The 60,948-nt window shown below is 51.9% G+C and overlaps 4 protein-coding genes across 9 annotated transcripts in view; 3 read left to right on the plus strand and 1 right to left on the minus strand.

The window, feature by feature from the left end:
• Window positions 1-1,843, plus strand: part of BORCS8 (BLOC-1 related complex subunit 8) — a 7,043-nt gene extending 5,200 nt beyond the window's left edge. The window contains exons 5-6 of one of the 2 annotated variants that reach the window (XM_080929060.1): window positions 175-256; window positions 946-1,843. In XM_080929060.1, coding sequence (XP_080785186.1) covers window positions 175-211 — 37 coding nt within the window. In that variant the 3' untranslated portion in view covers window positions 212-256; window positions 946-1,843. The remainder of the gene's footprint in view (window positions 1-174; window positions 257-945) is intronic. The other variant, XM_080929059.1, reaches the window with a different exon arrangement.
• Window positions 1,844-17,729: 15,886 nt separating this feature from the next.
• LOC308429490 (myocyte-specific enhancer factor 2B) lies at window positions 17,730-20,229 on the plus strand. 3 transcript variants are annotated; one of them, XM_080928346.1, is made up of 8 exons: window positions 17,730-17,804; window positions 18,136-18,339; window positions 18,546-18,680; window positions 19,049-19,178; window positions 19,296-19,429; window positions 19,539-19,623; window positions 19,743-19,830; window positions 19,991-20,229. In XM_080928346.1, the coding sequence occupies exons 1-8, from the start codon at window positions 17,751-17,753 to the stop codon at window positions 20,211-20,213; spliced, it is 1,053 nt and encodes a 350-aa protein (XP_080784472.1). In that variant the 5' UTR covers window positions 17,730-17,750; the 3' UTR covers window positions 20,214-20,229. The 3 variants fall into 3 exon arrangements, with proteins under 3 accessions (XP_080784472.1, XP_080784473.1, XP_080784474.1); XM_080928347.1 differs by having other exon boundaries at window positions 19,994-20,229; XM_080928348.1 differs by having other exon boundaries at window positions 19,296-19,399; window positions 19,994-20,229.
• Window positions 20,230-24,543: 4,314 nt separating this feature from the next.
• Window positions 24,544-33,329, plus strand: TMEM161A (transmembrane protein 161A). 2 transcript variants are annotated; one of them, XM_080928411.1, is made up of 12 exons: window positions 24,544-24,654; window positions 26,366-26,469; window positions 28,100-28,180; window positions 28,473-28,570; window positions 28,683-28,839; window positions 29,798-29,949; window positions 31,029-31,089; window positions 31,196-31,339; window positions 31,425-31,538; window positions 31,655-31,829; window positions 31,928-32,024; window positions 32,387-33,329. In XM_080928411.1, exons 1-12 carry the CDS (start codon window positions 24,559-24,561, stop codon window positions 32,638-32,640), a joined length of 1,533 nt encoding a protein of 510 aa, XP_080784537.1. In that variant the 5' UTR covers window positions 24,544-24,558; the 3' UTR covers window positions 32,641-33,329. The 2 variants fall into 2 exon arrangements, with proteins under 2 accessions (XP_080784537.1, XP_080784538.1); XM_080928412.1 differs by having other exon boundaries at window positions 24,639-24,654; window positions 25,851-26,469.
• Window positions 33,330-34,846: 1,517 nt separating this feature from the next.
• Window positions 34,847-59,644, minus strand: SLC25A42 (solute carrier family 25 member 42). 2 transcript variants are annotated; one of them, XM_080928906.1, is made up of 9 exons: window positions 59,575-59,593; window positions 45,419-45,511; window positions 43,246-43,358; window positions 41,090-41,195; window positions 40,011-40,036; window positions 39,481-39,647; window positions 38,993-39,109; window positions 38,448-38,599; window positions 34,847-36,928 (listed from the first exon to the last, which is right to left on the minus strand). In XM_080928906.1, the coding sequence occupies exons 3-9, from the start codon at window positions 43,324-43,326 to the stop codon at window positions 36,621-36,623; spliced, it is 957 nt and encodes a 318-aa protein (XP_080785032.1). In that variant the 5' UTR covers window positions 43,327-43,358; window positions 45,419-45,511; window positions 59,575-59,593; the 3' UTR covers window positions 34,847-36,620. The 2 variants fall into 2 exon arrangements, with proteins under 2 accessions (XP_080785032.1, XP_080785031.1); XM_080928905.1 differs by lacking the exon at window positions 45,419-45,511 and having other exon boundaries at window positions 59,575-59,644.
• Between the last annotated feature and the right edge of the window lie 1,304 nt (window positions 59,645-60,948).

The following is a 60,948-nucleotide window of genomic DNA, read 5'->3' on the forward strand; positions in this document are numbered from 1 at the left end:
CACCCAGATGGCCTGGCCTCTGAGGTGTGTGTTGATCCCACCTTTGCAGCAGATCCAAGAGCTCAGGCCGTGGGTTTTGGGTCGCCATGGTGCAACTCCAGCCTTCAGCCAGCTCAGCTGAGCAGCTTCCTGGCCTGTGGGATAGGTCTCATACATTTGCATATTTTGTTCCAGCCAGGAGAAAGTATCCCCTCCTCCTTCCCTGACCTGACCCTGACCCTGGAAGACTCAGGGCCCCACCGGCTTTCCCACGCAGGTCAGTGTGGAGACCACCACTGCTGAACTAACCCATTTCTTTGTGTCCCTGCAGGGACCTGCTAACTAACTGTTGGGTTTCCTAGCTGTTCTTCTGGGATGGTTTCTTGGGGACTGGCTTAGAGGGTCCCACTCTAAGTTATTGTTGTTCAGGCCTCTCTTGCCTCATCTTCCTTCCTTTGGCTGAGGCCTGCTCTCTGTACCCAACCCTCAGCTGTGTGAGCTTGAGACGACACCCTCACTTTTCTGGTCTTCAGTCTTTCCCTCACGTAAACATGGCTCCCCCATGTGCTGAGCCCACATGCTTGCTAATGGGTGTGTCCGTGAGAGAAACGTTCAAAATCCTGCACTTCACAGCACTGTAAAGCAGCCGGGCCCTGGTGCTGCTTCAGGCCTGTACAGTTGGATACATCCTCCAGCTTTGCCTGCTGGAGTTGGGGGAGGGCGGGGCCTTGCAGATCAAGCAGAGGTGCTCATCCATCCTCTGTGCAGAGACCCAGGAGCTGGGTGGACACTGGCTTAAGGCCCCAGAGCCCAGAGGCAGCTGGGTGCACTTCCTAGACTGTACAGAGGGTTGATTGGGTGACAGGATCATCGGGCATTAATTAGGCACCTCACTTATACGGTAAGTGTTCCTCAAACTCCTCCGGTATCAGGCACTTACTGGGGATCTCACTGCATTTACTGAAGGTCTCAGCTTGCCGGATTTCTGAGCACTCATTGGCTGTCACCCCCAACACAAGAGATGAGCAGTTCTTCACTTGGGAGTCCCATGGGGGCATTTGGGAAGACGCTAAGCTCGAAGGGCTCCCAGCTGTGTGCACTCCGCACCCCCAGCCCGGCCACATAATCAGAAACGGACTTAGTGGACAGACAGACAGCCCCAGGTACTGCTCCTGCCTGCAGGCACTGAAGTCTCGCTCTGGCCTTCTGCCCCTAGCTGCCCTGTCCCCCAGCCCTGGCAGAAGCAGTTCCTTGGACACCACATTGAGGACTCAGCAAGAACTGAAGACCTGTCGAGGTGGCGAGTACCTGCTGCCTACGGGTCCAGCGACAATTGTCCCCTGGGTCATAGATTAGAGTCACTGTTCCAGTAGCACTTACATGTCAGTCTTTGTGCACATACACTGAGTGTTCAGAAGTTGTCTCCTTCCATGATGGGATCATGACCTACATCATGTTACATAGCTAAAGACCTGCCCCTGCCATGTATGACGCACAGCTAGGTGCTGCCCTTCTCTGAGGTTGAGGTGAACACAGGAGCCACTGGAAAAACATTGCCTCCCTCCATTCAGGGCAAAGCCTGAGACCCTGGCTTCCATCCCGTAGACCATGCTGGGGAAGGATGTTTGCCTGGTTTGTATCTCCAGAATAACACACCACAAACTCAACCAAAAAAGTGTTACCAAAGTCATGGGAGCAGTTGGCTGCATCGGCTCTGCTTAAGACCCAGCTGTGTGCCAGACAGAGCCCCTGTGCCAATGACACATGCTAGGACCTGGGGAGATGGCTTAGCCAGCAGAAGTGTTTGCCTCACAGGTCTGGGGACTAGAATCTGACCACCAAACCCACAGTGAAAAAGCCAGGAATGGGGGTTGGGAGATGGGATGGGGGGGTTCGGGAGGGGAAACTGGGAAAGGTGAGAACATTTGAAATATAAATAAAGAAAATATCCAATTAAGAACAAAAAAAAAAGAGCCAGGTATAGTGGCCAAAGCTTGTAGCCCAGCACCCACACAAATACACACCCGTAGACACGTGTGAATAAAGAATGTGAAAAGTACCCCTGGATCCAGCCACAGCAATGGGGTGCCCTGAGCACCAGGTCCTGGTGCACCACAGCCCCTGGGTGCCCTTCGCAGCTGGCAGCTGGCACCTTTCAGAGGTTTCAGAACAGTCTGTCTCCAACCTCAGCACCTGCTGTCCAGGCCTCCCAGGGCCATGGCTAATTTACATTCCATTTGTATTCGCCCCACAAGAACAGAGCATTGGTTCTGGTGCACAATCCTGCCTCCTTACACAAACCAACCAGAGGAACTGAGCCTCCAAGGGACTAAGTCACTCAGCAAGGTCTTATATATGCCCCCCAGGCTCACAGTCCCCCCCCCTTCCCACCTAACTCAGTAACCTGGAGTCAGGTGGTGACCTTTCTGGGCCATAAAGCATCCAAGAAGGGACCTGGCACCCACCCACTGACTAAAGGGGTCTGACCTGAATGAAGCACAGGGCTGAAAGGCTCTGTAATTATGACTTTAAAAACAACTTTTATTAGGGGGCTGTGCATTAGTATGGCATGTGTTTGAAGGTGGTCAGAGGACAACTTGGGGAGTCCTTCCACCATGGGATCAAACTGAGGGTCATTGGCTTGGCAGATAGCACCTTTACCCACTGAGAGACCCCATAAGCCCTGGCTTACTTCCTTTTAGACAGGCTGATCATGAATTATCCTATGCCTCAGCCACCTTACTTCTGGGTGACAGCCAACACCACCAGGCCCAGTGTTGCCAGCTTTTGAAATCTCTGAAGTACAAGTAAGGCTTTTTACATCTTAAAAAGATTGGCTTTATTTTTAGTTGTGTGTGGGCGTGCAGGTGTCCACAGAGGCCAGAAGAGGGTGCTGGATCCTCTGGAGCTGGGGTCCGAATTGTGAGCTGCCCATTGTGGGTGCTGAGAATGGAACTCTACAAAAACAGGATGTACTCTTAACCTCTGCTACCCTCCCACACTAGGAACAGAGCTGTGTGTGCCCCAGAAATAACTCTGGGCTCTTCAGACTGTGGGGTCTGCTGGTCTTAAAACGGTCCAAGGCACATTGGGCCTGGCCCCAGGGCATAGCAGAGGATACATACAGTCTGGGCTACGCACCCCCAGCGCTGAGGTGGGTGAAGTATGGGATGCAGAGTCTCAGAATGGGAAGGACCAGAAGTGGTCCTCCCCAGAACCTGTGGCCTTGTCTCTACCTTTTCCACTTGCAGAGGCTCAGAGAGGTGAAATGCCAGCCAGAGGCCATACAGCAAGCTCTGCAAAGGGACAGAGGTTTCTAACCCTAGGAGAGGTGGCCCTTGAAAAGTCTGCAGCAGTTCAGGGTTATCCCTTTTATGTTTGGTTGGTTTTTTGTTGTTTGACAAGGTTTCTCTGTGTAGCCCTAGCTGTCCTGGAACTCACTCTGTAAACCAGACTGGCATGAAATTCAGAGATCCACCTGCCTCTACCTTCCTTGTACTGGGATTAAAGGCTTTGGTTATCACACAAGGCATAGGGTTATTATTACTACACAAGTAGTTTGAGGTCTTTACTGACAAAAAAAAAAAAAAAAAAAAAAAAAAAAAAAAAAAAATCAGAACAAAAGCCCAATAAACAAAGAGCCTTGGCTTTCAGACCTCATTCCCTGAATACCCAGAGGTGATGACTGCCCCAACAGGGATATTGAAAAGATGGGATTAAGAAGGTCCAGGGCATCTGTGGCCTCTGCATCCGGGTCCTTGCCTGGTCCTGTTCCTCTACCTCACCCCCTCCTAGCGCAGGGGCTTTGCTGCAGCTGCCGCCCTCACGTAACCAGAGCCTGTGAGTTGCATCAGAGCCAGGGGGAGGTGGCCAGGTAAACAGCGGGGCCCCGGGGGCCGGGGTTCCCCAGGCTCCTTCATCTACAGGAGCCTCGGTCTTCATCTTGGAGCCCAGGCAGAAGCCCCCAGGCTCGGCCCAGATCGTGGTGTGTTCTGGGGATACCTGAGGGTGTGGAGGGGGGACGCTCCTATAGCACAGCAGGAACTTTCCTTTTGAGTCTGTAGAGAAAGTTTATTACTGTGGAAGTGGTTCGCTGCTGTCATCCAAAACTCAGGCGGTGAAGGCAAGAGGACACGGGGGTGGGGGACGGCATTGTGCAGGCAAGGTTCCAATTACACTGTGGTGGAACAAGGCAGAGGCACCCATTCAGTTGTATTCCTGCCCCACACCTGAAAGTCCCTCACCCAGGAGTGAACTACTCAGATCAGAAAGCAAATATCCCGTCTCCAGGGCGCACTTCCCCATCTCCAAGCATTCCAAGGCAGCCCTTCTCCAAAATTCTGTTGTTTCTCTGCCGGGTGCTACCTGCCAAGAGTTGGGAAAGGGAATGTGTGGAGATTCTACTTCCCTCACACTGGGGCTTCACACCACAGCCTGGTTCGTCCCTGACCTCTGACCCTGACATTCTTTTCGCTTTGAGGTTTATCACAAGTACTCCCCACTTGGACCTTCCTCTGGCCCTGGCTCTGTGCAGAATGATGCTGGAACTCCAGGCCAAGGGTGGATGGGCTTCCTAGAAGCCTCCACGGTGACTTTACCTCTGCAAAGCCAGAGGTGAGCTAAGACAGGGTCATGATAGCAGAAGTATATGAGTGTTCTAGCTGATGGAGGGCATATCCAGCACAGTACTAGCTGGCTTGGTCCCGTTTACTAGCAGATCAGAGTTCTAAGAAATTGTTTATTTTCTTGTTGGACAGGGTCCCATTCAGTAGCCTGGGCTGCCATGTAACTAGATGTGTTCCTCCTGCCTCAGCTTCCTTCATCCTAAGATCTCATTGACTTGTTTTTCTTTTAGAGTTGGAGACTGGAGGCAACTTTTGGGTGGTAGGCAGGTGTTCTGCCACAGTCTTACCCCTCTCGTCTGTTTTTATATTTGTTTAGAGCCAGGGTTTTACTACCTTGCCCAGGCTGGACTTAGACTTACCATCTTCATGTGATAATTGTCTCAGCCTCCTGAGTACCTGGAATTACAGACCCAACCTATTTTTTTATCTAGAGACAATCGTCTCAAAATCGCCAAGGATACATTTGAACTCTGTGTACCTCAGATTGACCAGAAACTTAGAACACTGCAGCCTGCTGGAGTAGCTGGGAGACGGGCTGTACCAGCTTCTAACCATGCTCCACCTTTATTAAGGTGTATGGCCAGAACCAACTGGTCCAAAATCAGGTCAGGGTCATCACAGTGAGGTCCAGGAGCCTTGAGTCCTCCAGGAAAAGCCTAGCCTTGCCCTGTATTTCTTTAATTTTTAAAATGTTTTTGTTTTTTTTAAATATTTATTTTAAGTGTATGAGTATACTATAGCTGTCTTCAGACACACACATCAGATCCCATTACAGATGGTTGTGAGCCACCATGTGGTTGCTAGGAATTGAACTCAGGACCTCTGGAAGAGCAGCTAGTGCTCTAACCACTGAGCCATCATCTCTCCAGCCCCTATGTTTTAAAAGATAATAATGTATCTGTCTATGATGGTGGGGTCACAGCAGGTGGAGGTCAGGACAACTTACTGGCCTGGTTTCTCTGTTTCTGTAGTTTGCTACTGGAAATGGAACTCCTGTTACTATGCTCAGCAGTAAACCCCTTTACCCACTGAACCATTTCACCTGGCTCCGTGACCCTGTTTTCTTTTTGTCTTTTATCTTTCTCTTTCCTTTAGTTTTTTTGTTGTTGGTTTGCCTGTTTGTTTCTAGACACAGTTTTTCAGTGTAGCCCTGGCTGTCCCGGCACTTGCTCTGTAGACCAGACTGGTCTCATCACCAGCCTGTACCTCTCCATTGTGTGTCACTATGCTCTGTGTCTTGTTTTGTTTTTGGTAGTGTCTCGTTCTGTATCCCATGCTGACCTGCAACTAGCTGCAGTACTCTCGTCTTAGCCTCCTGAGCGTGGACTTCTTAGTCCCACTCCTCTTCGGATCCTAGTATCATCTTCTGTGCCTAGGAGCCAGGACACTCCCTAGTATCCGCCCCTATGCAAATGATCCGCCCCCATCCAATCAGCTCTCGGGGGCGGTGCTGCGCGGGAAGGCATCTGCTGCTGGGCCGGAGCTGAGCTCAGAGCCGCGGCCGCAGTTGGAGCCTGGACCTCCGCAGTGCACCGCTGGTGTGACCGGTAGGGAGCGGACTCCCGGACTCCTAAGGTGTGAGGGGCATGTGGGTGCTGTCTGAGGGTTAGGGGCCTGGTTTCAGGGGTGTTTGCTGAGTAGGGGCTCGTCTAGCCTAAGCTAGACGAAGTTAGTCTAGCCTCAAATTCACAGCACGTCTCCAGAGTGCTGGGATCACAGGTGTGTGACCACTAAATTGTTGGAAGTTTCTTCTTTCTCTTGAGAGGAGGGGGTGTAAGGCAAGGCTTGCTCTGTAGCCCAGGCTATTCGGTCAAGACATAGTTCAAACTCAAAGAGGCCCAGCTCCCTCAGCCTTCCAAGTACCAGGATCCCAAACGTGTGACCACATTTCACAAGTTAGGTTGTGGAATTTGAGAGAGGGGTTCACACTACAGTCCATGTTGGCCTAGAAGTCTGTGTGGCCATGGTTAGTGCTGCACACCGTCAATCCCAGTCAGGAGATCGTTTCAGGCTAACCTGATCTACATAGTGAGCCCTAAGTCGGGCTATGTCATGAGACCTCGGTGGTGGGGACCTGGCTAACCTAGAACTCAGGGCAGTGCATCTTTGGTCTCCCAAGTGCCGAGATCACAGATGTGTACCCATGTGTAGCTGTGTTTATGGTTTTCTTTGTTTTGGGTAGAGGGGGGATGAGAGGTTGAGGCAGGGTCTTTGTGTGTAGTGCAAGCTAGCCTTGAGCTTTCTTCAGTCTTCCTGCCTCCATTTCCCAAAATGTAGACTCACAGGTGCGTTCCTACTTGAGGCTGTGTTTAAAGTTTTGGTGATGGTTGGTTCTGTGATGGCACTATATCTGTAAACTGAGGCACCTTCTTTTTTTTAATTTATTTAATGTGTATGATAACACTGTGGCTGTTTTCAGACACACCAGAAGAGGGCATCAGATCCCATCACAGATGGTTGTGAGCCACCATGTGGTTGCTTGGAATTGAACTCAGGACCTCTGAAAGAGTAGCCAGTGAGTGCTTTAACCACTGAGCCACCTCTCCAGCTGGAGGCACCTACTTCTTAGGGTGCACAGCACTTGACATTCATTGCCCATGTTTTCCTCAGGCATGTACATGGGCATGGAAGACAGGATGAAGGGACCCCACCCCCATCTCGTGCCTGTGTCTTCCTTGGAAACTTCATTAGGAACAAGTCACAGACCTCTGAGGCAATGTCATGTCATAGTCCTGACCCCTCCCCACTTCTCAGTCTCCAGAGCAGTGGCCCCAACTGTAGACGCAGATGGAAGTCGGACACATCTTATGCCTCCACCTGCTTATGTGGGCCTCCTTAGTAGGGAAAGTTAAGAGCTGTGGCCCTGGGGTACTGGGGACAGGGATTCTGACAGTTAGTGTGAGCAAACCTGGGTTCAATAGAGTCTTTAGTGAGCAGGAGCTGGGAGAACACTCAACTAGAATCTACCAGTCAGGATCTGAGGAGAATGCCCAGCAGCAACGTGTGCAAGTTCCGAACACCATCCAGGATCAGTGTTTTGGATTTGATCACTAAAGCAGGGCTCTGAAAAGGCAGGCTTGCTCCTTCCAGACTCAGTGTGTCACCTGCTCTCTAGCTGAGAGCAAAACAAAACTTGTCCTGAAGGCAACAAATTTTGGGACACTTAAGGCCTGGGGACCATCTGAAAACTGGTTTGGATTTCTTTCTTTGTTTTAAAGATTTATTTTTTTATCGTTTTTAATTCTGTGTATGGGGCAGGGAAAAGGTACCTATAAACAGCTGGGTTGAATATCCTGGACCTGGGGTTTTGAACCACTCGCTGTGGGTGCTGGGAAACACTCACTCTTAACCACTGAGCCATCTCTTCAGCCCAAGACTTTTGTCTTTTTCAGTCAGAGTGTCAAATTTCCCAGGCTGACCTGGGGCTCCTGATCCTCAGCTGGGATGACAGATGTGAACCACCAGGCCCAGCTTATGACACAGGTTCAGAGGAGATCCTAGGGGCTGATAGGGACATCCAGCCCTCTTGGACAAAACAGAATTCAAAGCCACTCTTAGGCTCTTGAGAGACCCGAAGCTCTGGCTGCAAACATAGCTGCTGTACCCACCTCCACGAGGCATGTCGTTCTATCTGCTTTTATGACCACAGCAAGGCAAATTGAGTCCAAACTTAGCTTCTTGGGGATTTTGTTTGTTTGAGACAATGTTGCTGTGTAGCTGTGGATAACCTTGAACTAATGATCCTCCTGTATCTCAAAGCTGGGACGATGGGCATGTACCACCATACTAGCGTTGCCAGGGACATTCTTTCTGTCCTGACATAGTCTGGGACCTGGGTTGCGATCCCACTTCTGAGCTAGTCATAGGCAGTGATGTAGAGTGTGGCAGGCTGATGCTGGGACCCAAGCCTGCTCCTAACTGGGAACCCGGGAGTCTTGCCGTATGGCACTAGGGGGATGTCCACTCCCTCTGTATAGGAGGACCCTTGTCTCTTGGTGGATGGCACGGGCAAGCAGTAGGCACTCAATCACAGTAGATACTGTGAGCTATTTCCAAATAGAGGGGCTGGGAGCAGCTTGTCTCTAACACCCTCTTTTTTAGGTATTAGTTCCTCAGTTCAAGGTGAGGGCTAAAAAGGAAGCAACACTGCTGCTTAAGACATGGCGTCCCCGCATCGTGAGCTCCAGCTTCTCCCATTTTCTCTCCCAACCTGCAGTCCTGGTAGTCCAGACCACAGCTGCTCTCATGCGTACTGTCTCTGCTTCCTGTCTTCACAGCCTCTCTCCCCACCACAGCCTAACTTCCCATAGTGCCCTGCTCTCCACTCTCTGCAGCCTCCACTCACCCTGTCCAACTGGGCTGGGGCAGTGGGCTTTCCCGACAGCCAAGAGTCTTGGTTAGGAGCAGGCTCCAGCATCAGCACAATTCTCCCTCCTCAGGGCCTTCTTGGACCCTCTGTCGAAGCCGCTCACAGTTACTGCCTCAGTCTCCCCCTTTTCTTTTAGATAGGTCTTATACAGCCTAGACTACCCTGAGATCCTTCATGCAGCTGGTCCACCCACCCCCACCCTCAGACTGCTGGATGACGGGCATGTACCACCAGAGATGGTGTTATTTCCATCCCTCCCACACAGACACATAGTTAAGTAGCTGCCATTGACTGGCCAGAGGGGACCCCATGGTTTGTCACCCCCTTGCCTGGGTGTCCCTAACATTTCTTGGCATACAGAGGACACAGGTTGTCTCACGCACCTCAGCTCAGGTTTTCATCTGGTATGTCTTGGGGCTTTTTGAGGCCATGGGTACAGTCCCTTCTGCCCGGTGCTGACAGATGTGTTAATTTCCCAAGCAGGGAGGCCTGGGCCTCTGAGGACCAAGTCCCTACAGAAAGATCTTTCTGTGGAACAAAGAGGGAAATCTTGGGAAGCCACTGTGGAGGTTCAGGGACAAGGCTAGGGACCTTGGGTGCCCCTAACATGGAACAGCAGGTACTCAGAGCATGAGTCTGTTCCTGCTCCTGGGGCAGTGGTCTTGACCAGGCAGGTAATCACACCTCCACACGCACTTTACGTTTTGAGATAGCGCCTTGCACTGAACCCAGAGTTCACCATCAAGTCCTCAGGATCTGCCTGGCTTGTATGTGGGTTCTGAGGCTCAACCTCAGGTCCACATACTTACCCATACTGAGCCTTCTCAGGTGCCCTCCCCCAACCCCACACCCCGTTAAAATTGGCTCTTATGTGTAGGGTGCTTTTCATTTTTGTTGCTCTTGTTTTGAAACAGGATCTCACTGTGTAGACCAGGCTGATCTTGAACTCAGAGATCCACCTGCCTCTGCCTTCCAGTGCTAGGATTTAGAGTGTGCACCACCAAACTGGGCTTGTTTTGTTTTAATATGAGGTCTCACTTAGCCCAGGCTGGCCTTGAGCTCATTATGTGGTTGGGGATGATCTTGAACGCCCTTTGTGCCAGATTTCCAGGTGCCCACCACCACGGCTGTTTTCATTGGTGGTGCCAGTAGAATCCAGGCTTCATACACACTAGGCAAACACAACCAACTTGATGAGAACAAAGTCTTACACTGCTACCCGTGGGTCATCTGTGGCCTTAGGTTTGTGTCGTGTGCCATGAGGCAAGGGCAGGAAATAAACTCACCTTACACAGGGCGTAGCACAGACAGGGCTCTGCGTGTCAACATATCTTCAGGCCCCAAAGAAAAAACAAATTGGAACAGCATTTGATGGCCTTGAGCCTGCTCCGGACCGTCAGCCCTCGGCCACTATGGCTCCTGAATTCAACATCTGTGTCCCCCACTTTGAGCAGACCTGGTGGAAGTCAGAGTGTTCCCAACTGGGCCTCAGTCTCCTCATATGAACACAGGGGCCCTGAGGGGCCTTCCTAGAGTTCTGGAAACGAGGCTTGCCTCACCCCCTCAGATTTCTCAGCTCCTCATGCTAAATGCTAAGCACCCTCCTCGGTAGGGAAGCCTGAGCAGGACTGGGACCCCACAGGGACAGGACCACCCGTGTCGGGATGCATGCATGTCACAGAGCACAGCCTGCATAGGTCTGGGGAGGTGAGAACTACTGAGGGATGTTCATGCACCTTTTGGAGGATATGTGTCTGGGGACTGGCTGTGTTTGTGACAGCCTGTGTGACGGAGGATGCATGCATCTGAGGATTGCCACTTCTTGGAGTTTCTGTAGTGGGTCTCATGCTGGCGTTAATGTTTGGAGAGTGCTGTGTTTGTTTTGTTTGGTGTGTTTGGCTATCTCCGTTTTTTGTTTTGTAAGACTGATTTCACTGTAGCCCAGGCTATCCTGGAACTCACTATTTAGCCTAGTTGGCTTCGAACTGAAAGTAACCCTCCTGCTTCACCTCCTGAGCTCCAGGATGACAGGTGTCACACTAGATCAAACCCTTTGAAGACGTTCATAGGCTGGAATCCGGAGTGTTTGGGGATCTATCGTGCTATATACCCGTGGAAGAGGAGGTGACTGGAGTTCCTTCCATTCTCCAACTCCCCAAGTGGCCCTTATAGCCTGAGGCTGAAGAGGGGTGACCCCGAAGCCAACTGAGAGAGCTAGGCAGCCAGGCACCCCTAGGTGGCCCAGACCGACCGGGTTTTGATGGTTAGGCTGCGCCTGCTGCAGGAAGGGGGCAGGGAGCTGATCACACGCACCTGCTCAGCCAGGCTGGTGCTCGGCCCAGAGAAGCGGTGGGCGAGGCCCCGCCCCCTGTCTAGGCCCTGCCCATAAGGGCGTGTCGCCGGCTGTAGTGGCGCGGAGATAGGCAGCTGGGGTCGCTCTCAGCGGCTGTGTGGCCCCCAGGAGAGGACGGGGAGGGGTCCCGGCTTTCCAGGGGGCGCTTCCTGTCGTCGTAATGAGGAGTCATGGGAGCAGGTGATGAAACCGCAGCTTGGGTTGCGTGAGGCCGCGTGTCCCGCGGGCCTGGCTCCCCACCTGGCTCTCACTTCTGCTTTCTCTGCTCACGCTGGGCTGTGGGTCCCTTTGCAGCCCGGTGGCCCATCGCAGGGAACAAGTTGGAAGCTGGACGTGGCCTGGCACTCAGCGCCCTGACGTCCAAAGTTGGCCTCTGAGAAGGAAAGACAAATTGAAAGCCCTTGGGGTAGGGGGAGACAGTGTTTCTAACCTGCTTTCAATTACGGTTGAGGGGAAACCGAGGCCTCACTGGAGTAAACGGATAAAGGTCACTGGGAAGGTGGGTGGGGTCTCTACTGGTCATCCTTATTTCAACACCTGGGGACCCAGAGGCTTCACCAAGCTAGAGAGGTTTGTGGTTTGTAACACCTTCGGGCAGTTTGTCGACCGACTTACTAACCATATCCCAGCAGACAGAAGGGTTGAGTGTGTATGGGGAGGCTGGGAAGGTGTGTTTTTTATTTTAATTTTTTAAAAAACTGCATCCATAGCCAGATCTGGTGGTTCACGGCTTTAATCACAGGAGTCAGAGGCAGGTAGATTCTGAGTTTAGGCCATCCTGGTTTACTTGGGTTCCAAAACAATTGGGCTACGTAGTGAGACCCTGCCTTTAAAACAAAACTTTAACAATCATTAATTTATCTGGGCATGTGCTTGCCATAGCTGGTGCACGGAGCTCAGAGCACAGCTTCCAGGAGTGGGTCCTGTCCTGCGGTCACACTTAGCTCTTCAGGATTGTCAGTCTTGTGAGGCCCTCCCAGCTCTGTTTGGACAGCAGATCTATTTACTGCCCCTAGCCCTGTCTGTCACAGAGAATTTCTGGTTTCCAAGCACCTCGCCCCCTCAGTGTTCACACCTGTGACCCCGTCTCTTGACCCACCCAGGGTGTGTGGGTCACCCACACAGCAGCCCCTGCATCATATCAGTCGGGGCTAGATGGGTACTCTCCCTCCCTGGGGCAGTCATGAGCCAGGAAGATATTTTAGTTTATTTTTTAATTTCACTTTAATTAATTAATTCTGAGGCAGGGTTTCATGTAGCCCAGGCTGGCCTCCAATTGCTTATATAACCTTGGATGCCCTTGACCTCCTGCTGATCCTCCACCCTCCTCCTCACTGTTGCCGGGGTGACAGGCAGCATCTGTTACTGCACAGCTGAACAGCTTAGGACAACACTTGGTTGTGGAGGGCTCCTCTCCACTTCTCAGCTTCCTCCTTACACCTGCCCAACATATTCCTGACGTGCTGGCCCCTCCTCCCCACATTCCCATCACCCCCAACATCTGGAGCTGAGGCCGTGGGGTCTGTCTGTGGCTGGGTAGTTTGCATAAAAGTACAAATAGGTCTGCTGAGCCTGGCGACCGCCTCCGCACTCCGCTCCACACCTGGACCACAAGGGTCTCCAGCCCGTGCAGCGAGATCGGAGATTTGCATTCTCATGTATTTCTGGGCAAGGTGACCACGGGGGAGTCTAAGAGGAAGTGTGCAGGGAAGGTGGGGGTGGGGCTCCTACCCTCAGCTTTCTCTCCTGTGTTGTGTGGAGGCCAGAGGTCACCATGGGGGCAGGGGTCTTCCTCAATCACCCTACACACTTTTTAAATTCTTTAGCAAAGTCTCAGTATGCATCCCTGAATACATATTCCCCTGGCCTCTGCCTCCCAAAGGCTGGAATTAAATTCAAATAAATTTTATTTGAAACAGTCTTTTACTAAGCTTGGAGCTCAGCAGTTCCACCTGCCTGGCTGGCCAGTAAGCCGCTCAGATGATGTGGGGCCCTGGCTGCCTGCTTCCCCTGGAGTTTGAGTGTCATCCCCGCATTCTGGACCCTGAGGCTGGAAGGTCAGGAGTTCAGGCCAACCTAAAGGATATTAAACCCTGTGTCAAAAAATAAAATCAAATCAATAGCTAGGAGCGGTGGTGTGTCTCAGAACTGGGAGGCACAGGCAGGCTGATCTCTGCGTTGCAGGCTATCCTGTCTACATAGTAAGTAAGGCTTATATAATAAGACCCTGTCCCAAAACTAAATGAATTACTTAATCAATCAGTATTGGGACTGGTAAGATAATTCAGTAGGTAAAAATGTTTGTCATCTTCCTGATGATCTTAGTTCAACCCCTGGGACCCACGTGGTGGAAAGAACCGGCTCCTGGTTGTCCTCTGACTGCCACGCATGCTGTGACGTGTTCCCACATTAGGGGCTGGAGAGGAAGAGTGGTTAAGAACCCTGGCTGCTCATACAGCACCCACCTGGCACCTCACATCCACCTGTTAGAGCCGTTCAAGGGAATCAGCTACATTTCTACCTCCCGGAGGCACCAAGCACACATGAGCATACAGGCCAGGTGTGGTGTGCCTTTAATCCCAACACTGGGGAGACAAGCAGTTTGTGAATTCAAAGTCAGCCTAGTCTACATAGTGACACCCCATCTCCACAAAACAAACCCCAAATCACTCACACACATGAAAAATTTAAATAGAGAACCGAAGAGATTTCTCGGGTTAAGAACACTGGCTGCTCTTCCAGAGGACCTGGGTTCGATTCCCAGCAACCATGTGTCAGCTTCCAACTGTGTGTAATATCTGTCCTCAGATACCAGGCAGGCAGGCACATGTTACACAGACATACATGCATACACATGAAGTAACTAATTTTTATCAGTGAAAACAAACCCAGCCGTGTGTGGTTGGGTTTGGGTCTGTGGCACCTGCCTGGCAGGTATGAGGATCTGAGTTCCAAGCTCAGCACCACACAGCACACTTAGGAAGTGGAAGCAGAAAGGTCGAGTTCAAGGCCATCCTCGGTTAGGTTACGTAAGAGTAGAAGGCAGTGTAAGCTACACCAGACACTGTCTCCAAAAAGTGTATTTGGCTGGGTGTGGCAGTGCATGTCTTCAATCCTAGAATCCGGACGGAGGCAGAGGCAGGAGCATCTCTGTGAGTTTGAGGCCAGCCTGTCTATGTAGTGAGTCCCAGGACAACCAGGGATATGAAAGACCCTGTCTCAAGAAATAAACATAAAAAGCCAATTTCTGCCCCCAGTGACAGACCAAGACTCCGCAGTGCCCGGCCAGCCTCCCTTCGATGTCAGGGCCCCTTCGCCTGTTCTTTCTTCTTTTAGGAACTTACTGCCTCTCTCTGCTCTGTGAACAGGGCAGTGTTCAGAGAGAGCCCCTGCACCCTTCTCTCAGCACCCCACCCTTTGGTCCTCCCCCTCCCCATTGTCTGAGCCTCATATCTTGGGGGCAGAGGAAGAGGACCCAGTAAATGACTTAGGTCCAAGCATGCCTGGCTCTCACGGGATCTGGAGTAGGAGACCTTTCCAGAGTTATCTTGGCTAGGGAACCTCCGGTCCAGTGCCCCCTTCAGCCTCCTGGGACCTGTCTGGGTTTTAACAACACATCCCTTCCCTGGGAAAGGACCGGTTCAGGCTAAGGGTTAAAATTAGCAAGGAGGTTAAATTTAGTAAGAGAAGCTGGATCTGGGGCCCTGGTGGCCCTGGAGCTGTTTCTTGGACTCAACTGAGAGACCCCAGTTCAGAGAGGGTGGTGGCTAGTCAGGGCCAGTGACATCTCGCCTGTTAGCTGAAGTATCCCACACTGCGGGGATACAGAGTTCCCAGGTGGCTCGAGGACTAGGAAGCAGCCGTGGCTTCCCTCATTCAGTCTGACCTTGAGTTTCTGATCCTCTGCCTTCACCCTCTCCGTGCTCAGATGCAGTGCCAAGATTCTGTTTTTGTTTTTGTTTTGTTTTGTTTTGTTTTGTTGTTTTTTTTTGTTGTTGTTTTGTTTTCTGAGGCCTGCTATGGAGGTCTGACTAGCCAGGAGCTAAAGCTCAAGGAATCCCCTGCCTCAGCCTGGAGCGCTAATATCACAGACATGAACTGCCATTTGAGGCCTCCAGCTTGGACACACCCATTACCAGCCAAGGGTGGCACCGGATATGGTGTGTCTACCTGGGATCAAGTCAGTGAGCAGAGAAAGGCATCCCATATGGGGAGATGGGTGCAGGCAGGCCCATGGGACCCTGAGGTGACCACTGGGAGTCTCAGCTGGTTATGAGGCAAGAGAAGTTGTATAGCTCCATAGTCTGCAGAGGGACTGTCCCCAAGAGGGTAAGAACCTCACTATCTGCCTGGTCCTCCATGTGAGCTTTGGAGCTGCCCAATCTTTAACATAGGTGCCAGTTTCTGCTACACAGCAAGTCTGAGGCCTGGGCTACAGAAGAGCCTGTCTCCTAAAAAAATAAAAAATTAAGAGAGAGAAAAGAAAAAAAATTCAGATCATGAGAATGGCCAGTTCTCTGTTTCTAAACAGTGTCTTAGCCCAGCCTTTAGCTTACCTGTGAGTCCAGACTTTTGCAGGACGCTGTGCCTTAGGCCAGTGGGTGTCCCTGCCCCAGTGCGGGGGAGGGGTGGGGGGAGGGTTGGTGTGGGATGCCATTATATATTGCTTTCTGTGCTTGTCTGAGTATCTGTGCTCATGTGTATGTGTGTATTTGTGTGTATCTGCCTGTGTGTGTGCCTGTACGTGTGTGTGCACTCACAAGTGCACAGAGGACACTGAACATCCTGTCCGTCATTCTGTGATTCCTTCCTCAGACCTGGAGCTCAGGGGTCACCAAGTCCCATGCTTCTCCGTGTTCCCATTCTCACATCAGCGCCCAGACTTTCATGTGGGTCCTGAGATTCAAACTCAGGCACGCATTCCTGTGCAGCCAGCGCTTTTACATACACTCCCAACCTTCTCCCTAGATCCCAGAGCCTGGGGGTCTGCCCGCCCCAGTGCAGAGCCTGTAGGTGTGTGCTCTTGGGGAGTGCCAGGCAACTCTGGTCCTCACATTTATACAGAAAATGCTTTACCAACTGAGCCTCCCTGCTTGAGGCAATCCTAAATAAAGCCCAGACTAGCCTAGAGCTCCTAGACTTCAGCAGTCTCCTGCCTGAGCCACCGCGTGCTCACACTACGGGGTCTCACCCATGTGCAGCTCAGAAGCATTACCTTGTTTTCTTTCGTTTAAGAGAAGTTCTCACCATAGCCCAGGTTAGTCTACAACTCCTGGAAGCCCCACCACGGAGGCCAGGGGTGTCTCACATCCCCATTTGGACCCTTTGGCGGAGCTTCCCGGTCTGCCAGCCTGAACTAAGCAAACAAGGTTTTCTGTGGCTGCACACACCAGGATTTTCCTCAGGGGACGTGATGAGCACTTCTGTTCTTCTGGCACTCTGGAGGCTGAGATGGGGATTTCGAGTTCTGAGTCAGCCTTGACTACTTAGCAAAACCATGTCTCAGAACGTTCTCCCTTCAGGTCCCACAGTGAAAATGTTGGGAGACCCCAGGCCTACATAATGTGTGACCCTATGTGTGGAAATGTCCAGAACAGGGAACTTCACAGAAGGCAGAGGGAGCAGAAGGAAGGGAGCAAGGACAACTATTGCCTTAATGACCATAGAATGTTCTAGAATTAGACCACAGTAATGATTGCACAGTACAGAAAAACACACAGTCTGGCATATTGCCATGCCAGTTCACAGTGAATCTTGCACTAAAGAAAGAAAAGAGTTGGATGTTGGATGCATGAGTTTGGGGCCAGCCTGATCTACATATCAAGTTCCAGGACAACCAGGGCCATATAGAGAGATCCTGTCTCTATGAACAAGAGCATGCGTGAGATGGCTCACCTAGCAAGGCCATTTGTTGCCTAGCCTGAGTGCCTGACCATTGTAATGGACAGGGGAACCAGAAAGTTGTCCTGTGTCTCCACGCATGCTCAGAGTGGTACCCACGCACACATGCACACACACAGTAGTGAGTGACCAGCCTGCACATCTGTTCAGTTTCCAGAGCACGGGCTAATGGTCCTTTCCGTTTGAGCAAGTGTTGTAGTCCTTGCTGTCCTCCATCTTCCCTGTGGAGCAGAGGCTAGCCTGGACCCCAGCTTCTTCCTGCCCCGGCTTCCTGGGTGCAAGGATGTGGAGGTGACAGACCTCCACATTGCACTGTGTTTGTGGAGCGTGAAGTGCACCTGGCTGGTGCCCAGTGGGCCACCCTAGATGAAGTGTCTTGTCTTCTCCCTGTCATCTTGCCCTCTTTGTTCTGCTGGAACTTGAAGTGGGCAGGACCAAGATGGAGGCTGGTTCTGTGGTCCTTGTCCTGTTCATGCTTTTCTGCTCTCTCCTACAGAGCAGTCGCTTTGCACAGCCACCCACGATGGGGAGGAAAAAAATCCAGATCTCACGAATTCTAGACCAAAGAAACAGGCAGGTGAGTTCCCAGGTGGCTCTACCATGAGAGGGGGAGTGGCATTCTGGGCAGGGGCACATCCAGGCCAAGGTCAAATGGTCTTGCAGAGAAGTCTTGAGTCCTGAGGTCACCTTGGGGAGTCTGAGTGTGACAGAAAGCTTGGGTTCTGGGTCCCAGTCTTCCTCTCAGAAGGGAACTGGATACTTGGGTGGAGTTGCAAACATGCAGAGAGGTTTCCCAGGTTCAGTTGGAAAGTGAAGAGAGAAGCTGGCTCTGCAGTCCTTTAGGAGCACTCTCCTCTAACGCCCGCACCCCCTGTCCCGCACCCCCTGTCTCTGTGGCTGTGGTGTAGGTGACTTTCACCAAGCGCAAGTTTGGGCTGATGAAGAAAGCTTACGAGTTGAGCGTGCTTTGTGACTGCGACATTGCGCTGATCATCTTCAACAGTGCGCAACGCCTCTTCCAGTACGCGAGCAGCGACATGGACCGGGTACTGCTCAAATACACCGAGTACAGTGAGCCGCACGAGAGCCGCACGAACGCGGATATCTTGCAGGTACCTGAAGCCACGTGCAGTCCCCGGGAACAGCTTGGCCGCTGTGTGGCTTTAGCCCCTGGGGTCCAGCTGGAGCAGGCCACGCCCATCTATAGCTGTCTATGCAAATTGGCTGGGGAAGGTCTTCTCTTCCAGGTACCCAAGAGCCAAGTTCTAGGAGTCTGGTAAGATCAGACGGCCCACCCTGTCATCTGCTGTTCTCACAGACACTGAAGAGGAGGGGCGTGGGCCTTGATGGGCCCGAGCTGGATGTGGAGGAGGAGCCAGAGGGTCCTGGAGAGAAGCTGCTGAGGACGCTGGGAGGTGACAGAGGCTCGGCCTCACCCCCTCCTCGGATCTATGTAAGAGGACTTGCCTGTTCCTTCTTCAACTCCCCCTCCCCCTTCCCCTCTAACATACTTCAGATACAAAGTTTGAGACCCCGGGTTTAGTGGTAAAAGGCCAGTGGAAGTCGGTCTTGTCCTGGGTGGGTGGGGAATGCACTTTATGACCCAGGCTTCGAAGGACAGTAACAGTTCAGCAAGTCTTCCTGCCACAATTTCTCCGATGATCCGACACCCCACGGTCTGCAGAGAGAGACCTCAGCCCTGAACCAGGCTATGCAGCTGAGATGGAGCTCAGCCTTGGGTCTAGGCCTTAATGGAGACCCGCAGAGACATCTGAGGGATGGAGCTCCCGTTGCTTCATTCTCCCTGGTCTCTGTCCACAGCCCGTGGCTCCCACAATGTCGGTTTCAGAGCTGTCATACCGGGTCCCACCCGCCACTTTAGGCTTTGACCATGGCGGGCTGGGGGAGACCTCGTCTGTCCACAGCCGCCCACCTCACTTTCGACCCCCGGGTGAGTATTAGTAGTAGCATGAGAGATGGAGTGTGGGGAGGGCAGAAGGGTGTGAGGAACCTGGGCTCTGGTTTCGATGACATGACGGCCTCTCCCTGGATCTTCGCCTCCCTCCAGGTCTGGGACACCCCATCTTCTCTCCGAGCCACCTTGCGGGCAAGACGCCCCCACCCCTGTACCTGGCGACTGATGGGCGAAGGCCAGACCTGCCCCCTGGCCTGGTTGGTGCCCGAGGGGGACTGGGCACCTCGGTGAGAGAAGAGAGAGTTAGAAGAGGATGGAGGAGGAAAAGGGAAAGAGGAAGGGAGGAAGCAGGGGGTCACATCCAGCCTCAGTTTTTCTTCCTTGCTGTTCCCTCAGAGGAGCCTATACAGTGGCCTGCAGAGCCCCAGCGCCCCAGGCCCCGCTCTGGGTAGCTTTGCCTTCCTACCATCAGGCTCCGCCGGTACGCCCAACCCCGTCTGACTTGCCTGCCCGTTGGGGTCCCTTGCCCCAACCCTGAGTCCGGGAGTGGGAGGGTTGGCGTACTGACAGGATCTCCGCTCATCCAGCCTCTGCCTGCAGATTGCAGCCCGGGAGACGCAGCTCAGGTTCCCCTGCAGCCTTCGTCTTGGCCACCAACGAGAGACCCGGTGGACCCCGCCGGGCCAGCGTGAGTTGGGCGCCCCCTGGCGGCCAGAAGCGAGACTTGTCTGGACCGGGTTGAGGGTGGGGCCGTGAGATTTAGAAGGGATTCCAGAACCCCGTAGCCTGTGAGCCTTCTTCTCTATCTGTGTCTCTCACCTTCCTGCTCCCCTCCCCCATCTCTCCAGCAGTGCCCGCAGTCTGTGCGAAGAGGGTCCCCCCAGCCGAGAGGCCTCCTCTCCGGCGCCTCCGGTCAACATCAAGTCCGAACGTCTGTCTCCAGTCACTGGAACCTCTGGCGACTTCCCCAGGTCCTTCCCCTACCCTCTGCTCCTTGCCAGGCCACTGGCAGAGCCACTGCGGCCCTCGGCCTCCATGCGCCGCTTGTCCCCGGACAGCTGGCCACGGTAGCGCTCCAAGAGGTTCCTCCAGCCTCCACAGAGTTCCCGCAGTCTCAGGTTCCCTGCAAGGCCAGGAGTGTGAGGGCACCCAATGTGCATTACTAATGAGTCCCTGTCCCTTCCTGGGGGCCGCTGTATCAATAAAGCCCAAGGATTCGGGAGGGCACTGGGCAGCCCCCAGCTCAGAGCCTCCTGAGCCCGGGATAACCCACACCCAGACTCCCCAAAGGTCTTCTTTTTGCCTACATTGGTTTTTGGGGTGCACACAACAGAAATGGATTCCAAGAGGAAGGTCAGGTGGAGGGTGTGGATTTGACTCAAGGAGCCATTGGCACCGTCACCAAGGACAAGCCAGGGACTGAGCTGCTCCTGGAAGTGTGAATCTGGGAGAGTGGGTGGGTTGCCAGTGGTGACCAGGAGTTCTAGGACAGCCTGGGACAGAGAAAACACTGTTTCAAAAAAGTAAACAGAAGGCCACTCCAAAATGCCTCAGGAGTAAAGGCCCTTGCTGCTAATCTTGTGGACCTGAGTTCTATTGCTGGAACATTTGCTGGTGGAAGGAAAGAACCAGCTGCTTCCAAGTTGCCCTTTGACCTCTCTGAGTGCAGGTGCCCACACACACAGATGCGAATGAATGGATAAATAGAGCAGCGGGAAAGGGTCGATGGCAAAAGAGTTTGCTGTGCAAGCGTTAAGATCTGAGTTTGAATCTATAGCATTCATATAAACAGCCAGACGTGGTTTGGATGCCTGTAACCACAGTGCCAGAGTGAGACAGGGTGTCTGGAGGGAGTGAGACATCTAACTACCTTCTGTGTCCTCTGATGCTGTGTTGGCACCATCCCACAAGGAGACAGATATACAATACCACGGAAAAACAAAGGGTGGAGTCAGGGCTTTGGGGCTGCACCCTTCCTCCTTCAAGAGATGGCTCGGATGGTGCAATGCTGGTTATGTGATCATGTGACCAGTGCCCTGGTCACAAGCCCAGGGTTCTACAGACACTGTTAACTAGCTCTGCTGGAGGTTTGCTGGCTGCTAGTCTAGCCTAGAAAAGGACTTGCCTCAAAGGGGACACCTGATGTGTTCTCATAGCTTCTGCCTAGAGGGAACTCACATACATGCACATCTAAATGATTATATACATAAATGCCTTTAGTGGGGTGCCCTAGGGCAAGATGGCTCCACTGGTGGGAAAGGCAATGGCCTGCTGAGTTCAGTCCTGGGAGGAAATACACATGGCAGGAGAGAACTGACCCCACGCTGTCCACTTGTGGGCATCACCACACCTTTCCTGAGTACACAGGTCAGTATTTTTTAACCTGTGGGTCACCTAAGATCACTGGAAAACACAGATATTTACATTATAATTCACAACAATAGCAAAATGACAGTGATAAAGTAGCAATGGAGATAGTTTTATGTTGGGGGGTCACCACAACATGAGGAACTGCATTAAAGGGGCATCGACTGACAGAAGTCAGTATGAAAACAAAGTTTTAAAAATGGTTTCTAGGCTCATCCCTCTCCCTCTACCCAGGCCTCCTGGTCTCCACATGACACCCCATCTTGGAGCAAGTTTGCTCCCGCCTTGGGTGGCACTCGAAAGGCCTCTGAAACTCTTAACCATCTTCTGCCTGGATATTCCTGGCTGTGCTGAGTGCCTCAGACACCATGGGGTTGGAGGCAGGGGACTGACTGTGGCCTTAGACCTCTCAGGTCCAATACTAAGAACCAGTGATCACTGAAGACTGAAGACAGGTTGTAAGGTCCCAAGGATCCGGGAGGGGCCTTGGGATTCTAGAATGATCCTCAGGGCTTCCACAGTCCAGACATTGAGCCGGGAGGGCATGAGGAGGTGTCTGAGAAACAAACAGGCGTGGGAGGTGGGGAGTGGAGTCCTGCGCCTTTAATTCCAGCATTCAGCGGTTGAAAGGGGCAGATTTCTGAGTTAGAGGGCAACCTGGTATACATTAAGATCTGACCTTGGACTACATAGCAAGACCATGTCTGAAAAAGACACCACACTAGGGATCAGACCAGGCCAGGCCAGGAACCTGGAGGTGGAGGCTGTGGATTTGCTGCTGGCTCAGCCTGTTTTTTTTTTTTTTCTTTCTTCTTTTTTTTTTTTTTTCTTTTCCCGTTTTCTTTTAGTATTTCCAAGGCAGAGTTTCTCTGTATGATATTGGGTGTCCCGAAACTCAGATTTTAGACTGGGCTGGCCTAGAACTCAACAGAAAACTGCTGGCCTCTGCATCCAGAACATAGGGATCAAAGGCATGAGCCACCACCAGCCCAAGGGTGGCCCACCTGTCATGAGCTGGGTCCTCACACATCTATCGATAGTTTTAAAAACGCTCTACATGCTTGCCCACAGCTTAGTCTCACGGAGGCATTTCTCAACTGACATTCCGTTCCTCAGATGACTTTAGCTTGTGTCAAGTTGACATAAAACTCCAGCACACTGGACTACACCAGACCAGACCATGAATGAGACCCAGATGGTTCAGACCAAAGCAGCTGCACCTCAAACATGGATAGGAGTTTGAAAAAAACCATCCATGGTATAGCGAGTTTGTAACTCCAGCACTGGGGCACAGGGACACCCATCTTCTGTCAACAGGACATTCTGAGTCCAGGGGGTCAAAGTCACTGAATTACCTCAAGAAGACATTCACACAGATTCATAAACAATAGCGAGATCATCCCAGAGGCCGGACAGTCAGCTGTATGGACTGTGTGTGTGTGTGTGTGAGCTGCATGTGCCCATAAGACAGACCCTGGCCTGTCTCGGACTTCACCAAGATAAGAGATGCCCTCCCTCCGAGCCACCTGGGAAGACTATAGGGTCCTAAGGTGACGCTTAGTTCTTGTTCAAGCTTGATCCGAGGCTGAGGTTGTTGTACGTGATGCTTTTGTTTGAAAAGAACAAAATAAAACAAGGACTGACAGCTTGGGGTGCTCCCAAGTTCACGGCTCTCCTGACCCAGCCTCCCAAGTGCTGGATTCCGTGTGAGCCCCGCCACCATACCCTATGGATATGACTCTAGCGTTTTCTGCCACATGAGCCCAAATCTTCCCTTTGTTGTTTGAGCCTTTGGAATTTATGTTTTAAGGTTCATCTTTTGAATCAGAGCCTCATAATGTATCCCTTGCTGGCCTGGAAGATCAGGCTAGCTCCGAACTAACAAATCTGGCTTTGCTCTGTCTCACTAGTGCAAAAGGTAGAGATGTGAGGTACTGAAGCCAGGCAGCACCTCCTTTTAAATGAACTATTATTATGTCCATGGCACAAGTGTATGATGTAAAAGTGGGGTGGAGGTCAGAGGTCAACTTTCTTCTACCATGTGAGTGCTAGGGTTAGAACTCAGGCCCTCATGGTGGAAAGAAACTCCTTTGTACAAAGAAACATCTCACCAACCTACCAGGTGTTTCTTCTGGTTTTTTAAATTTTTTTTGAGACAGTCTTAGAATATGCAGCTCTAGATACAGCCTAGGTTGTCTTTGGTCTTAAAACATACTCCTGCCTCAGCCCTCCGAGAGAGTAGACAACCATGTGACCCACCACACCTGCGAGGCATGTGTGGCTCAGAGAAAGGAAGCACACACAGACATGCAGGCTACTCTCTGGATTTGGGGTGAAGGTGTAGTGAGCTGGGAAGGTCGCTCGCACAGCAGGTTCCATCCCCTGCTGTGAGGACTGAAGGCAGGATTAGAACTTCAAGGTCATCCTTGTCTACATCGCAAAATTCAGACCCCACTAAAACCAAACAAGACTAGCAAGCATGTTCAGCGTGGTGAGGCTTTTTCCGTGAAGCCTGAGTTTGATTCCCTGGGGCCCACATGATAGCAGGAGAGAACCAACTCTAACAAGTTATCCTCTGTCTTTCACACACACAGATAACCCCCCATTAATTGATTAGGAGTGAGTAGAGAGAGCTTTTTCAGGGAACACAAGTTCAGTCGAAGCCTCTTCTCAGCCTCTAAACAACCACATGTATCTGCAGTTCAAATGACCTGGCCCTCTCCTCTGGACTCCGAGGACTGTAGCTACCAGACCCGGCGGTGGTGGTACAGGAGGCAGACACAGGCTGTCTGTCTGTCTCTCCCTCTTTCTCTCTCTTTCACACACGCACAGAGAGAGAGAGACAGAGACAGACAGACAGACAGACAGACAGACAGACAGAAACAAAGAGAGAGAGAGAGAGAGAGAGAAAGACTTGGGGGGAGAAAGAGAAAGAAAGGAAAATAAGGAAGAAAAGAAAGAAGGAAAAGACAGCAGTCAGAAAAGCTCCAGCTTTTCCAACTACAATTTCCAGCATGCATTGCGCACACCGCCCCGTTCTTAGCCCAGGATGGTCGTCAACGGCATCCCGTCTCTAATTGGCAGAGATCCTCGGCGCTTCCCCGCCTCCAGCCTTGTGCCCGTGTGCGCCCGGGGAGCAGACATGGTGAGCAGGCCCTCTGGGGTCCCCGGGGCGGAGGACGGCTTGGCCGAGCTGAAGGGATTCCCGAAGGCGTGGAGGCCTCGCGGGCGATTGGAAGTGGCGTGTAGTCAGTGGTGCAGGACGGGGTGGGAGGTGAACAGGGCTCTGGTCCAGGGTGAGGAAGCTGGGATTGCAGCTGTATTTGCTTTCTGACAGAGTCCCATGTAGCCCAGGTTGTAGTAGAACTTATTCGTAGCCTATGGCGAACTCGAACTTCTGATTCTCCTGCCTCCGGAGTGCTGGGATGACAAACGTGTGCCACAATTCACGGCTTTCTGTTTTTCTTTTAAAATACTTTTAATTTTTAATATTTACTTATTAAGTATGATGTTTTGTGTGTGCGTCTGCTGGTCTTAGAGGCCATAGAAGACATGTAGGATTCTGTGGGAGGGAAGTTAGAGAGGGCTGTGAGCTGCCAAATGGGTGCTGGGAATTGAACCTGTGACCTCTGGAAGAGCAACCAGTACTTTTAACCACTGAGCCATCTCTCCAGCCTCCCACTCCTTTTAGTTTATTTATTTACCCATTAAAATTTTTTGTTTACAAAGGTCTTACCCGTTGGTGTTGATGGGCAGTGATGGCAAACTCCTAGCACAAGGGAGGCAGAGGCAGGTGGATTTCTGTGAGTTTGAAGCCAGCAAGTCTACAGAGTGAGTTCTAGGACAGCTTGAGCTACACAGAGAAGCCTGTCTGAAAACAAACAAACAAACAAACAAAAAAGAAACAAAGCAAAACTATACACTAGCACATCTGGCACACAGATTATTTTTAATGACCAATTGGTTTTAATATCAATCTGTGTTTCATGCTACTTGGCTATGACACCAGGACACTGGCAGGCAGCTCTAGTGACACTTCCCTATTGAAAGGTTTCTGAAGATGTTCTTTACCGTTGCTTGCGATGTAGACAAGAGCTGGAACTGTCCGTGTGCTGATCACCTATCATGGGCAGGGCCCCACCCCTGCACTGCACACCATCACCCCAGAACTCAGGAGGCGGGAACAGGAGGGTTGGCAGTTCGGGGTCACCTTCAGCCACATACTGAGGTTCAGACCATCCTGAGCTAGAGGAAATCAACCTGCCTACCTCTTTTCCTTTGTTTTTTTCTTAATTTTTGTCTTTCTGTCTTTTCTTTTTTTCTTTTTTCTTTTTCTTTCAGATACTGTGTCTCTGTGTAGCCCTGGGTCTCCTAGAACTCTTTCTGTAGACTAGGCTGCCTCTAACCCAATATGTCTGCACCTGCTTCCCAAATGTTGGGATTAAGCCCATGCTTAAACATGCCTGGCAGGAAAATATCCTTTAAACAGACAAATAGTTGGGTGTGGTAGCTCTGGTCTTTAATCCCAACATTGGTGAACCAGAGGCAGGTAGGTAGATTTCTGTAGGTTGGAGGCCAGCCTGATCTACATAGGGACAGCCAGGGCTCACAAAGCAAACAAAATGCAGGGAAAGGGGTTCAGAACTCGTGATAGTGGAAGCAGGCAGGGGTCAGGACCAGGTTAGCTGCTGGGGCTGTCCAGACTCTGAAGACAGACTCTGGCCTCACTCAACCCTGCTGTCTTCTGAGAGCCAAAGCCTGAGCCTGAGCCCGAGGCTGGCCCGCCCACCTTCTCTATAAATAACCTGATTTGCTTCAGGGAACCCGAGACTTTCTGACTAGAGCTGCCCCTTTAGGCGGTCCTTGGAGTGCAGCTGGTGGTGACTCTGTTCACTGCCACCCTCATGCACAGGCTGGCCCCACACTGCTCCTTCGCCCGTTGGCTGCTCTGCAACGGCAGGTAAGGTGATGTCTGCTGCCTGTGGTCCGGCCGGGGCACCTGGTGCATGTTCTCGTTCCTTTTTTAAAATATTACTACTGTTCTTAATTATGAGTAGGTGTGTCTCCACGTGTGGGATTGTGCACTTGAGTGTAAGTACAAGGGAAGGCCAGAGGCGTGGGGGGTGGAGTTACAGACAGTTGTGAGCTGCCTCTTTGTGGGGGCATCTGGAGGTGTCCCATTGGCTCTTAACCTGGTGCCATTGCTTCAGCCCCTGGTTTTGTGGTTTTTAGACAGTCTGACACTGTAGCTTAGGCTGCTTGTGAAAGTGTGGCAATCCCTCTGCCTCAGCTTCCCACCTGCATTTCAAACCCGATTTCTTTTCAGTTGTGTATGTCACAGGTGTGTCTGTGTGGTGTGTGCCTTTCCTAGGTGAAAGTTGTCAGTTATGTATGGTTGTAGCCGCCCAGCATGGTGTTGGTACTTCAGGGCGGGGCGTAGGGTCATGGCTAGAAGAGCTAGAGCTTTTAGCTAACCACTGAGCCACCTGTCTAGCCGTCTGCACTTTTTGAACTTCGATTTATTCTTCCTTTTGTGTGTATAGTGTTTAGGTGCCTGCCTGGCACGTGTGTGGAGTCAGGCTGTAAAGTTGGTTTTCTCTTTCTAGCTGAAGTAGGCTTCAGGCATCAAACGCAGGCCAGCAGCCTTAGGCATGGTCTCTGGCTTTCTTGGAACTCACTTTGTAAGTAGGCTAGCCTGAACTCACAAGAGACCCATCAGCCTGCCTCTGCCTTCTGAGAGCTGGGGTCTAAAGCAGGCACCACTGATGTTTTGTAATGCAGTGGCAGGTGTGGCAGGAGGGGTGCCTTAGTGGGCACAGGAGGTGCCAGCCATATGACCGGCTCAGTAAAAAACGAGGCGTGGGAAGGGGTGAAGAAGGAAGTAGAGGCAGAGCAAGAAGGGGACAGAGAAGGACAGAGAGAGGGGAGGGAAAGAAGGGAAGAGAGCATGTCGGGGTGACAGAGGAAGGGGAGAGAGATACACCCATACCTGGCTGTTGGTTGATGGGCAGAGCCTAGAAGAAATGCTACCAACTATGCCAGATGTCTTTTTTTTTCTTCATATATGAGTACACTGTAGCTGTCTTAAGACACACCAAAAGAGGGCGTCCATCAGATGTGAGCCACCATGTGGTTGCTGGGAATTGAACTCAAGACCTTCGCCATCTATCCAGCCCCATCCTTTGATGTCTTTAAAGTACACCTTGGATCTGTCTTGACAACAGAGCCTCACACCTCCACTCCCCTCCTCCTGGCCTTTTGTAATCCAGCTTTCTTTTTTTATTCCTGTTGGGTGCCTGGCCCCTTCTGATAATATTGTTAGAGTGGTTCCTCCTCAAAAAAAATGGCCGAGGTCCGAGAGTCAGCTCACAGACTCTTCAGCCCACAGAGGCCCCTGTGGATGGGTCAGTTCCCCTCATCCATGTTCCCAGAATTCCCCTAGCTTTGGTGCACCATGCAACCTGGTTCATCTTCCCATAGGGCTGCCCCACCCCAGCTCTGCCAATGACCAATGCTCTGTTTTCAAGACCAGACCCTGGTTCTTTACCTCACACCCCTAGGCCAAGCTTTCCTGACTTTTTTCTTCTCAGTCTGTTCCGGTACGTACACCCATCAGAGGAGGAACTGCGGGTACTGGCAGGGAAACTGAGGCCCCGGGGCAGGAAGGAGCGGTGAGTGACACCACTTTGACCCCATGGGGCCTAAGCAGAGCTATGTCCTCCTGTCCAGGCACAGGCTTTACCCCTGCCCGAGGGCTCCAGGCTGCGGGACATGCCCTGTCCTCCCACTTGCGGCGCTGCTGGGCACGGTGGTGGCAGTTAGCATCTTGCTGTATTCTTGGGTATTTGCTGGGCTGGCCTGCGTCTAGGTTGCCGATGTGACTGAAGGTCTTTCCCAAGCCACGCAAGCTTTTTAGGAGGCCCAAAGGAGATGGCCATAGACCTCACTGTCCCATGTGCTCAGGTGGACAAATGGTCTTCACGATGAGAAGTCACTGTCAGTGCCTCGAGATGCCCATTTCCAGCTGGAGACATGTCCCCTCACTGCTGTGGATGCTCTAGGTAACACCCAGCCCAGTCCCCAGCCCCTCCCCAGCTGCTGCGGTCATTCTGCCCAGGGGGGCTTTGGGTCAGGTGAGCCTGGAGCAGGAGGCTGAGGCTCCTGTCCCTGCAGTCCTGCGCTTCTTTCTGGAATACCAGTGGTTCGTCGATTTCGCCGTGTACTCCGTTGGCGTGTACCTCTTCACGGAGGCCTACTATTTTGTGCTGGGCCCAGTCCAGGAGACCAACATCGCTGTGTTCTGGTGCCTGCTCACTCTGGCCTTCTCTCTGTATCCTTGCTCTGCTCTCAGGCCCCAGCTTCCCTGTCCCTCTGTCCCAGAAGTCAGGGTATGCAGACCATCCTGGCTTCCAATTCCTAGCTCACCCGAGGCTCTCAGGTGGCAGGTATTCATCGCTGTGTGGCTACATGTGCACACAGTCTGCTTTTCCTGTATTGGCCCCACTGTGTGTGTTCCTGTCCCTCCAGGTCTATAGATTCGGGAAAACCAGAGACAGCTTCCTGGGATTTAGCCCATCTCTTTTTGTTTGGTTTGTTTTTTTCAAAACAGGCTTTCTCTGTGTAGTCCTAGCTGTGCTGGAACTCACCCTGTAGACCCAGATCCTCCTGCTTCTGCTTCTTGAGTGCCAGGGTTAAAGTTGTGGGCTACCAGCGCACAGTCAGGCTTTTTGCCCAAACCCTCTAGCGCATACTTTGCATCATGAAGCATGTCACTAGGCCAGCTTGGAGTTGGAAAGACAGGTCCTGCTGCACTGAGAAGCAGAGGCCCAGAGGCCTAGTCTGAGGAAACATAGACCCCTTGGGGGGTCACCTGGCCACCAAGTGTTCAGGATATGAGTCTGGGGAAACATTTCATAGTTGAACCTTAATCAAGGGCTGCATCTTAGGAGAGTTTTGAGGCTAACTGATGGGGCATTGTGTGTCTTTGGCTCTTAAAGAGTCAGTCCTAACAGTGGGTGTGCGGTGTGCCCGACATGCAGGAAGAGGCCCCCGGATTCACACCGAGAGGCTGGGGTTCTGCAAGCACTGTCCTTAAGGGAGAACCCAAAGCATTCAGACCGTTTGCACTTTTCACTGCCTCCCTCCCTAGGCACTGCTGCCACAGTGACTGACCCACATCCCAGGATTAAAGTGCAGGTGCCCAAGGCCAGTTCCTGCAGGTTGCCTGCCCTGGAGAGGGGTCTGAAGAGGGCCCAGCCTGTCCTTGGCTTTCTTAACCCTGTCCCTAGCAAGATGCTCCTCATGGTGACCCGGCTGTATTTCAGCACCAAGGAGGGCGGTGAGCGCTCGGTGTGTCTCTCCTTCGCCTTCCTCTTCCTCCTCCTGGCCATGCTGGTGCAGGTGGTGCGGGAGGAGACCCTGGAGCTGGGCCTGGAGCCGGGTAGGTGCTCCTCTGTTTCCCCATGTGGCTCTGGCTGGTTTCAAAGTCACAGAGATCCTCCTGCCTTTGTCACTCAAGTGCTGGGATTAAGATTTATCTGTTATTACTATTTTTTCAAGATTTATTCATATTTAAAGACTTATCTGGGCGATTGCAGAGGCAGCACATTAAGGGACAGGAAAGCTGCAGCCAGAGTGCAGAGCACGCGCATTCCATGTGTGTCCATATGTCAGGGTTGTGCAGTGCCTATAAAGGCCAGAAGAGGGCACTGGAGTTACAGCAGTTTTGAGCCATAGTGTGGGTGTGTGAGCCCTGTGAAGGAGCAGCAAGGGCTCCTTACTGCAGAGCCACCTCTGTAGCCCTTGTGGTTTGTTGCTTTTAAGATTTAGTTATTTTATGAATGTGAGTGTTACGTCTTCAGACACACCAGACGAGGGCATTGTTCCTACAGACGGTTGTGAGCCACCGTGTGGTTGCTGGGAATTGAACTCAGGACCTCTGGAAAAGCAGCCAGTGTTCTTAATTGTTGAACCATCTCTCCAGCACCCCCGTGTTTTCCGGATTTATTTAAAATTTCTACCATGTGTATGCATGTAAGTGCAGGTGCTATTAGAGACGAGAGAGAGTTGGACACCCCAGAGCCAGAGTTACAGATGGTTGTGAACAACCCTACATGGGGCTTGGGAACTAAACTCTGGTCCTCTGGAAGAGCGTCCAGTGCCTTCTCTGAGCTGTCTTCTCAGCCCTAGGTTCTGTTTCTAAACAGTCCTGCAGTCCGGTCCTAGCAGGGCTCTGTGTGGTTCAGAGACAGGGCACCTGTGCAGCACATGTGGAAGCCCTGGGTTGTACCCCAACACAGGAAAATACAGTGCAATTAGAATATTTGTCTGGGCTGGGGCTTGGGCCTCTGTGAGCATAAGGACCTGAGTCTGCACCCATGTAAAAAGGAGAAATTAGCCGCCCATGCCTGTAAACCCGGGACTGGGGAGGCAGACAGGTAGATCTGGAAGCAGGAAGGCCAGTTGGCCTAGCTTTGGAAACCACAGCAATCAACACCACTTGGTCTCTCCTTTCCCCAGGCCTGGCCAGCATGACCCAGCATCTGGAGCCTGTTCTGAAGAAGCAGGATTGGGATTGGCTGTATGTTCTGGGGACTGGATCTTGGGGGAGGGTGAAGGTAGGGGGAATATCTAAAGGCTGACTTTTGCCCAGTTGTGGGTTTCCTGAGACCATCTCTTCTCTCCAGACTCCCTGTGATCAAGTTGGCCATCCGCCTTGGGCTGGCGGTGCTAGGCTCCTTGCTGGGCGCCTTCCTCGTTTTCCCTGGCCTGAGGCTGGCCCAGACCCACCAAGACGCACTGACCCTGTCTGTGGACCGACCGCTGCTACAGTTAGGGGGGCCTCCTGGGGTGGGATGGAACTGCCCTAGAGGTTGGGGGTCAGGAGCCTGTTCCCATGGAGATGCTCGCCCCCAGGCTGCTCCTGCACGTCAGCTTCCTGTCGCCTCTGTGCACCTTGTGGCTCTGGACAAAGCCTGTGGCCCGGGACTTCCTGTATCAGGCATCCATGAGGAACATGACCATCTCTGTGTGCGTGTTGGGGGACACTGTGGAACCTGGGGTGTCTGAGGCCATGGGCTGGAAATATAGTGACCTGGGGAACGAGGTCTCACCCAAATTCCCTGCCTGCTTCGCTCTTGTTGCAGACCGTTAGAAGGGGCTTTCGACTCCCTGCGCCTCTGGGTGCTGGTAGCACTGTGCCTGTTGCGGCTGGCAGTGACCCGACCACACCTGCAGGCCTACCTGTGCCTGGCCAAGGCTCGTGTGGAGCAGCTGCGCAAGGAGGCTGGTCGCATTGAGGCCCGGGAAATACAGCAGCGGGTATGCACCCCGATTGGATGGTCCCAGGGGGCCTGGTTACAGGATCTCTGCCCTGGGGCGACCACCCCCTCTACACTCTTCACTGCCTCCCCTGTCAGGTGGTCCGGGTCTACTGCTACGTGACTGTGGTGACCCTGCAGTACCTGACTCCGCTCATCCTCACTCTGCACTGCACACTGCTGCTCAAGACCCTGGGTGAGGAGGGGCTGCTGGGAAAGAGGGCGGGGCCAGGGGTTAGAGGGTGGGGCCAGGTCTGATAAGGGTAAGTAAAATCTTCAGATAAAAGCAGGGGTGGGGTGGGGAGTCTCTGAGCAAGAGCAAGGTTGGCAAGTAGAGGTCAGGACTTGGCCTAGAAAGGGTGGGGCAAGCAGATAAAAGTGCGTGCAAGGTTTGGGAAAAGCTACAGTTAAGACAGGGAGGTTGGAGGCAGGGCAACAGACTGGGGAAACTGGAGGCTCCCTAAGGTCCTTGGAGTATAACCTAGGTGAGGGTGGGGCGTGAGAGCCTCTAGACTCCCACCATTGTGTCTCCTGTAATTCCCTTCTTCACTCTTACAGGCGGCTACTCTTGGGCCCTGAGCTCTACTCACCCACTGGACCCATCCCAGGCCCCAAGGGCCTTGATCTCTGTAGACCCTGCAGGAGATGAGACCCAGCAGACTGTGGCCCAGGTTGCAGGGATCCTGGGTGGCCTGCTTACACCCCTTTTCCTCCGAGGCGTGCTGGCCTTCATCATCTGGTGGACAGCTGCCTGCCAGCTGCTCTCCAGCCTCTTCGGCCTGTACTTCCACCAGCACCTGACAGCCTCTTAGCACGAAGGCATAGGCTAGCGTCTGATCCTGCCCACCAGGACGGGGACGTCCCTGTTTGTGCCTCGGTGACCTTAGATGACCTAAGGGTTGGTGTGGGGATTCCCTACCATCTCTCTCACCTCAGTGCCTAGATCATGAACTCCTTGAAGCAGTCTCCCCTGGGCCATGGTCCCCAAGTGTGTGGGACACTTTTTACAGAACTGTCCCAGAGACTGGGGAGATGAGATGGGTAGTGAGAGCAGCCTGGGAGAAAGCGGTACTAGGAAGAAGTGGGAACCTGGAGTCAGAGGTGGCTAGGGGATAGCTAGGGGTGGGACTCTGGCCCAGCACCCACATAGCCCTGGCATCTGTCACTATCCCCAGGAGGGAAAGACAGGAGTCTCCATGCCTGTCTCCCCAGCACACTTGGGAGGCTGAGGCAGGAGGGTTAGCCTAGACTAGTAATAAGACTATGTAGAACAAGAAAAAGAAAAAAACTAGGGGGGCGTTGTGAAAGGGGAGATGGTCACCATCCTCCAAAGCTGTGAGGACGACTGCTGTGGTATGTTCTGAGGCCTTGGTGACTAAGGGTCACCTCTAACTCCAAAGTTGTCCTTTTGCTATGTCTTAGTGTGTGTACATGTGTATTTATGAGACACACATGACCCTCCCACATATGTAAAATGTGTGTTGAGAATAAAAAATAACGGTTCCTACAATGCTGCCTTACCATGTTGCCAGTGTGGTCTGGCCCAGTCACGTTCAGGAGCCGCTGCTCAGCTACAGCCTTGAGCCTCCAGGTCTCTGGGGAGAAGACACCTGGTCTCTATCCAAGGGACTTAGGTGTGTGACTGCCAACATGCTTGTGAACACGGGTGCTGTATATGTGTGAGAGCAGAGGTCAGAGAACAGCGTAGCACATCCTAGGCTTGAGACAGGGTCTCTTGTTTATCCCCAAATGCTTCAGGTCACCTTCAGGGAGTCTCTGGTCCCCACTTCCCACCTTGTAGTAGGAGTGCTAGGATTACAGACTTGTGCTGTTGTCCCACTTTATGTGGGCTCTGGGGTCTTGAAGTCAGGTCTTCATGACTGCAGCAAGTATGGCTGATGTGTGTGTGTGTGGTATGAATCAATGGGATTTCCTTGAAGGTCTATCTGGAGTCTGCCTCCCAAACTGACCCTGACAATGGCTGTGGGAGCTTGTGGATGTCCCATGGGAATCGGGGATGGACGAGGAAAGAGTGATGCCGTGCAGGGGGCAGAAAAGAGCAGGCAATGCTGGAAAACAGGCTCTGCACTGGATTTCAAAGTGTAGGGACATATTCCCATAGGGTCCACCTCAGACGCTTGGCTGAGGACTGATTGGGGCCTGGGCTATGTTCCAGATCAAGGTCCCCGGGTTTCTGGCCAAAGCCTGTTTGCTGAGCATGATGGAGCATAGCTGACTCCAGAGGCAGGTGGGCCAGCCAGCGCTTTGCAAGAGCTAGAAGCCAGCCTGGATTATATATCAGATATGTAAATAAATCCGAGGCATTTTGTTGGCAGATTTAGCTACATGGTTACTGTATTCCTGGATCTTTGTCCTTTTTGGCACTGGCAAAGGAACCAGGGTCTTTTGTATAATAAGGGCTCCACCTCCAGCCGGGACCCCAGCCCCTCGTGGGGGATTCTAGGCTCAGGCTCTCCTGCCCCATTCTAATTCTCCATCTTTGACCATCAATTTCATTCCCAGTAGCCTGTCACATTAAATGGAAGATGCACAGGGCACTTGACAACACAGCTGGAATACTCAGCTCTTTCTCGAGATAGCCAGGGCCAGGAGAGATGGCTCAGCAGTGAAGAGCACTGGCTGCTGTTGCCGATGACTCAGGCTGTGCGAGCTTCCCACGTACCGGCTCATGATCTGTAAGTCTAGACTAAGGGTCCACCAGTCTCCTTAGGCACTAGGCATGTAGTTATACATTCCTGCAGGCAAAGCACCCACACACAAAATGCCTTTTTAAAGTACCAAATAGTGGCCATGTGGTGGTATATGCCTTTAATTCCAGCACTTGGGAGGCAGAGAGGCTAGCCTGGTCTACAGGGCAAATTTCAGAATAGCTAGAGCTACACTGAGAAACTATCTAGAAGATTTAAATACAAAACTGCTAAGTAGCTTCATCCTGTTTCAGGGCTGAAGTCCATAGGTTGGGGGAGGGGTGCAGAATTGAAGAAGTGAAAAGCAGGAGTTACTTAAATTTTTATTAAATATACTCTGTTGGCACAAATCTTTAAAATATATAAACATTATGTATAAACAAAGTGTCTTCATGGCATCAAAATAGAACTCCAGACAGGACGGTGACCATGGAGGAGGGCAGCCACAGGCAGAAAACCCCCGAGCCAGAGCTACTGGGGGCACATGGGGAAGCAAGGTGAGGGACCCATGACACCCTCGCTTCTGCCCAGCTGGTTGCCCGATACAGGGCTCTAGCCAACCATGCACGCGGTGCAACCTGCTGGGATGGCCCAGGAGCCTCAGTCACCTCCAGCCTCCTGGTGTGGGGTGCCCAGCCTCTCCATCCCCACGTGGGGCCAGGCAGGGGACAGAGTGGACAGTACACTCACAAGACGACAGTCCCTCTCAGTCACCTGACCTCAAGCTGCTGGGATGCCTGGGGACAGGTGGGGATGGCCCATCACCATCCGCAGAGGCAGAGAGATGGTGGAGCATCACAGGCACAAGGTAAGAAATACAGGACGAGCAAGGATTGCAGCAAGACCTGCAAGTGTCTGGGGGTCAAGCCACCCTGCTCAGGTCCCGCATGTGACATGGCCGCCATCCAGCTGTGGGATCAACCCCCAAGTCACCTCTGCACCAGAACCACATTGCACAGGGTAGAGATTTTGTGTGTGCAGACCTGGGGCAGGATAAATTGAAAACTAAAAACTAGAGGCAGGAGGACTGCTCTAAGTTGGAGGCTAACCTAGATAACACTGAAGAGTAGGATAGCCAAGGCTTCTAGTTGGGCCTGTCTCAAAGATCCTAAACCAAGAACCCCAGTCACCAGGTTCCTGTAACACCTAGGGAACCCCAGGAGGGTTCTCCTTGAGTCAGCTGGCTGGTGGTCCCTGGAGACCCTGGCCATTCCCTACTCCCCAGCCATGGATACATCTGCACTCATTCACACAGAAGAGCCACCCATCTTGGGGGGCTTCATGTGGCCTAATGAATGACAACCCTGACGGGTACTATGGCCCCACAGAAGGCCTGGAGTTCTGGCTTGAGCAGTCTCAAGAGCCTGGGCCTACCTCCATGGTGCTGTGCATTGGGCCTGCATGCGGCCTGACTGGTGTGCCCTGGGAGACGCCCCCAGTGAGTGATACCCACATGGGCATTTTTGGTGGGTCTAAACTTGACCCCCTGCCTGGTGGCCATGGGGCCTCCTGGGAAGGTTAAAAGCCAGGTAGTTGGCAACGGTCAGGTGCAGCCCTCGGAAATGAGATGGTCACAGTGCTCTGGGGAAAAAGCATTGTGGGCAAGAGCAACCATTTGTCAGCTGGGAGAGGATGGGAGAGGTGGAGGACTGAGGGACACAAGTACAGCCACCACTGAGCAAGCTGTGATCCTCCAGTGCATGGCTTTAAAGGAACAGCTGTCACATCTGCAAGCCAGGCACGGTCATAGCAAGAAGGGATGGGCTCTGAGCCTGGTGTGCCAGTAGGCACTAGAATCAGCAGCAGCACGTCAGAGGACACAGGGCCAGAAAGTGCACTTGACCCATTAGGGGCCTTTGGGTGATGCCTCAGGAGATTCACCAGCCAATAGCGAGGAACTGAAGGGAGAGGACAGCCAAGGTCCAACCATCACAATGTCACACCCTGAGGGCCAGCACTTCGCTATGGGCCGCACAGCCCCAAGCCCGGTCCCGCCCTCCTGCCCATCCTCAAGGTAGCTCAGAGCTGCCAGCACACAGCTGCATGCCCTTATCTGGCAGCTCACCATTCACTGTGGCATTAGCCTAGCTCTGCAGCCGGCGCAGCAGGATCTGCATGAGGTCGAAAGTGGTGAAGCTGATTCCCACGGCAATCGGGCCCTTCAGCCAGTTCATGCTCAGGCCCTTGTAGAGGCCCCGCACCGCACCTTCCTCACGTACAATGGCCCGTAGTGTGCTCAGGATGGAGCCGTGCTGATGGCCTGTGACACCTGCTGTCTGCATGCGCCGCCGCACCACGTCCAGAGGGTAGGAGGCTGACTGCCCGATAAGGCCAGCACAGGCCCCGAAGACCATGCGCTCAAAGGGGTAGGGCTGCGGTCGGCCACTGTACTCTGCAGGGCAGAGGGCACATGAGTGCCACACTTGCAGAAGAAACTAAGGCCCCGCTTCCTGGCCACCCTTTCTTAGTTTCGATGCTGGGAATGGGACCCAGGGGCTTGTGCATGCCAGATCCATGCTCTGATCATTGACCACTCCCTCAACTAACATAGCACACACTTTGCAACATTGGGACTTAAAAGATGGCCCAGGTTACATGTGCAGCACCCTCAGCTATGGGGATAAGGGTCCCCATCCTGCAGTTTTCAGTGCCCCATCACCTGTGGGGATGAATCCCAAGATTCTCCATGGATGCCTGAACCCTTAGGGTACAGAGCTATAGTTTCCTCCTACATGAGGACTTGCCTCTGCCTGACTTCAGTAAGCTAATGAGGGCTGTGGCAATGTGCAGGGACAGCTGTGTGAATGTATTCTCCATCTTAGTGTCCTGCTGGGGACTTCGGGGCATCTACCTCTCCATCTAGAGCCCTAGCACAGCCCACACAACAGGAAAAGAACAGATAAACTTGCTGCTGTGGACTCAGATCACAGCCGCCAGGGATCAACAACCACCTGGTGCAGGCTCAAGGAACCTCTGACGACAGGTTCAATTGTCAGTTGGTGTTCTGTGACAAGAGTGTCAGTGGACAGCCCAGGCTGGCCTGAGTGGGACAGCAGGCACGGGCCAGCACACCCAGCTAGACTGAACGGGTTTTAACATCCTGCATCTGTGCTGTGTGCAAACTTTCTTCTTGAGACTGTTGCCAGCTGAACGCAGTGTGACAACTGTGTGCACAGCATCTCCACATCCAGGCAGCCTGTCTTAGTGCCGAGGGTGAGCTGTGGGAAGGGGCAGGCTCTGCACAAGCACTGTGCCACTGAACACAAGGGATGCCGGCCCCGTGGGCTAGGGATCCTGAGGGTCCAAGACACCGTCCACACAGATAGGCCACTATCTTCCCAAGCAATTGAGGGTTTGATACAGTCTTGTTAGGTGACACAGGCTGGCCTTGAGCCTATAGTAATACTCCTTCGTCATTCTCCCTGAATGCTCAGATCACAGGTGCAACCACCACTCCTGGATTCTGAAACCATTTTCGGAGTGCAGCCCATAGTCCCAGTGAGAGGCCCCAACTTCTCTAGATCATTACTGTCCAATAAAACACTGGGGGGAGGGGCTGTTGCTTGTCTGCAGGGTGCTTCCCTCCAATGCAGGAGGCCCTGAGTTTCATCCCTAGCACCTCATGAATGTGTGAAGCAGGCCTGCGAGCCCAGTGCGGAGGGAGGAGAGAGAGGCAGTTTAAGGTCTTGCAAACCTGAGGCCAGCCCGTGTTACACAGTACACCCCTCCTAAGTAGCTGAATGAAAATGAATGCACAGTAAAGGTTACAATTAAAGCTCCTGGGTTTCACTAGACAGGATGTCTTTGAACTGGGCTCTGGATCCCTGCCTGACCTCCTAAGGCTCTGGATGACGGAGAGTCCACAGGGACAGTTCCCTGAGGTCCCATCTCTTCTCTCCACCTCTCCTTACCTCGGTGCAGGCTCTTCAATGACTCGTACGTAAAGAAGCTGAGTCCAGCGTAGGGAATGACACCCAGCACAGTGGGTGTGAACCCGAAATAGAGGGTCTTCAGTCCTTCCTCTCTTGAGATGCGGATGAAGACATGAAAGATGTTGCTGTACCTACAAAGACCATGTGACAGGTCTTGGTGCCTGCACCCCATCACTCCTCCTGTCCAGGCCAAAGTGAGGGTTTCCATGGAGATAGCACCATCTGCCCTGCATCCCACACTGCAGTCACTCAGCTGGCCCCAGTGCCTTGTGCATGTGCCAAGCAGGTGTCCTACTCCTGAACTGCTAAGTACTGCAGCTGGCCTCAAACTCATAGAGATCAAACTGCCTCTGCCTCCTGAGTGCTGAGATTAGAGCACACACCACTCTGCCCAGCTGCCCTTAGGTATTTTGTCTAGAACAAATGATGCTTTCTGGAACTCTGCAGAATCTCACACACAGCAGGGATCCCCAGTGAGCACCCCACATACAGCAGTGCCAGCATGAACCCTGTGGTAGACTCACATCTCCTTGGGTGTCACAGCCATCCTTGCTCTGACCAGGTCCAGAGGGTACGTGAGGGAAGCCGCGGTGGTTCCTGCCAATGCACCAGCCAGAAGGCGTGGCCATGGGGGCAGGGCTCTGTGGACAGGCAGAATAAGTTGAGACCTAGGTAAGGACAGTGGATGCCCACTCCTCAGCCTGGTGGTCATGGAGCAACATAAGAGGATTCCAAGTGGCTGAACTGATGGGGTTTCTTAGGCCAATACCAAATGTTAGCTTGTCTCTCTCCCTGTCTGCAATAGTGAGCTATCTTCCCCAAGGCTGGGGCTACCTGGTGCCCTGCACCACTGGGAATCAGATCTTAGCAGAGTGATAAGCGAATGAGAGTTGAGGGGAAGGAAGAGGGAATGGGGCTGAGTGAAGAGGGCAATGAATCAGGAGCACAAAGCTGGTGTGTGGGATGGAGGGGAGGGGCAGGACCAGGTGGACAGGAAACCAGCAAGCCTCACTCTCCACGAAAGCCATAGTAGTGGCCCAGGATGCGCTTGTATTCCTCGTGTGCGCTGAACTGGATGGCTGCATACGGAATCACTCGCACCATGGTGGCCGAGTTCCCACGCCATAGGCTGAGGAAGCCCTCGTTGAGGTAGGTGAAGTAGAGGAGCCGGAAGGCCTCCTAGGGAAGACTGGGAGTCAGAACCTCTTTGCCACAACGCTGGCCCTGAGCACACCATGCAGGCAGTGCCCTCAAATGCAGTGCCCTCAAATGCAGTGCCCCTTTACCAGGCCTGCCCAGCTAGTAGCAGCCTTAGCTGTGATCACCCACACTTCCTGAACCCTGTTCTCAGTTCTGCTCAAATGCTGGATGCTGGTGATTGACAGAAATGGGGGTGGGGGAAGCCACACCACATGGCTGCTGGTCTAAGCATTCTAGTTTAAAGGTAAAGTCCATAGAAAGGTAGACTGCAAAGTCTCACCTGTCCCTAGGAAACCTGCTCTCCCAGGCCACCCGATCCACCCAGTCCCTCTAGCAGCTCACCTTGGCAGAAAATCTTTTTGAAGACACTGGAACAAACAAAAGCAAAGAGACCATGAGATGTGACTGTCAAGCCCCTGGGTCTGGGTCCTGACCTGTGCTTGGGGCTGGGTGTGAGCAGTGGACAGGAATGCAGAGGATCCTGCCTAGGCCTACCCTTGTTCTTCCTTCCCCAGGAAGGGCAGTGGAGCCAGCACCTGGCACCTTAGGACAGCCAGGGGCTGTGGGGCTGAGGGGCTGAGTATTGTGGACACACACTCGGGACGAACTCCAGTTCACTGACTCCGCTGCCCGCAAACCTGGGTCTCATCAGAATAAGTCCCAAGGTTGTCTGGGTCTGCCCTCTGCTCCTCCAGGCCCACCCCAACACGAGTGCACTAGCACTCTGTGCTACTCCAGGCTTGCCTCGATCCACACTACATGATTGTCTTCAGTCCTGTATGAGGCAGGAGGCTGAGCTATGTAGGCCAGGATTTGAGAGTAAGGAGAGCATCTGGTGTGGCCAGTGGACAGCACCACCCCAACCCCTGTGTGAAGCCTTCTTGAGCCTCAGCAGGGAATCACCACCCAGGGCCTGGTGCAGTAAGCAGGTGACACGAACTGTGGTTGCACACTGAGGCGCAGGAGCAGTGGATGGCCCTCTCCCGACAGACGAAGGAGGTTGCCACCATCTGACCATCAATAAGAGGCCTAGCCTCACTCAGGCCTAGCTGGCCCAACACAGTTTAGCCAGAGAGGGACATGGGTTCTAGGCTATGTCCCCCAAATTACATCCACATCCTCAGGAGGTCTCTGGGAAGGTGACTGAGTTTGGAAAGAAAGGCTTTGTTGGTGTTGCAGACTCAAGGTGCTGGAAGGTGCCCTATAGCAGTGACTAGTGTCTCTAAAGAAAACAGGGGCTAGGTGTGATAGCAAACACAAGAGACTTAGGAGGCTGAGGCAGGAGGATTACTGTAGATTCAAAGCTGACCTAGACTACAGCTGAATGTGAATCCTGTCTTCTGAGACTTGTATTTGTGGTTGAGGGGAAGGTGCTGCCTGGCCACGTCCACACTGCCCAAGGGCAGGCGCACGGCTGTTACCTTGGAAGATGATCTTGGTCCGGTCCAGGGGGGCTACTGCTGTCTTGGCGAGTGCACCGGCCAGGGCCCCAGACAGCAGGGAGCTGAGCACTTGCCTGTGGTCTCTCTGCAACAGAACTCCAGGTTAAGGTCTCAAAAGCAAAGTGGTCAAGGCCTCATAGAGGCTGGAGAAGTTTCTCATCAGGGGGACCAAGACTCAGAGAGGTACCAAGTACCTTTAATGTTTGTGTTCTTATGTGTACTGATGTGTGTGGAGGCCAGAAGTCAGCATCAAATGTCCTTACCATTTTTCGTCTCTCACTGGGCTGATTCAGCTAGACTCAACAGTAAATAAGCTCCAGGATCTCTCGTCTCTGTGCCTCCCTCCCTAGTGTGGCTCACAGACACAGGCCGTCACGGTTCCATGTGGGTCCTGGGGGTCTGAACCCGAGTCCTCAAGCTTGATAAACACCTTCTTACTGACTGAGCCACCTCCCCACCCTTTTCTCTCGATTCTTCTGCTTCTGCCTCCTGAGCACTAGGACTAAAGGTATGTGCCCTGTAACTGTCCTGTGTGCCCTGCAACTGTCCTGTGTGCCATGTAACTGTCCTGTGTGCCCTGTAACTGTCCTGTGTGCCATGTAACTGTCCTATGTGCCCTGTAACTGTCCTGTGTGCCATGTAACTGTCCTGTGTGCCATGCACATAACCTTCATTTTCCCTAATTTGAGATAGGGTCTCGTTCCATAGTCCCAACTGTCTTTAATCTTGCAATCCCCTTGCCTCAGCCACCCAAGTGCTCCGACAGCAAGTAAGCACTACTCTCTCTGGCCCACTTCTCTTACAGTCTCCTGAGCCTTAGTATTGTTTGAAACATTGCTCAGCCTTGTGCAGTCAGCCTCTTGCAGTGAGGGTGACAGTTACCCTACAAGATGTCCCAAACCATCTTCCATCTTTCCAGTTTTCATGAGTCCTGTGTGAATCCCTGGCTCCCTATCCCTACCCTGTTTGTATAATTGTAGTGTGGCATTTTGGAGCCATCTTGGGGTGGGGGTAGGGTTTCTCTGTATAGCTCTGGCTATTTATCTGCATAGATCCTGGAACTCACTCTGTAGACCAGGCTGGCCTTGAACTTAAAGATCTGCCTGCTTCTGCCTCCAGAGTGTTGGGTTTAAAGGCATGCGCCACCACTGACCAGCTGAGATTTTGGAACTGAGTTTACAGGTGTGTACTGTGCCCAGCTGGTAGCTGCCCCCTGCATGGAACAGCCATAAGGGCAGAGCAGCACACAGCAGTGGTCAGCAGGCAATGCTGGGGCTCCTGCGGTCAGCAAGGATACAGATCCTTTGAATTCTGTCAGGCAATCAACTAGTCTCTGAAGGACTATGCCTAATCATCCCATTAGTACTGAGTACTAAGTACTCCAAGCTGGCCCTGGTGAGTATATCCTCTTGTCCCCCTTGCAGTCCCAGGTGCCTCTTGTAACTCAGGGAAAGGTCATGGGGTGCTGCCAGCTCAGCCACAGACACCACGGACTTTGAGACTGTAGATGTAGTTCCTGACAGGACCTAGGGAGGCCCGTGGCTGTGCCAGCCTGCATTAGGTCCAACAGGACATCCACTGGCGGCGGAAGTCCACAGGTTGGGCTGAGATGGCTGCCATGCTGTTGTTGATGCTTTTGAGGTGGGTTCTGCTTACAGTGCAGGCTGGCTTGAACTGTGACCCCCGGCCTTTGACCCTGAGTGCTGCTGGGGCGACAGCCTTGGGAGAAGCTGGCACCCCTGCTCCGCACTCATCAGCTGTCTAGTGCTGCCCACAGCTATGGGCGAGGTTGGGCGGCACCTCACGCAGCAGGCACCCTTATTCATAGTGAGCACAGCATCAGGGAGTGAGGATGGCAGGGACGGCACTGTGCTCTGTGACCCGCAGGGAGCCCCAGAGATCATCCTACAGCCATGGTCCTAGCCTGGGAGGTTGAGCCTTTCACAGGGTCCCATAGAAGATGTCCTGCATATCAGATGTTCACATGATATTCATAACAGCAGCAAAATTACAGTTATCAAACAGCAACAAGATAATGTTATGGTTGGGGGTCACCACATGAGAAACCGTATTAAAGGGTCATAGCATTAGGAAGGTCGAGGACCTCTGTCCCCCAGGGAGAAGGCACTACTTGCCTTTGAGGAGACGGCCCCGGCCAGGACGGCCTCAGCATCCTCTCGCAGGTGCACCGAGCCTTCCTGCACACCATTACCCATCCCAGGCGTGCTGGACAGCGGGAGGCTCAGTCCTGAGGAACAAGAAGGGCTGGGTGAGATGAGACAGACTCAGCAAATGGTGACTATCCAGCCAAGGGTAGCTGTTGACTTCTGAGGCTCATCTAGGCCAGTTCCAATGGCCTTTACCTCATGTGACTCTTGGCTTTCCATCCTCACGAGGGCGAGTCTGAGGCCACAGTGCCCTGGGTTGATAGTTTTGTCATAACAAACATTTTTCTTTTCTGTTACTTGTATATTGCCATCCACAGTCTTTTTTTTTTCTGAATTAGTGCTAGCAGACCAGAGAGGGTAAGAGTCTGCCTGAGGCCACACAGCAGGGAGGAGAAAAGCAGGACACTCTTCTGATTATCACCATGGCAAGAAATGGAGGTCAGGGGACCTGTGTGTCCAGAGACACCTAATGCCAGCACCCCCACCAGTCCAGAGTGGTCTAGACCCAAGAGTTCCATCCACAGACATATTGGAAACATTATTGTTTTTCTCCTATACCAGCTGCCTGTTTCTGCAGAAAGAAGTCATGTGAAGCCTGCTCCCCGAACTCTACCTAAGACTGAGCACAGCGCAGCCAGCTGTGCTCAGGCCCCACCATCTCGGGTCATTGGCCCTCAGGGAAGCAGGGATGAAGGACAGGAGGTGCTAGTGTGCACCACTGGTCTCTAAGGTCTCAGTTTCATGGTTTTTCACCATCTCATCACCAGGCGTGGTAGTACAGGCCCAACATACTACCAATTTGTGAGGCTGAGGCAGAAGGACCCGAGTCCAAGGCCAGTAAGCTTAAGGTCAGCCTGGGCAACAGTGAAAACATAAGGCAGTGCTGCTGAGGCTCGGCAGGAGAATGCTGGCCTAGGACCCATCACTGAGGGGTTGCTGTGGCTCATCACTCAGTGGGACATCACTGGCCTAGCATACTTGATGCTCAAAGCTAAATCCCCATTGTGGAGAAAACATCAAATAAAACAGGGCAGGAGTGTGTCTCAGTGGCAGAGCTTGTGTGTGCCTGACACAAGAGGTCTAGGACACCATCTCAGAACCAACAAATAAAAGTACAAATGCATGAAATAATGTGACCAATACACAGTACAAGTGGTGATCAGCAGCCGCAGACCAGAGCTGCAGCAGTAAGGGCGGCAAGAGCACAGGCTGTGACACAGCACACTCTACTCTGCCGTCCATGTGGGCCCAGCCCACTGTGGGTGCCATCCCTGAGCAGACAGTCCTGGGTGCTACAAGAAAGCAGGCTGAGCTGAGGGTGGTGGCACACACTCTGAATTCTAGCCCTTAGGAGGCGGAGAAAGGTAGATCTCTGTGAATCTGAGGCCAGTCTGGTCTACATAATGAGTTCTAGGACAGTGTCACCCTGTTTTGAGAAGGAAAGAAAGGAAGAAAGAAAGGACGGAAGGAAGGAAGGGAAGAAAAGGAAGGAAGAAGCAAGCCAGCCTGAGGCTGGGAGAGGAAACATATACATGAGTCTGTAAGCAGCACCCCAAGGCGCTCCAGGACGACAGCTGGAAGGGGATGAGGGCAGGAGTGGTGACCTAGAATCTCCAGGACCCCACTCTCATCCGAGTGCCTGAGAGAACTCTTCAGAGCACGGAGCCCTGAAAACACACGCAACTCCACAGATCTTATGTGGTGGAAGGAAAGACCCAACTGCTTCAATGTCCCCTGACCTCCATGTGTACACTTGATACACGCAATCCCCACATGCATACATGTAGCTAAAATCTTAAAACAAATGGAAGTCCTCAGGAGGATGTGCAGGCTCTCAAAGGTGCTGGTGCATATGTGAATTTTGGGGGCCCTGGTGATGGCTGTGCTCCACTGTGTGCACCCCTCTAGTGTGATGTAACCAGAGGGTCTTCCCCTTCTGCTGTCTCTAAAACCTATCACCCAACGGCACTGTGAGACACAGGACACACATGATGGAGGGACTGTTACACAAATGCATGTCCTTGCCTAGCACATGAGACTGACAATAATAGCACTGCCAGGAAAAAAGAGTTACTTCAAAGTTCAAATACGAGCTTACATAAAACAGGTCTGAAGCCAGACATGACTGTGCACACCTCACCTCAGCACATGAGTTCAAGGCCAGCCTGAGACACATGAGACCATGTTTTCTTTGTGGTAGAGCTGCTCATTTGTAAGGACTTGAGTTCCATTCCTAGAGGAATGATAGATAAGACAGACAGAATATGTATAGATGATAGGTGATAGATAGATAGACAGACAGACAGACAGACAGATAGATAGATAGATAGATAGATGACAGATAGGTAGGTAGGTGATAGGATAGGAAACAGGAAATAGATCAGACTCTGTCTCTGAAACCCCAATGAGAATGTGTACTCTGAGTCTAGCCCCTGAGTGCAAACCCGCCCACCACAGGGCTTTACCGAGCAGTTGATGAGTTAGAAAGTTATGCTCCTTATAAAGCCAGGAGTGTCCTGAAAACCATCCGGACTCAATGACACTACCAGCCCTATGTAGTGATAACATCACCCATGCTGCAGCCTGGGTACCTATCTGTCTGCACATTCTGGGCCGCAGCCCGCAGGGCTCAGCTCATGTCTCCCCAGGAGGAATGACAACAGCCTGAGTTATCTATGACACACCCCAGAGGATGAGGCAGAAGGATCACAAGCTCCATATGCGTATGAGCCTAAGCCATAGTGACATGTTTTCTCACACAGAGAGAACCAAACAGGTGAAAGGCTATTTCTGTCAATATTTAGCGGAGGATGCCTAGGCAGGCTCAGCACCAGCCAGTGATGTAGGCTCGCTCTGGAACAGCTGACTTCCAGGCTCACTTGTGTATCCTCAGTCTCTGTATGGAACTGAGCTACCTCCCAAGGAGGCCCGCTCTGTACAGAAAGCTGTGCTCATGAACCGCCAACCGCCACGCAAGCTGGGCTTATGTGAGGAGCCAGGATGGGTACCGAGGATGAGATAAAGTCCCATGAGGATGTGGCAGGGTGGCTGCTGCCGGGCTCCACCTACAGCACCTTAAAAAAACTACCAAGGGGCTGGAGAGATGCTCAGCAGTTAACCCTGCTGGCTGCCCTTGCAGAGGACCCAGGTTTCATTTCCAAGCAGCCACATGCTGGCTCACAAACACTTGTAACTCCAGTTCTAGGGGACTGGACACTCGTTTCTAGCCTCACTAGGCACTGCACACATCTGATACACAGACATTCATGCAGGCAAAACACCCACAGGCATAAAAATAAAATTAAAAGTAAGCAGCATTCAGTGCTGTAAAGAAATGAAACCAAGGGCCTGGGTGGCAGCTGAGCTGGTCGAGTGCTGGGCCAGCAGCGGGGGAGCCACAGGGTCTGACATCAGTACTCCACAGACAGGTGCAGCGGGGAACCTGTTACCCCAACACTCACGAGGCTCAGACGTGTTTACCACAGGTTCAAGGGCAGCTTGGGCAGCAGAGTGGGAAACTATCTCAAATTAATAAATCAATAAAATGAAGACAAGTGGGTGAAGTAGAGGCTGAAGAACTAGGCTAAGTGAAGACCAGCAGCCCCTGGACCACGTGAGTCAGGGGCTGAATTTCGGATGTGTGTGGCTGTTGAGAGACTGGCCTGGTCACCCAGCTCCACCTGCACCATCTTGTCAGGCCTACCTTTGGGGCAGTATGATCACACCAGGGTACATACAGTGGGCTAAGGGAGGGACCCTTCTGCAGGGCTTTGTGCTAGCTGGCTTCCTAGGAGACCGTCTTGGCAAGGCATGCACTTACCCTCACCAGCTCCTCTGCTCTAACCAGGTCTCCGAGGCCTTTGGTGAAAGGGTACCCTCGGCTTCTATGCTGAGGATGAGGATGGGGTCAAGATACATATTGCAGATAGGATGAAAGAGCAGCTACTGTCTGTCAAATGCCAAACCCACCCTTACCTCAACTGCCTTAGCTGAAGACTGTTAGGTCTATTTTACAGATGAAGAGTTGGGAAAACTCTGATGAGCATGAACCTAAAATCCTCCAGTGGGGCTGTGAACATGGCTCAGGGTTAGAGTTTCTGCCTATGATCTCCCAGTGTTGGGGGACATGGCTCAGGGGTAGAGCATCTGCCTAGAATTCTCCAAGGACTGGGTTGTGGGGTAGGATAACATTCTAGACCATGAATGGCTGCCCTCCTCTCCTCAGCATCCTAAAATTTACAAAACAAAAACAAAAAACAAAAAAAACCAACCATCTGTATAAGAGGCAGCTTTGGCCTGTTGGGAGGAGGGCAACAGTGACGGAGACTCCACGTGTGGTTACTGGGCACATGGTTGCTCACTTGCCTGCTACTGAGATATCGTCCTTTCTTTCCAGAGAAGCTCAGTCAAGCCTAGCACTGGACTCCAAAGCGGCAGGAGATCTCTTACCTAGGAGTCTAGCCCTGTCCTAGAAAACCACATGTTCCTTAATTAAGCCTTCACTTGTCCCAGAGGAACAGCCACAGGGTGGGGTTGGGGGTGAGGGTTGGAGTGGGGTGAGAGGCATGGACATCAATTCCCAAACAACCAGACAGAACATAACCCTGTCCCAGGCAGTGTCTTGAGCAGTCCAGTGTCCTGGACGCAGTCCTCCAGCACAGCAGGAGCCCCTCTCCTAGCTCATGTCTCGGGATGGGGACAGTTAGTGTCCGGACCACCAGGTTGAGGACTGGTTAAGCTGCCCCTGCTGCAGGCTCCTGCCACAGGCTGCCTGGTAGAGGAAAGGGGAACCCGCACGTGAGGGACTGCAGCCAGGACTCCTACCCTTGGCATGAAGACACCCGAGCCTGTTGGCTTTCACAAGCCTAGAGGAAGCCACCTCTGAGAGAGAAATCTTGGGGCAGGCAATGGCACATAATGGAGAGCCAATTCCTGGCCTATGCAATGTGCTGACCCCCGTCTCCTGTGCTACCAAACAGCCTGTCGCCATAACCTGGGAGGCTGATGTAGGAGGGTCAAATTCAAGGTTTGGGCTCTAGATAGAAAGACCTTTTCTCAAGTAACAATAATCACTCTGTCCCCAGTGAGGCACAAGACAAGACCTTGTAGGAAAGGAAGAAAATCAGATGAGCCAGCTGGTGTTTTGGAGATCCTGTCCCCAGACAAAGCTGGGTGGGGTTTGGCTAGACATGCCAGGTCAGGACGTGCTGTGATCCCTACACCCACACTGGGATGTTTGGACTCTGTAGAATGAGCCTCACCATGTGTGACGCTCTGTTTCCCAGCACCAGCCAGTTAGGTCAAGTAGACAGTGACCCACGGTGACTTGAAAAGCAAACACGGAAATTGTCTACAAGAGCTGAGAGTGTAGGCAGCTTGCTGAGCAGGCACCAGGCCAAATACAACGAGCATCGGCACTGAGCATGCTCAGTTTCCTAAACAACATAATGGGCTAGCTCTGCTGATTTCTGCACTGTCCTGTATCCCGTCACTCAGGGAGGACACACTCAGGTTTTAGGGAAACAATACACCACTATACAGAAGGGGCCTAAGCTGAGGGTTTGGTGACTGGGAGAGGGAAGAGGAGCAGATGACAATGCTAGAGCCAAGACTCATATATGACAGCAGATGGCAGTGTTGTCAGTCTGTCACTGTAGTCACAGCTGCCAGGCTTTGTTGGGGATGTAAGCATGTATCGGTTACATACTGCCCCAAACCATCCCATTCTCTTCCTGGACCTATGTTGCCTCCTGTCTCCTCTCCTCAGCCTGATGCTCAAGACCTGATGGCCACGAGGACACTGGCTGTGTCCTGCCCTTCTCCCAGGGCTGGACAGGTCAGCTGTACTCTCACAGTAAGCCCAGGAGGACACAGCATGGTCCTGGACCTCCAGTTAAGAGAAGGTCCGCTGAGCATCTCCTGGTCAAGTGGCCACGCTGTCATCTCTGTGTTCTGCTCTCTGGGATCACTTTGCTCTGGGGCAGGGTGAGGCCAGATGACTATGGAACAGAAAACACATTGACCTATATACCCCACATTAGTTTATAAGAAAAAGTATCTTCTATGCCGTTTTTTTGTTGGTTGGTTGCTTACCCCCACACCACCCACCATGAGACAGTGTTTCTCAGTGTAACAGCCCTGGCTGGCCTGGAACTCACTCTGTAGACTGGGCAGGCCTCAACTCGGGGACCCTCCTGCCTCATGAGTGCCTACAAACAGTCCAGCACTGAGTGACTTCATTCTTCTCCACTATTCCTCTCTGGTGGGTGATGGGGCAACAGCTCATAGAACAACAATGTCGGGGTGCAGGGCCAGGTGAGGAGCACACATCTACCATGGGGGAGAACCTGGGTTCCATTATCAGCACTCTTTACTGTCAGACCCTGGCTACCCACCCACATCTGTGCCACTGTCTGAGGGCTGCAGCGAGCCCCAATCTGTATGTGAAGAGGCACCTTTTCAGTGACAGGGTTTCCAAGCCTACGCTGGGTCCTGCAGCGACAGCCATCAGAAGCCAATTACCATCTGTCTGCCAGCAATAAGAGCTGTTTTCTTTTCTAGATCATAGAGTTTGGTGCGTCTGGCATGGTGGCTGTTGCTTGCTAACCCTGCCTACCTGCCTGCCTGCCTGCCTGTCTCAAAGATAGACAGGAGGGCTGGAGAGATGGCTCAGAGGTGAAGAGCACTGACTGTTCTTCCAGAGGTCCTGAGGTTCAATTCCCAGCAACCACATGGTGGCTCACAACCATCTGTAATGGAATCTGATGTCCACTTCTGGCTGTGTTTAAATACAGCTACAGTTTACTCATATACATAAAATAAATAAATCTTTAAAACAAACAAGCAAACAAACAAACAAAAAGATAGGCAGAAGCTCCTCACTCCATACTCTGAGGACTGACTGTCACCCTGACTGCAAACTGTAAGCACGCCTCACAGTCACATCTCAAAAGACCCAGACAACCTGGTCATAGCACACCTGCCAACCCAGCACTTGGAGTCTAAGGCACAAGTTCAAGCACAGCCTGGGTGGGATACATGGCAAGTCCCAAGCTTAGGCAACACAGCAAGACTCCTTCTCAAAGATGAAAAGGTGCATGTGTACGGACAGTGGCAAGCAGAGACAAGCTTGGTGGGAGAGTGCTTGTCTCTGGGTTCCAGCTCCATTACTGAGAAGAAAAAAGAATGAAAAGGGAAAAGGAAAGTCCAGCGAGAGAGACTTGCTGCCAAGCCTAATGCCAGAGCTCAGTCTCTGGAACCCACCAGAACTGAGGACTGACTCCTGCTGACCTTTGACCTCCACAACATACACGCCCTCCCCCACCACACAAATGAATAAGTCACTGTCCTCTGCTCTCGCCCATCCACACAGTCACCACACGGGGTACAGAACAGTGATGCACCTGGCCACTCAGTTACTCAATGGACAGGTAGCTAAGTTACCTGGACGTACTCAACTCAACATTTTCTACATCCTCTGAAGCTCATCCTAAAAATCCCATCTTCACTGTTCCCAGCATTACCTGTGCCCTGAGTAGTCAAGTGACTACTCCTTTCTGCTTGATCCCCACTGGGGGGCTGGGAGGGTCCTGGAAGGGCCCAGATGTGCAACACTTACCATGGTGCTTTAGCCTGCCCAGCCCTGTTCCTACCGTGTGCACATCTCCATTGCTGCTCTTCATTATGCTAACCCTGCCCCAGATAGGGGCAGCTCATACTGCCACATGTGACGTCTCTGTACTTGTTTCCCATCTGTCACTATATCGCTGGGCAAGTGATGTGTGCTGCAAGTATTCACCCTAACAAGGAGGCAGGCAGGTCTGACAACCTTTGACAACCCACGGGCCATGCACCTCCCCAGTGCTCCTCTGCCATCTTCCTGCTTGTTTGTTTTTGAGACAGGTCATACTCTGTGGTCCTGGCTGGCCTTGAACTCAGAGATCCTTCTGCCTCTGCATCCCCAGCACTGGGTCTGAGGGAATGTGCTTCCATGGCCAACCTTTTGAGAAAGGGTCTTAGCATGGCCTTCAATGTGACTATATAACCGAGGATGCCAATGAACTGCTGATCCCCCTGCCTTCCCATCCTGTTCCCAGGAGGAACATGGTGGGAGGTGGGAACTGGGATGGTTTCCCCCAGGGTGAGATGAGGAGGATGAAGTGGCTGAGGGCCAGGGCCTCTATAGTCCACCCTTGCACTGAACTGCTGGGCATTTCCAAGGCTAGTGATCACAGGATACAGGAACGTTCTGGGCAGGAATCCTAACGCCAGCCTAGACTTGCTGAGAGCCGTAAGTTTACTACACCCACCAACTCTGCAGAAAAGAAAGCCACACCTGAGCAAACTGTGAGTGGTCATCTGTCCCAACCCAATTCTGTGTTACGACACTGCACAGCACTTACAGCTTCTAACTGACCTAGGAGGACCTGTAGCCTCTGGACCTAGCGAGCTCAGGCCTGACACCACAGCTACTCAGAGGGCAATAGCAGGAGGATCAAGTACAAGACCAGAGGCTGGACAGACAGCTCTGAGGTAAAGAGCACTAGTTGTCCTTGACGCCCGAGGTTTGACTCCTAATGCACATGGCACCTCACAACCATCTGCAGTTCCAGGATATCTGATACCAGGATCTGACCTCTGCTGGTACCAGGCATTGTGGGAGGTGCATAAATATATACATGCAAGCAAAACATCCACACACAAAAAATAAAGAGTTCAAGGCCAGCCTGGACTACAATGTGAGACTCGTAGCTCATACATAGCCCAATGGGAAAACACTTGCCTCACACACACAGTGCCCTGGGTTCCACCCCCAGAAGCACAAAAACAAAGGCAAGAGGTCTATGGGGGAAGCCGGGCATGGCAGCATACAGCTGGGACCCAAGTATTGGGAAGGTTGAGGCAGGAGGATAACAAATTCAAGGGTAGCCTGGTCTACATGGTGAAACCTTGTCAGAAAGGAAAGAAAGAAGAAGGGGGGGGGGTGGAGAAAATGAGAGGGAAGGGAAGGAGAACAGACAGAGACACCAAGATTTAGGGAGCAGCATGGGATTCTGGAAGTCCTTGACATGACACAACTAGCTCATTCTCTGACTAGAGAATGTGTGTCTGTCTGTTTTGAAACAGGATCTCAAGTAGCCCAGGCTGGCTCCAGCCAGGTACATAGTAAAAGATGACATTAAATTCCTGATCCTCCTGCCTCATTCTCCCAATTCTGAGATGCTGAGTGCTAGAGGCTCACACCCAGATGTCTTTGATAGTTGTTTAAAAGCAAAGTCTCCCCATGTGGGCCAAGCTGACCTTGAATCTCTGGGCTCCTCCTGCCTACCCCTCCTCAGTGCTGGAGTCACAGTTGTTTTCCCTTGCCTGGCCGAGCCCAGTTTCTGTCGCAGGATGGCTTGTGAGAGGAGCCATCCCACCTCTGCTGCAGCAGGCTTTAGAGGCCTTGTCCACACCCCTGCACTCAGTCCCTGGAGTAGCCATCACAGACTGCCGTGTCTCAGGTGATGTGAGAGTGAAGAGAAGTGTCTTCTGTTTGGCTGGGAAGTCTGGTGGACATGTTGGCAGGACAAGATCCCTCTGGAGACTCAGTATAGTCTGTCCCAGGCCTGGTGGCTGCCAACAGCCCTGGGGGTGGGGGGGTTGGCTTATGGCCAAGTCGTATCCTGCTGACCCTCTCTCTCACAGGTGTTTCTGTGACATCTCTCCTTCTCCAGAGGATGCCAGGTATGAAGTTCTGGACATCCCTTGGATACACTCAGAAACCCTTGTGGATGCCTCTGGTGATGCCAACCATAGCACTTACATTCCTCCCTCTATGAGCACAAAGTCGGGCAAAGTCTCCTATGTAAGTCAGAACAGTAAACTTTTCTTTTGTGTCTTTTGAGAGATCTTGCTCTATAGCCCAGGTTGGATTTGAACTTAGGGATGCCCTAGCCTTTGCCTCCCAAGTGCTGGCTTGTGGCACAGAGAAAGCTTAATAGCCAACAATGAAACAATGGAACAATGAAGTGTAGTGAAAGTTGTGTCCTCCTCTGCTCACAAAACAAAAGCTTCTGGGATGTAAGCACAGCTGCAGATGGTGCCTCAGTAAGAAAACAGATGTCTGCAGGCACATTTAAAATAGCACAATGACCCGGGAGAACCAAGAGGGACAACAGCTTAGTTCTCCACCCTGTTACTGGTTACTTTTTAAAATATACTTTCTTCTCATATGACATGATACTTTTCTTTCTATCTATCTATCTATCTATCTATCTATCTATCTATCTATCTATCTATTTATCAGTCCATCCATTCATTCAGACAGGATCTTTTTGTTTTCTTTTTTGAGACAAAAGCTGTATAAACCTGGTTGTCCTGAAACTTACTCAATAGAACAGGCTGCCTCTACCTCTCCAGTGTTGAAATTAAAGGTGTGTACCATCATGCCTAGTTTTTTTCTTTCTTTTTTTGTTTTGTTTTATTTCATGTCTGTTTTTGAGACAGGATCTCACTATGTAGCACAGGCTAGTCTGGATATCTACCCTTCTGCCACAGCATTCTGGAGTCAGACATATAGCACCACCAAAAGATTTTCACGTCTTAGACATTTAATACTTAAAATTAGAAACGCATTTCTGGAGCTGAAGAACTGGCTCGTTAAAAGCACTGATTGCCCTTTCAGAGGACAGGGTTCCATTCCCAGCAACCACATGGCAGCTCACAACATCTGTAACTCCAGTTCCAGGGAATCTGACCTTTAGGCCTCTCCTGGCACTGGGCAGCCGAGGTGCATAAAAACATGAGGCAAAAACCTCACAGACATAAAATAAAAATAAAATATCTTAAAAAAAAAAAAAAGACAAACCTTTTGACTGCATTTCTGAGTCTAGGAAGACAGCTTAGTGGGCACCAGAGTTCTAGATACATGAGAGAGCTCAGAAGTGAACAGGGAAGGGGATGCTACCAATTGTGATCCCCAAGTTCCACCTCCAGGGCCCACACAGCTGAAGAACCAACTCCCACAAGTCCTCTGTCTCCATCGACACCTGCTCACTGTCACATGCACCCCACTCATACATACACCCCATTCTCTCACAAGTAAATACATGAATGTAACTTAAAAGCTGGAGCTGGAGTGAGCCACCATGCGAGTGCAGGCAGCCCAGCTGAGCCTTCTGAGAATGTAGCCCCAGCCTGCATCTACTTGTCGCTTGGACAGTCTCACTGCTTTGCCATACTGGCCTGGAACTCTTCATACAGACAAGGCTGGCCTTCAATACATAGAGATCCGACTGCTTCTGCTTCCCAGGAACAAGCTTAGGCTGCAGACACCCTTACCACTAAGTCATTTCACCAGCTTTCAAAGAAATTGGTATTTTGTAGCTGGGCAGTATTGGCACACTCCCTAATCCAGCACTCAGGAGGTAGAGACAGGCGAATTCTAGACAAGTCTGGTCTACAGAATGAGTTCCAGGGCAGCCAGGAATAAGGAGAAAAACCCTGTCTCACAAACAAATGAACAGATAACAAATGGGGCTGGGAGCATAGCTCCTGGTAAAATACTTGCCTAGTGGCCACTAATCCCTGGCCTTCATTCCAGCATCAAACAACAGGTGGATAGTTCTTCTTGTGTGTGCATGGGTATATGCACAGAATGCATGCATGTTTATGTGCATATGTCTTTATTTACACACGGGTGTCCTTATCAGGTGCCTCCCTCAGTCACTTGTCACCTTGTCTTTCCCAGAACTTGGCAGGTAGAGGCAGGAGGAATTAGACACTAAGGCCAATTTCAACTACATAGGTAGTTAGTTCAAGGCTGGCCTCAGCTACATTAGACTCTGTCTCAAAAATCAATCAATAAGGGCTTGGTGTGGTTAAACATAACTTTATTCCCAGCTCCCAGGAAGCAGAGGCAGTCAGATCTCTATGCACTGGAGGCCATCTTGTCTATATGGGAAGCTCCAGGCCAGTACCTGAGGACACAAGAAGACAGTGTCAGATCCCTGCAGAGCTGGAGTTACAGATGCTGTGAGCCACCAATGGGTGCTGGGAATTGAACCTGCATCTCTGCAAGAACAAAGGTGCTCTTAACCGCTCATCTCACTCTAGGTCAGTGGTTCTCAACTAGTGGATCACGACTCCTTTGGGGTTTACATATCAGATATCCTTCATAACAGACATTTATATTATAATCCATAAGAGTAACAAAATTACACTCACAAAGTAGCAACAAAATTCTATGGTTGGGGTCACCACAACAAGAGGAACTGTATTAAAGGGATGTGACACTGGGAATGTTGAGAAACTGTACTAGCATTATTTTCTCCCACTGGCTTAGAGCTTGAGATGTTAAGTTGGGCTGGGAGGCCAGCAAGTCCCAGGGATTCACTGGCCTCTACCTCCCCACCCTGGTGTTCCTCATGTTTGCATCAGAAGTACTGTAGTCAGCCACCTTCCCAGCCTCACTGTTGTTCTTCTTGGGGTGCCTTATCCTAAACTATCAAGGCCAGAGTTGGAGTACTGTTCGGGGTCAGAGCACTTGGCAAACATAGGTGATTTTCATCTTCTATGTTGAGGGGAAAACCAATCCCAGCATCCACACCCCAGGACGACAGGTCACACCTTGACTCCTTTCCATGATTTTTCTTTGCACTTTGCAGAGAGGGACTGTGAGATACCCTGACCTTTCACCTCACTGTGGAAGAGGATCCAAAGTTTGTTGTGAAGCCTGCTTCCTGAGCCAGGACATTGAAAGGGACAGATCAAAGGCTTTCCAGGCCTGCCACAGGGACAGGCCTGAGCCCTTAATCCTGTCTGAACTGGCTACTGGAGGAAGCAGGCCTTCCACCTTCTCCTGGAGAGAACAATGGCCAGACAGTCTCCTTGGCCTGGCCCTGGCACCTGAACTAAACATGTAGACAGGGTGCTGAGGGGCCACACAGCTGGGGCCTGGCCCACCCATGCACAGTCACACTGGCTGCTCTAGAGGCAACAGCTTAAAGAACCACCAATGAGAGGCCTGCTGCTTATCTGGCCTCATTGCAGCAAGAGCCTATGCAGATCCCATAGTCGGCTAGAATCTTGCTATTTTGTTTGTTTGTTTGTATGTGTGAGTATACTATAGCTGTCTTCAAATATACCAGGCAACTCTTATAAAAGATAACATTTAATTGGGGCTGGGTAGCAGGTTCAGAGATTCAGTCCATTATCATCAAGACAGGAGCACAGCAGCATCCAGGCAGACTGGGGGTGGGGGCTGGAGGAGCTGAGAGTTGTACATCTTCACCCAAAGGCTGACAGAAGAAAACTGGCTTCTAGACATCTAGGATGAGGGGCTTAAAACCCACACCTACAGTGACACACTTTCTTCAACAAGGCCGCACCTCCAGATAGCACCACTCACTGAGCCAAGCATATTTAAAATCACCACAGCCACCATGTGGTTGCTGGGAATTGAACTCAGGACCTCTGGAAGAGCAGTCAGTGCTCTAAACTGCTGAGCCATCTCTCCAGCCCAATCTTGCTATTTTTGATATGTTTTTTTTTTTCTTTGCTTGACACAGGGTCTCAAGTAACCTGAAAAGACCTTGAACTTTCTGTGTAGCAAACAATGACCTTGAACTCTTATAATCCTGTCTCCCCCTTCTAAATGCCAAGATTTGGTAGTGGGCATAGAACAGGCACTTCTGGGGATATTTTTGTTGTTTTGTTTTATTGAAACAAGGTCTTACTATATAGTCCAAGCTGGCTTCAATATTGTCTAACCTTCCCTCATCTGGGACTACAAGCCTTACACTATACTCAAGTGATTATAACTATTGTTTTGTTCTAATGGGTCTTGCTATGTATTGTAGGCTGGCCTTAAAACTCATTACTCTCAGCCTCAGTCTCCCTGGTCCTACGTCACAGGAGTGCATAGCATGCCTGACAATACTGATTTATTGGAAATGGTCTCACTACGTAGCCTTGGTTGTTCTAAAACTCATTACATAGACCAGGCCAGCCTCAAACTCACAAAGACCATCCTGCCTCTGCCTTCCAAGGGCTGTAATTAAACATACCATTGCTAGCATATCCTGATTTTTTAAACTACTTGTATCACTTATATCATCAATATCTAATTTTATGTGCACACTCTATATATGTGTGTAAAAAAGAATGTGTACAAAGGGGCTGAACAGATGGTTCAGCAGGTAAGAACTCTCACTGCAGGCAAGCTTGAAAACCCAAGTTCAAATCTCTAGCACACATGTAAAAAGCCAGGCATGGTTGCTGAAGCAACACCAGACATCCTCCCCTGGCCTCTGTGTGTTTGTGTGCCTTATTCACATACACTACACTCATACACACAAATATATGCACACAGCTCATATAACTGTGTGTGTGTGTGTGTGTACATACTCTACACACGTAATTTTCTTTCGCAAAGCTGGAGCGAAACCCAAGGTTTTGAAAATACTAAGGAAGTATTCTACTGCTGAACTTGACCCCATGACCTTGCTTGAAATCAGATGGAAAGTCCCAAAGGCTACATTTTCCACAGGAGAAGCTGAAGGTGACATGGCCAGGAGGAACATTCTGGCACTATCTTCAGTGAAGGGAGAGACCACTGAGAGTGACAGCACTGGGCCAGCCTCACAGAAAATAAGACCTTTACTGATTTTCCACAACAAAGTCACAGTTTTCCTCCTATGCTACACACATGGAAACTGGACTCAGGAGAACTAAAAACATGCTAGAAAAATCTTCCTTCCCCAATTCAGGCCCCCACCTTTTTGCATTGAAGCTTTAAGCAGTTGAAACATTAGCCCTCCCAACTCTAAGAAGTATTTCCTTACTGCTGAACTGCAGCAAGGAGCTTGGGCAGGTCACAGAGAAGGCCTGGTCTGACCGCAACCAACACCGCCCCAGATGTTCAGCACCCCCACCCCCACCCTCCAACCTCCACACCCGTCAAAGCCTGGAGACTCAAGCTCAGGCAGCCACCTGGGGCTGTCCCTTCCAGCTAAGCATTTCCGGATTCAATCAGTCACGACTAGGGAGAGATGCCTGGGAATGGGGTGGAGTATGGTAGGGGCGCACCTCCTCCACTAACTCCAGAGAGATAAACACCAGCAACCAGTCTTTGACAGGAGGTGGCTCACACACAGGGCTCAAGGGGAACAGGCAGAGCCTGCTGCAGCATTTGAGGGCTTCAGACTTCTGGTTGGTGATATGGGGATTGCTCTGAGCATCAGGCTGAGGGGATTATTCTAAGTCCAGAAATGACTGGAAAGCTGTCCAGCCCTGGGCTTTTTGTTTATTTGTTACTGGTCTTTGAGACAAAGTTTTTGTGTAGCCCAGGCTAGACATGAACTCCAGACCCCCCTGCTTTCACTGCCAATTGCTGAGATGACAAGTGTGTAACCCCATACTTGGTTTATGTGGTGCTAGGAGCAGAACCCCCAACTTCAAACAAGCACTCTACTAACCCAGCTCCAGTCTCATCAGAGGACAACTTTTGGCAGTCAGTTCCCAAAAACTCAGTTTGCTGAGCTATCTCACCTGCCCTATAGCACTTTATGAGTTCAAGGACAACCTGGGTTATAGCGCAAGACCTTGACTCCAAAACTAGTCAATCAATAAATACAATAAAATGAAAAACTAGAAATAAATAAAACAGTGCTGTTAAAACAATATCAGAGCAAGGTGGTAGCACACAGCATTACTCCAGGCTCTTGGGAGGCAGAAGCAGGGAGATCTCTGTGAGTTCCAGGCCAGCTGGCTCTAAACTGTAAAACTCTGTCTCCAAAAACAAACCACCAACACACACAGGGGACCAAAAGAAAATAAAAAATTTAAAACGGCAAGTTAGGTGGACTTTGCTTTGGGAGTGAAGCGATGGTTGCCTGACGGAGACGGGGAGAGGCACGCAGGTGCACGTGTGTAGCAGAGAGCAGCTGCAGCGGGGTGGCACCAGAAGCTTGCACCCGAGGCTTCCACCCGGGTTCCGAAGGAGGGACACACAGCGGGCTGAAGAAGATCGGGTCAGGGAGGCAAGCATGTGGGGTGCGTAAGCGGTCACGTCGGCCTCATAGGGGTTGTCACCCGCAGGGCAGCTCGGTGTGAAATCGAGATTCGGCCTGGCCGTGGGGACCCCGAGGACGCGCGAAACTCAGTGTGTGTGAAGGGATCTGTCACCTCTCCGCGCTCGCGACACTGCTGTCACAACGAAACGGCCCCATGCCGCGCTTCATCCCAGCCCGGGCCGCGAGAACCCTGCCACCCAGCGTCTCCCCCTGGCGCCTGCACCCTTTGGGTCACGCTCACCTGCCCGGACGCGTCGCCGCCGCCGCAGCTACTGCCACAGCCGCCTCAGCCGCCGCAGCTCCGCCTCGCGCGGACCCGAAGCCCGAGGTCCGGGCGGGGCCCATACTGTGCCGCTATTGGCCGTTCCCTGACCAATCAGCGCTGGAGACAGCAAGAAATGGAAAGCATGACACAGATGGGCATCCTTTCTGACCAATCGCTAAGGAAGGGGCGAGGCTACGTGGAGGGGCGGCCCTGGTTCTTCTAAGCGCTCCACACCAGGTACGAGGCGGAGAGGCCCGGTGGGGAGGCGTGCGAGAATTGGAACCCGCGGAAAATGGGCAGAGCTCCCGGCCAATTGCCAAGGGGCATAGGCGGAGCTACGAAGAGAGGCGGTTCTTGTTCTCTGAGAGTTCAGGGCACAGGGAGACAGAAGCGACGATTGGATTCTCTAGAAAACAAGCAACGCTTTTGGCCAATAACTGAAGGAAGAAGGCGGAGCCTAAAGGCAAATCTCTTGGCCAATCGCTGAATAGCAAGGTCGGAACTCCGAGAAAGCTGGCGCGCTGGGCAAGGGCGAAGCTCGAGGACCGGAGGGTGTAGCCCGGAGGGCGACAATGATTGACTGCAACACTAAAGATGAACAGGTCCTAGGACCAATCGCAGTAGCCGTAGGCGGTGCATCTTCCAGTGCTGGGCACGCCAGGTGCTGACCGTGACGATCCTCTCTGCCTGAGTTCATCTAGTATGTTCGGTGCAAACTCCTCAGGTTTCCATGGAACGCAGAAGCTTTACTCTTCCCTGAACTTGGTCCTTGACAGTTAAAGGACTCTTGGTTAATTCTCAGCCCGTCCCTCCCTTACTGCTCCCCTGAAGATGACACAAAGGGCAGAAATTCAGATCACTCAGCCTCCCTCTGCTACTCAAGCTCGTGTGCAAAACGTGGAAAGCCAAAGTGCAATCACGCTGACGCGATCAGACTTTCTGAAAGAGACGTCTCTGGGTTCAAGCTTTAGCCTTCACGAGATCTTATGACATCCCTGTGGAACCTGTCCCTAATAACTCTTTGGTGAATTAACCGAACAATAAACACAACCACAGGTCAAAGGGAACACAGAAACTAACACAGAGAGGTCAAGGTTACAGAGCACTTTAGCTGTTCAATTTGTATGTTGAAGCTCTGAACTCAGAAAGGGGAGTGAGGCAGTGGGGAACGGAGTGACCTGAGTTACTCAACCTGCTCAAGCCTTGGGCAGAGCAATCCTTAGTCTCAATCTTGCCTCCCTGAACCCTTTGTGGAAACAGAACAAATGAGCCAGCAAGATGGCTCAGTGGGTAAATGTTAATCCCACAGATTCGAGGAGAAAGACCACCAACCCAAATCATGGCCAAGTT

The sequence above is a fragment of the Micromys minutus genome, assembly GCF_963924665.1.
Source record: "Micromys minutus genome assembly, chromosome: 14".
Taxonomy (NCBI): Eukaryota; Metazoa; Chordata; class Mammalia; order Rodentia; family Muridae; genus Micromys; species Micromys minutus.

Excerpts from the sequence above, each read along its gene's own strand:
- LOC308429490 (XM_080928346.1), top strand. The coding sequence starts at position 17,751 with ATGGGGAGGAAAAAAATCCAGATCTCACGAATTCTAGACCAAAGAAAC. Across the intron at positions 18,681-19,048 it reads CACCCCCTCCTCGGATCTAT|CCCGTGGCTCCCACAATGTC; the intron begins GTAAGAGGACTT and ends CTCTGTCCACAG. Across the intron at positions 19,831-19,990 it reads GTGGACCCCGCCGGGCCAGC|CAGTGCCCGCAGTCTGTGCG; the intron begins GTGAGTTGGGCG and ends CCATCTCTCCAG.
- TMEM161A (XM_080928411.1), top strand. The coding sequence starts at position 24,559 with ATGGTCGTCAACGGCATCCCGTCTCTAATTGGCAGAGATCCTCGGCGC. Across the intron at positions 31,830-31,927 it reads CCCGGGAAATACAGCAGCGG|GTGGTCCGGGTCTACTGCTA; the intron begins GTATGCACCCCG and ends CTCCCCTGTCAG. Across the intron at positions 32,025-32,386 it reads ACTGCTGCTCAAGACCCTGG|GCGGCTACTCTTGGGCCCTG; the intron begins GTGAGGAGGGGC and ends TCACTCTTACAG.
- SLC25A42 (XM_080928905.1), bottom strand. The coding sequence starts at position 43,326 with ATGGGTAATGGTGTGCAGGAAGGCTCGGTGCACCTGCGAGAGGATGCT. Across the intron at positions 39,648-40,010 it reads CAAAAAGATTTTCTGCCAAG|GAGGCCTTCCGGCTCCTCTA; the intron begins GTGAGCTGCTAG and ends AGTCTTCCCTAG. Across the intron at positions 38,600-38,992 it reads GCTGTGACACCCAAGGAGAT|GTACAGCAACATCTTTCATG; the intron begins GTGAGTCTACCA and ends TGGTCTTTGTAG.